Source organism: Magnolia sinica, chromosome 9, assembly GCF_029962835.1.
Source record: "Magnolia sinica isolate HGM2019 chromosome 9, MsV1, whole genome shotgun sequence".
In the NCBI taxonomy this organism is placed as follows: Eukaryota; Viridiplantae; Streptophyta; class Magnoliopsida; order Magnoliales; family Magnoliaceae; genus Magnolia; species Magnolia sinica.
Window position 1 is genome coordinate 27469930 of NC_080581.1, and position 72089 is coordinate 27542018.

At 39.0% G+C, this 72089-nt stretch overlaps 1 protein-coding gene across 1 annotated transcript; it reads left to right on the forward strand.

Annotated features, from left to right (window-relative positions):
• The first annotated feature begins 13652 nt into the window (after window positions 1-13652).
• LOC131254770 (protein trichome birefringence-like) lies at window positions 13653-59672 on the forward strand. The gene is made up of 2 exons (XM_058255497.1): window positions 13653-14306; window positions 58926-59672. Exons 1-2 carry the CDS (start codon window positions 13906-13908, stop codon window positions 58975-58977), a joined length of 453 nt encoding a protein of 150 aa, XP_058111480.1. The 5' UTR covers window positions 13653-13905; the 3' UTR covers window positions 58978-59672.
• The last annotated feature ends 12417 nt before the right edge of the window (window positions 59673-72089 follow it).

Below are 72089 nucleotides of genomic sequence, written 5' to 3' on the forward strand. Positions count from 1 at the left end.
CATTAGTTAGTTCAATGTTTGTGGGTAACATCACTGCAAACCCTCACGAGACTACAACTCGTCCACTAGGGGTAACCTAGGGGTTTAAAGGCTTGTTGCATACGCTAAATGCAATCGAGAGTACCTGCGAAAGTGGTATAGGTAGGATTTTATTTTTGTTATTTTATTTTACTTCGGTTGGTTTCTCTCTCGTGCTGACCGACGCCCATACTGTGATCTCTTGGAAAGTGTTTCTCGATTCATCAATCCAGGTACTATCTTCCCATCACTTCATATTCACTTTTCGTTGTCCCATGTGCATTGCATGCGTATTTCTTTTTACATTGAGGACAATGTAGATTTTTGGTTGGGGGTGGGAGATTAGGTTTTCTAATCAGTGTTTCCTAAGTCTTGAGCAAAAGTTGTGAAAATTTTTAATTTTTCAGGCTTTCTGATGAATTTGAAGTGATTTTGACAGCCATCTAGGGCACTTAGAATTTCAAGATGCGTGATGTTTTATGACTCTTGGATTCAGTTATCTATTAAATTTCACAGCTAAGTTTGAATTATTAATCCATTATTAGAATTTGTAAACATTGGTTGAGTCATGAATTTGCAGGACACATCTCGCTTGCATATTAAGGTTTTAGTTCAATATTAAAGGATTAACTTGGTAATCACTAAACATGAAAGGAACCAACTTAGAAAATTGAAAGGATTGGGCAAATGGTCTTTACCTTAGGTTTGCTCCCTATAGGTGAGGATTCGATTCCCCAATGGATGATATTTGAAAAAGAGTTGGGCGAACAGTCTTTACCATAGGTTTGCTCCCTATAGGTGAGGATCTGATCCCTCTTCTTGGCGCTACTTCTAATGAAAAAAAAAATCAAAAAAATTAAAAGAATAAAAAGATAATGTAAGCCAAGTTGAGTTATCGTGAATTCTCTTAGTTGTTACCAATGATATCCTTAAATATCAAGGTGAATCTTAATGTTGACAAGTCGAGATTAGACTATACATTCATAGATCTCAATGGTTAGAATTTTTCTAATTAATGGAATAATACTTTGAACTTGATTATGAAGTTTACCGTGCGCTGGAGTCTAGGAGAAAGTAATATCCAACAGTCATGAATCTAAAAAATTCTCATATATGGATTACTCTGCAAAAATCACTCGAGTTTATAAATTATTCTGTAATTCTCAACTTATTTTTCGCATACTTTGCTCGGGACTAGCAAAATGCTGGTTGGGGGTTGTGTTGAGGGTCAAATATTGCATATCAGACTCAGTTGTTGCATAGATTTACACGCATGATACCGCTTAATAGCCTGATTAATCGTGTTTGTAATGCAGAGTGTATATATGAGCCTGGACCGAAAAGGGTGCTTAAAGCATGGACTTAACGCTCTAATGATACCAAAGCATGGGACGGACTCCAGAGACCCAAGATCAACAGAATTATACATCAGGGACCCAGAAAAATCGAGAAACCGAAGCTCAAACAGGCCTGAAAAACATCCAGAATGCAGGATTATAAGGTTCCCACCATCCAATCAGTTCGAAACTCCATACGTGGCCTGAAGACCATAAATGAACCGTACACGTAAAATTTCATCCATTGGATCGCTGTGGAATTGGCCCAACAGACATATTAGCCCATAAAATCATTGAGTTTGGGCCCGCCCGCTATCCAGATGTACTTGAAAATTGGTCCCAACGCGTTAACTGAGCTGACAATACGGATGGACGGAGCGGATTCCTCACAAACATCTCAGTGGACTCCGCATGTACATCGCGTGTACATAGTGCACCGCTGCCCGCGCCGCACCGGACGGTCAGCCCGGTCAAAGACGGGCTGACCCGTCTTCTTCTTCCGCATCAACAGCGGACGGATGCTGTCCGTTCGTTTTTCATTAGTGGGCCCCATCCGTCACAGGTATCGGAAATCAGAACCGTCCATATGCTCCGAGAGGTGACCAAAACCGTCGCCTAGCTTTCTTTTTTGTCCCATGCACACACGCACAGGTACAGTGCATGTAAACGCAGGATAGACGGTGCAATGAAGAAATCCGTGGGCCACACCAAGTTTGATCCGAAACCAGCCATTCCTACCTAGTTTTTCATTCCTCATTCAATGGACGAAGTGGATTTTCAACTCGGCCTCAAAAAATGGGCCATCGCAGGTGGCAGAGTCGACTTGCGGCGACTCTGTTCCGCAGCAGGAAGCTGCGTCGACTCTGGTGGGCCACCATCATCATACCTCATGATGATCCAAGCCATTCAGATGGAGCAGGAGTGAAAACCGACCGTGCAAGGAAGTTTTCTCGAAGATATTCACGGTGAACATCACCGACCATGTCATTCTTCCGGTGGCGAAACTCTCGGCTGCGGCAGCTCTGTCTGCGTAAACGGATTTGTTTCCGTTTCGAATACAACATCTCGCTCCTCCGTCCCTAGCAGGGTATAAAAGGAAAAGGGAGAGAGAAGAGGGAGGCATTCTTGGAGGGTGCTCGAATTCGGTTTTGAACGAGGGAGAGATAGGAGGAGTTTGGCCGCTGGCAGGTGCTCGGTTTGAGGGAAAAACGGAAGTAAAAGGCTGGCATTTTTTGCTGCTGCACGTCAGGTGATCCACGGCTGGATCGAGGGAACGGCAGTGTTTTGGCTGGAGGCAGAACCGTGGAGAAAAGGGAAGATGCTAGAAAAGCTTAGGACTGGACTTTGAATGTGGAGCAGAAAAAGAAGTGAGAGAAAAGTGTTTTTTTTTGTTGTTTCTTCTTTTTCTTCTTATTTTTGTTAAGGGTTAGCCGCATCATGGCGAGCTAAACCTCTTAGCTGGGGCTAAGAGGGGAAGCTTGTGGCGTGATGGGACTGACTCTATGCCATTGAATTATGCTGACTGACCAATGATGATTTTAGTTCAATTAAAAGGAATACTTTCAGTTCTCTTTTAATGGTTTGTTGTGACTAAAATTACAATAGATCTGCGATGGCTTTGAGTATTTCTCTCTCCCTTTGATGTTTATGATGTCAGGAAGCCCTGTTGTTCACCATCGTCTCATGGGCATGGTTGGATGACGGTATCCTTCTTAACCTTCATGCATTGTTGAGTGGTTGGTAATTAGTTTAATTCTATTGTTTGCTTTGCCTCTTGGGCATGGTTTGATGATGGAATCCATTCTAATTCATATACCTTTTATCTCTTTAAACTATATTAAAAGAAGTTCAGTATTTTTCGTGGTAATAGCATAAGATCTCCCTGATCCCTACAAGTGGATCCTCTGAATCCCTAGTTTCCTTCTTCTGAATTCCTTAAAAGTTTTAGATAATTACTCCACAATTATTCCTTAAATTTCTATTTGGTTAGATCATATCTTAGTCTAGTTCTATTTCTATCTAGTTTCAGGAAACGTACAGGTATCAGTCCCTGTGGATTCGACCTCGATCTTACCGAGTTTATTACTACATCACAACCCTATACTTGGGGAGTGAACAAACACCTGCTCCTTCCTATCTAGAAAATACATCGGTCGTAGTACATAAGTAGCGTCCTCGCTCAATTGCACCTGCTCCCTCTGGATAATGTGGGAAAGATCAGAAACGTATTTCTTCAGCATGGACACATGAAATACGTTGTGCACATCTACAAGTGGTGTGGTTAAAGCAAGGCGATATGCCACTACACCCACTCGATCCAGTATTTGGAATGGGCCAATAAATCTCTTTTGAGCTTTCCCTTCTTTCCAAACCGAAGGACTCCCTTCATCGGGAAAACCTTTAGGAATACATGGTCCCCAACCTCGACTCTAGCTGGAACCGCCTCGTATCGGCGTAACTCTTCTGTCTGATCTGTGCTATTAGAAATTGATGCCTGATAATGTCGATCTTCTCTGAGGTTACGTGAACTAACTCTAGGCCAATCAGGCTCTTCTCGCCAACCTCTGCCCAGCAATGCGGTGCCCAGTAGGGGTGCCCATATAAGGCCTCATAGGAAGTCATGCCAATACTCGCCTGAAAACTGTTGTTATATGCGAACTTTGCATAAGGAAGACAATCGTCCCAACTGTCCTTAAAATCTAGCACGCAAGCTCGCAACATGTCCTCTAACACCTGGTTTACTTGTTCCGACTGCCAGTTAGTCTATGGGTGGAACGCGGTACTGAATTTCAATTTCACACCCATGGCTTCCTGGATATGAGTCCAGAAGATAGATGTGAATTGCGTGTCTCGGTCCGATACGATCTCCAAAGGAACTCCATGTAGACGCACAATCTCCTTGATGTACAACTTGGCCAACTCGTCTGCGGAGTTCGAAACTTTGATAGGGAGGAAATGAGCTAATTTCGTCAACCGGTCCACGATCACCCATATGGAGTCATGCCCCTTCCTCGTCTTCGGTAGCCCTGAGATGAAATCCATAGAGATGAAGTCCCATTTCCATTCTACTATGGGCATGGCCTGAAGTAATCTAGGAGGTCGGCGATGTTCGGCCTTGACCTGCTGGCACGTGAGACAATGTGATACATACTCTGCTATATGGGCCTTCATGTTGTACCACCAGTACGACCTCTTCATGTCGCGGTATATCTTCGTACTGCTAGGATGCATTGCCATCCTCAAATCGTGAGCAGCCTCGAGGACTTCCTTTCTCAAGTTAGGAAGATTTGGGACGCATAGGCGGCCACGGTAACGTAAACCCCCATGCGTACCAACTCTCCACTCAGATTCTGTATCGCCACTAAGCTGCTCTCTCATCTTCGCTAATAGCTCGTCGTCTGTCTGAGCTGCAATGATCCTGTCATCAATAAGTGGCTGAACCCGAATATATGTTATGCTCTCGAACGGCTTCTCGACTCTAAGCTTCTACTCAAAGTCTCGCACAAACTCTACCATATCCCATTCCGCTATCATCAGCGAAGCCACAAATGCTTTCGTCTTCTTGCGGCTTAACACGTCTACCACAAGGTTGGCCTTGCTCGGATGGTAGGAGACCTCAAACTTGAAGTCTTTCAAGGTTTTCATTTATCGCCGCTGCCTCATATTCAAGTACCGCTGAGTGAATATGTAGCGAAGGCTCTTGTGATTGCAAAAGAGCTCGAACTCCTCTTCGTAGAGGTAATATCTCTAGAGCTTCAGTGCAAAGATGACGACCGCTAACTCTGAGTCACGTGTAGGGTAATTCTCCTCGTGTTTCCTCAACTGCCTCGAGACGTAGGCAATCAGCTTGTCCTTCTGCATAAGGACACAACCCAAACCAACACGAGAGGCGTCGTTATATATCATATACTTGACCCCTTGCTCTGGCAATACTAGCACAGGGGCAGACGTTAACCTGTCTTTCAGCTCCTGAAAAGCTGCTTCTGCCTTCTCGTTCCAACCGAACTTAAGATCCTTTCGTGTCAACTAAGACAAAGGTTTGGCTATCTTGGAGAAGTCCCGAATGAATCGTCGATAATAACCTGCCAAACCAAGAAAACTCCTCACTTCAGTAACCGAACCGAGCTGCTCCCAATCCTGAACTGCGGCTACCTTAGCAAGGTCCACTGCTATCCCTTCCTTGGACACCACATGTCCCAGGAACTTGACTTCTTCTTTCTAGAAGTCGCACTTCTTGTACTGTGTAAACAACTGGTTCTTCTTAAGAGTATCAAAGACTGCTCACAGGTGCTCCTCGTGATCTTCCCGACTCTAGGAGAATATCAAAATGTCATCTATAAATACGATGATGAATCGGAATAGAAATGACCAAAACACCCTGTTCATCAAGTCCATGAACATGGCCGGTGCATTCGTAAGGCCAAACGACATAACGAGAAACTCATAGTGTCCAAAACTAGTCTTGAAAGCCGTCTTCTGCACGTCCTCATCCCTAACGCGCAACTGGTGATACCTTAACTGTAAGTCGATCTTCGTGAAATATCGCGCCTCCTTCAACTGATTAAACAGATCATCTATCTTAGGCAATGGATACTTGTTCTTCACCATCACTTGGTTCAGCCTGCGATAATCAATACACAACTGTAGTGATCGGTCCTTCTTTTTCACAAACAACACAAGTGCTCCCCAAGTAGACACACTAGGTCATATGAAGCCCGAATCTAACAAGCTGTCAATCTGTCTCCTCAACTCTTCCATCTCACATGGAGGCATGCGATACGTCGGTAACGAAATGGGTGTCATACTAGGCGTTAGATCAATGGTAAAATCAACTTCGCGCTGAGGAGGCAACCCAGGTATCTTCCTGAATACATCCTCAAAATCTCAAACTACGGGCATGGTTTCAAGTGTTGGGCCATCAACATTTTTTAACAAGGAAGCGTAACAACGCAAGCGGCAGGGCAAACTGACCTGAACTGTAAAAGTAAAGGTCGTGCCCTTAGGTGCATGAGCTGTCACCACTCTAGTATCGCAATCGATCTCAGCCTTCATCTCGGTGAGCCAATCCATACCGAGGATAACGTCATAATTCCATAGTGGGGCAATAATCAGGTCAATGAGCATCGTTCTACTACCCAAATCTACTGAGCAAGCCTCACAAATTCGGGTAACGTCTGAAAAGGTCCCTGTAGCGGTAGTGATTCTCACTCCCTTCGTAGGAGTAGTATCCAACGCTAGTCGCTTGACTGCCGTGCATGAAATGATGGAAATAGTGGACCCAGTGTCCACCAATAAGAAAACTAGAGTACCTTGGATCTGTGCTGTGACTTCAAAAGGCAACGGTGCTACGTCTGCCTCAGGCACTTCAGCTGCAAGCGCGTGTACTCGAGCCTACTGTGAAAGGTTGGGCTGAGGTACCATAGGCTGTTGAGGCGGCCTAAATCGAGGTGTAGGCGGCTTGGCTCTCCTCAATTCGAGCCTAGCAGACTTCTAAAGCAACCCGATTCATATCAGGCACCTTTATGGCAGGAGGAGGTGCCTCATCTGGCTCTTGTACCTCTTCTTCTTCCCTTGCCTATCCTTTCTCTCCATCACCACTCTCATCTTCACTGCCTTCCTCACCACTTCCTCCTTCTTCATCGCCACTATGATCCTCACCTTCGCTCTCTTTGATCTCGTCACTTTCCTCTTCGACATCAACACTCTCTTCTTCTGTATCATCACTCTACCCCCAAGGCAGGCTCGGCGTTGCCTTTCGCCAATCCCCATGCTGTCAAGCGTGCTTGCACTGATAACATGAATTGGGGCGACGTCATCCATATGAAGTCGGAGGCTGTATTGGTGGGCGATCTTGCAAACCAGTCGGCCGAATGGCAGCGCAGTGTTTTCCCTATTGGACCTTACCGCTTTGACCATCTGTGACAGGACAAGAGTGGGCAGACACACTTTGTCTCCCTTTCCAACTCGAAATAGGAAGTCCACCATGAACCTGTGCACTCGGTGCAGTTTCTCGCTTGGGGATACACGTTAAACGTGCATATGTTGTGGAGCAGACGGAAGTCGTCTGTCATCTTGGATGAAGCGAGGTTAGTCCCTCGCCTCCAATGCTTGACCTGGCCACAGAGGAATTGCTTGTAGAGACTCTTCTCCCTCTCACTAGCGCAATCCCCCTCGCTAGCATGCACCAATCCCTTCTCAATACCCATGACACGAGCAATCTCATCCACACCAATCGTAATCTCCTGCCTTACCAAAGGGATGGAAAACTGAAGAGGCTTCAACAGCGAGTTCCGAATGAGGGCGTAAAAGCTGCGCACAGTGTTCTCGCTTGAAGGCTCCTTTGCCTCGAATATGGGACCCCACCCATTATCCGTGAGAAAGTCGATGACTGGGTACGTCCTATATAACTTCTCATTAATGTGTGCTTCAAATACGACCTTGCGGTTGCGGAACTTACCGAGATCGATGTTCGGTAGAAGGGATCTCTCCAACGAAATCCAAGGATCGAGGTCCCACTTGGACCTCCGTTCTCGCCCGGAACTAGTATTTGCTTCGGCGTCCACCCTCCTCGTAGGACGACGCGGTCGGCTTGGCCCGGCCTCATCTAGGGCCACTCTTTTCCTCGCCATGAGAGAGAAGAGCGTAGAGATGGAGAAGATGGCGGTGACCACTGCAAAGAAAGCCATGAAAACAAGATGGGTTGGTGGGTATTAGAGTTTTGAGAAACATAAAGGGGTTTGTGTTCTCAAATGGGAAGGAAGGAGGGAAATGATGAAAAAAATGGGGGAAAAAGAGGTGTTCTAGAGGTATGGAAGGAGATTTTAGAGGAGATTGAAAGAGGTAGTAGGGTTTAAAGCACTTGAAATGATAAATGGGAGAGTTGTAATGAAGGAGAAAGAGATTTGAAGCTTGGAAGGTGGGTTGGTGTAATGAATTAGAGAGGAAGAAGGATTTGAGAGGTTTGAGAGAGAATATGGAGTAAAGGGGGTTGAATTTTTGCAAAAATGACCACAATAAGGGTTTTTAGAGTGGGAGGGGAGGTCCCACACATGCGTGGGGGCCCACATGATCGGTCGGCTGGCGGGGGTCCCCGCACAGGTGCTGCCTAGCTGGGCGGGGCCCCACCGATCTGGCGGGGACCTCGCCAGGCGTCTGCCTCGTCGATGGTGGGTCAGCACGGGGGCGGGGTCCACACCCCCCGGGGTGTCAAAAAGTCATGGGATCCACCTCGGATCCCATTTTAAGTAGCAGTATGGCCCCCCCGCATTGGTTCGATACACCTTCGCACTCCCACTTGCAAATATTCATGCTTTGGCGTGCTTTGCATGCGGGATTAATTGAATCGGCATCTAAACTCGTCGATGGACGGACTAAGGAGAGATTTGGATCATCTTACACGATCCTATAACTGTTTCTACATTCTATCACACCCTCCTAAGTCAAAGTACGTCAGTGACCATAACCCAGGTCCAGTTTAATCCAAATTATGCTTTGATACCAACTTGTAATGCCCTGAAAATCGGGGGTCGAGCAAGAGCCCAACTCCCGAGTCCCAAAACATCACTTATGCAACATAGATAATGATAATTAATGTTGTCCATGTTAGTGCCTTAAACATAAATGAGATTATACCAAAACAACATATCATACTCCAGAGGCAATTAAAGTGCGTTAGCGAAAGACTGTGATGTGTATATAAACTGTATAAAAGTAATAGCAAGCCCTCAGAGTATGAACGTCGCTAGGTTAAATAATTATAAGTTTGATTCAAAATATACAAAATTAAAATGTATAATGTTCTCTATTTAAAACTCTGTAGCCCTGACAGCGCAACTCCAGGCCTACATAGACCCGCCAGAGAATTGCATATAGGAGAACTTCTCCTCGTCATTGTAATAGTCCGGCTCTACTTCATAAACATCGCCATCACTTGCAGCTAAGACAAAGTCTGGTTGATGTGTACAACACCGTCCCAGAATGTGGGAGTGAGTGATCAACTCAGTGGAGCTATAAGGCAAAGGTTAACATGTGATCAATTCAATCAAGCAGTAATGATAAAGCAATACAATCAAGCATCCCTAAGTACTCTGGTTAATGCAAAAATGATATGTATTAATGATGTATGCCATCGCTTGCACTCCCTCTACAATCTTCCTCTTATGGTCACGGCATGAACCCCTTCATCTGTGCTCAACACTAATACCAAAGGCACATGCAATGCGGTGCATGAACGTGATTACCGAGTTCTTATTAGACCTTTTCATACAACAGGATTGGGAAGCTAAGGTACCTCCCTTATATAATTTTCTGAATAATAATCCATTCTAGGGTCGTCAGTCCTAGTAAATCTTATACAATGTTGCGGTTCTAAGTCACTACAAAGGGCTCGTCACTTGATTAGTGCAGGCCTAGTTTATACACTAGTTAATATGAAAAGGCTCATCGCCTCAACGCAGTCTCAGAGTATGCTCGAGGTCACTACAAAGGGCTTGTCACCTGATCAGTGTAGGCCGACAGCTCGAATACAGTGTCTCATACCATCGTATTCGACTCACGAAGCGGTGTTGCTCACTGGTCATTACGGGGAGGCTCGTCACCTGAGCGTAGACCGACAGCTCGACTATGGTGTCCCATACCACCATGCCCAGCTCATGAGTCTTAGCGGATCGAGGTACCAAAATTAAACGGGCTTTCCACTGGTGAGTTTGGTACCTTAGATTCAAGTAGTAGCATCCATACATGGTGAATATACATCGGGTCAATCGGGTTACTTGACGAGTCCGATTAGTACGAGCGCACATCAAGCTGATCGACATGAAGTGCGTAAGCACTCCATGTGGCCTAACCACCGTCGATAACTGAGGTACGGCTCAGATTCATCGAACACGTCCTGTGTGGCGAAAATAACTTCAGCCACCTGGTCAGAACCTGTTACCGATTGCCTGGACTATGTAATAGTCCCAAACACCTTCCAAACAATAGCATTCACATATAGTAAGCCAAAACAGCATGTGACGACTAAAATTAAATACATATCTCAAATGAGCATTTCAATAAACACATAGGGTACATGTTAACATACATAGGCATTTCAACCATAAAGCACGTAGTAGCGATATAGGTTACATAAAAGAAACTATAGCCATAGTTAAGGGAATTGAGAATCCTATCTTAACACCCTCATTACCTGCATTTCAACAAGTATTTCCTCTTGAGGCATTTTATCAGACGCTTAGACGACACATATTATACACATGTAATAACTCAGTTAAAACACATATTATAGCAAATCCTTTCACAAAGGAGATGCCACGTATACAACGATCATGCATTTACAATCAATAATCATGGTAAGCATGAATCATAATTCCATGTTCATTCAAGCATATCAACAAACACATGGATTTCACTGTATTCAACATAATTCATATATATGTGTAAAGTGCGGGAAACATCGCATCTAAGCATGTGATAGCGTCCAAGTCAGTCATAAATCATTAACTGTCATTGAAAGCCATGAAAACCATAACCTAAACATTTATAGTCCACACCTTTCGTCAGTAGACTTGTAACAAACTCAGTTTAAAAGCTAAGTCTTTGTCTACGGCACCACAACGACCTATAACAGGGAATATGTTAGCTATTCCACCATTTACACTATTGGAAACCCTAAAATAGATTAGGGTTAGGTTTTCTTACCTAAGAACGGAATCAGAATCGCCAGAATAACGATACAGGAAGGGTGGTTAAGCACGTGGAGCGGCGGGATGGAATCCTAGGAACAAACTTCAGCATGAACTCTCATTTTCTCTCTTTCCTTTTATTTTCTCTCACCTAGGGTTAGAAATTCGTATGGAATGAGAGAGAGGGTTTAAAGCCCTTATATAGGCCCATAAGTGATGAGAATGGCCCCAGGGCCATGGTATACTTAGGTTATAACCAAATACGGACTGTTTCGATCCAACGGAGCACATCTGGGGGCTCCTTTTCTACATGCGGTTAGACTTAATCTCCCTAACATAGGATCTAGGTCGAGTTAAGTTTTCGATCTGATCAAATTTAAAGATCGACCGTGGTGGACCAGTTTCAGTTCAACGATTACCGGTACTCGATCAGGGCCACAAGTGCACTGACATGTGTTAGAAATTTTTCCTGATCCGAGGGTGTAATTGGGTTTGAATCTGACGGTTTGAATCCTTAGATTTAGCCTGCAAGTGAACGACTCAATTCACTTAAGTTTTAGTTCATTTCTTAAAGATATTCACGTTTCTCACACACTTTGTTTCAGACTTAAGTTGTGCGTTTCTGAATACTATTAGGACTTGATTTCCGAAATGGATGTCAAGTCCGGTAAGGCAGTCCTAACTATATGGTTTCGCAGTAATCGGACGTTCGACGTGCGGTCCAGGTCCAATAAGGAGTTTCAATATGCTCCCGAGAGCAACTGGGTTTTGAGTTGGATCCTAAGTTTTAAGGTAATGTAGCGTTCATGGTTCTACTCATTTTGGGTCTTACAGATCGTATTTAAAGTGATTAGTGCAAATTTCACAGATAATCTCGTTTAGCACTTAGTTAATTCCCACCTAATTTCTAAAGGATTTGGTCCTTAGTGATTTCTGCCTGAGGTGGTACTCGGGTCTTTGTACAGATTTTTTCGAGACGTTATAAGGCTATATAACTGGGTCACACGAAAAATCATTATTAGTTGCGATGTCAAATTCGACGAAGGATCCTTGTTTTGTAAGGATGAGCATAAGGAAGCCGAAAGGTTAGTTGTACATGTTCAGTTAGACAGAGATGATAATCAAGCTGATACATAGATGCAAATAAAGGTATATAAGTAGGTGAAGTGGCCACCTGTGAGAAGAAATCCTCCAAGGGATCACAGGTTACTAGCGAGATACAAGTATGACTCAAATGTTGCATTTGCCCCCATTATAGATGAGAGGGGTCCGCCTACTTTTCAGGATGTTCTTGATGAGGCAGATGTCGAAATGTGGAAAACAACTATTGATGATTAAATGGACTCCTTGTACAAGAATGAGGTGTATGATCTAATGGAGCTTCCCGTCGATCGTAAAGCAATCGAGTGCAAATGGATTTTGAAAAAGAAACAAGATATGTATAAGGTAAGGTTGGTAGCAAAGTAATATGCTCGTAGAGAAGATATAGACTTCACCGAGATATTCACGCTGATAGTAGATAAAGTATTTATTAGAGTCGCATTGGCGCTGATTGCTCAATACAATCTTGAGATGAAACATATGGATATAAAGAATATTTTCTTGCATGGGGAATTGGAAGAGCAGATTTATATGAAATAATTAGAAGATTTTGAAATACAAGGGCGGGGAACAAGGTTTGTAGGTTGAAGAGTTTTATGTACGACTTAAAATAGTTGCCTACACAGCGGTATAAGAAATTTGATTCTTTCAGGGTAAGTCAGAGATTTACCCAGAATGAGTATGATCATTGTGTCTATTACAAGGCATTGAGTGATGAAAATTTCATTATCTTGGTAGTGTATGTTGATGACATGCTTATCGTCAATCATAACATGTCTGAGATCGACATACTGAAAACTCAATTATTAGGGATATTCGAGATAAAAGATCTGGGGGCTGCAAAGAGGGTTCTCGGCATTGACATGCACAGAGATAGAAAAAGGAGCAAGCTATGATTATCTCAAGCGAAATACCTTGAGAATGTATTGAAGAATTATGGGATGGACAAGGGAAGCCGGTCAGCGTTCCCTATGTGACTTATTTAAGCTTTCTTCTGAACAATCACTACACTAAAATTTCTGATTAGGAACGACCACCTCTTTGGTTTAGGAATAACTTTAAGCCATTCTTGATTAGGAACGGTACGTGTAGAACGGAGGCGGATTGTGTCCTATCCCTGCCCTCTATGGGGCCACCAGATGTAAGGGTTTATCCATGCAGTTCATCCCTTTTCTAGTATCATTTTATGGCATGATCTCAAAAATTAGGTAGAACCAATGCTTAAGTGGACTATAAAATGAGGATTTAAAGCCCACCATTAAAATTTTCTTGGGAGTCAGCAGAAGTTTTGGATCAAGCTGATAATTCTATTTTCACTTCACTCTTAGTCTACGTGACCTTATGAATAGGTTGGATGGTAAATAAACATCATGGCTAGAAAGGTTTCAACGGGGGACATTATCACTATTGCTTCCTTTGTTATGGTTTCCTGGGATCGTGTCGTAAAATGACATGACAAAAGGGATGCACAGCGAGGATAAAACCCTTACATCATGGTGGGCCCCATAGAGCCCTGCCTGGAAAGGATTATCGTCCGGGCGGGGTTAAGATGCAGTCTGTTTCCCTCACCTAATCAACACCCTAGCCCTGCCTCTTTTCTCTCTCATTCTCCCTCTCTCTCGCCCTTGCCGTCCTTGCTTCAACCCGACACCCATCTCTCGCTTTCTTTGATTCTCTCCCTCCCTCCCTCCCCCTCTCTCTCTTAGATTCTCTCTCTCAGGCAATGATCATGGGTGATCGAAGCTGTACAATTGAGGGCCTGCGAAATGGACGGAATTATGATTTGGTTTGTCATCTTCCTCATCTTCTATCCCAACGATGGTTCTTTGCCGCCGTGGCTCGATCGCATTTTCACAAATTCAACTTCAAACTCGAATTCTTACATATCCCAATTCTCTTCAATCTATTCTTACTTCTTCCCCATCAACCTGACTTCCATCATCTACAATTCCAATTCCAGTAAAGAGAAGCGGAGTCTGGAGACTCGAGTTTCAAATCCTGCAGCCAAAGAGAATTGTGATATCTTCAATGGGAGATGGGTGAATGACGAATTATATCCAGAAGGATCTTATTTGATCGATGAGCAGTACAATTCCTTTCTAAATGGCTGGTCGGAACGAGATTACCAGAAACTCCATTGGCAGCTGAACGGCTGCAATATTCCAAGGTTATGAAATAAGAAAAAAATGGTTTCTTTCTCCTCTGTTTTTCTTGGGATGTGGATATTTCAAGTATATCGAAAGACAAAAAATGCACTTTTATTTTAAATTCTACATTGAATTCATTTTTTGGGTGTTCTTGGTAGGTTGAATGGAATAGATATGTTAGAGAGATTGCGAGGAAAACGGTTATTTTTCGTTCGCGATTCCTTCAACATAAACATGTGGGAATCTCTAATTTGCATTTTGAAGAATTCATTGAAATTGGTAGAAGACCTGATGGACGGTCTAGATCAATCTATTGGGTTGTCCAAGTATCTCAATGCAACTAGGACACTATTACACTGAGAGCACTGAATCATTTCTCATAAATAACATCAGCAACAATACTAGCCTATTTGGGAGCTACTAAAAAATGAATTCAACTCATTTTACTTGATAGTAACCATGTACCAGTTATATATATATATATATATATATATATATATATACACTACGTGAAAAATGGAAAAAAATGACGGATTTAGAGACGGTTCTAGACCGTCTCTAAAATTGCTTGGTTTAAAGACGCTTTAGAGACGGCCGTAAACTGTCTCTAAATTTTTAGACGGCCCTTGACCGTCCTTATTATTGTCTTAAAATTTTGAACGTTGACAAATCATTTAAGACGGTAAAAAACCGTCGTTAACTGCAGATAAAAGACGGCCATTGACCGTCGGGAATAAGAGACGGTCCCTGACCGTCTTATATGGCAGAATTTGAGACGGTCAAAGACAGTCCCTATTAGAGACGGCCATTGACCGTCTCGTACTAGTACTTTAAGACTGTCAAGGGCCGTCTCAATTAGAGACGGTCGTTGGCCGTCTTTTCCTGTAAGTTGAGACTGTCAAAGAGAGACTATATTAGGGACGGTCCTTAGTAGTCTCTATTTGAGACTGTCAATGACCGTCTCTATTAGAGACGGTCCTTAGCTGTCTTGTTATGATTATTTGAGACTGTCAAGGACCGTCTACATTAGAGACGGTCTTAAACCGTCTCTAATGCTCAAGTCAAACAATAAGAATATAAGAATTTATGAATTTCCAAAAAAAAAAAAAAGTTAAAAAACTTAGAAAAATGATTAACAATGTTTAATAAAAAAAAATTTAGATTTTGAAAAAAAATGTAATTTTATAAAAATCTAGATTTTGAAATAAAAATTAAAAACTTTTAATAATGTTGATAATTTTGAAAAAAAAAAATTCGATAAGAAAATGATATTTTGAAAAATAAAATTTTAAAAAAATTGTCAAATTGCAAAAAATATATATTTTAAAAAATAAAATTAGATTTTGTATTTTGAAAAGAAAAATTAAAAAGTTTTATAACAAAAGTGATATTTAAAAAATGATATTTTGAAGAAGAAAATTTAAAAAATTAAGCAAAATTGTTAAAAAATTGTCCAATTGCAAAAAAATATATATTTTAAAAAAGAAAACTAGATTTTGTATTTTGAAAAGAAAAATTAAAAAGTTAACAAAAGTGACATTTAAAAAATGATATTTTGAAAAAGAAAATTTAAAAAATTAAACAAAATTGTGAAAATATTGACAAATTGTAAATAATTATATATTTTAAAAAAGAATACTAGATTTTGTACTTTGAAAAGTTTATTTTAAAAGTTATATTCCAAAAATGTTATTTAAAAAATGATATTTTGAAAAAGAAAATTTTAAAAATTAAACAAAATTGTTAAAAAATTTACAAATTGTAAAAAAATATATATTTTGAAAAAGAAAAGTAGATTTTGTATTTTGACAAGAAAAATTAAAAAGTTACATAACAAAAGTGATATTTTGAAAAAGAAAATTTTAAAAATTAAACAAAATTGTGAAAAAATTGACAAATTGTAAATATATATATATATATATATATATATATATATATATATATATATATATATATATATATATATATATATATATATATATATAAGAAAACTAGATTTTGTATTTTGAAAAGAAAAATTAAAAAGTTATATAACAAGATTTCAATAAAAAAATAATATTTTGAAAAAGAAAATTTTAAAAATGAAATGAAATTGTGAAAAAATTGTCAAATTGTAAAAAAATATATATATTTTTTTTTTTAAAAAAAGAAAACTAGATTTTGTATTTTGACAACAAAAATTAAAAAGTTATATAACAAAAGTGAGATTAAAAAATGATATTTTGAAAAAAAAAAAAGAAATTAAACAAAATTGTGAAAAAATTGAAAAATGTAAAAAAATATATATTTTAAAAAAGAAAACTAGATTTTGTATTTTGACAAGAAAAATCGAAAAAAAAAAAGGATCTATACCAAATTGAATAGATGTGGCCTACAATACACAATGTGGGATAAAAAACATGTAAACATGAAAAGAAAAAAGAAAAAGAAAAAGAAGAAGAAGAGTGTTAACTCGATGTTAAAAAAAAATATATACACGTTTAAGAAAGAGGAGTGCAAATCCAAGTTCCTCAATACCTTGGTAAAAAAGAAAATGGTCTAAATTCAACGGTAATATCAGATGGTTGAGATTATCCAATCATTATGATATATAAAATAAGTGTTCTACCCAACAGAATAGATGTGCCCTTCAACCCAAGTGCAGACCAAAGAAGATTGAAGCATATAGATGTTTAAAAAGAATAGTACAAGTCAATGTTCCTCAGAATAGTCAAAAAGAAAATGGTCCAAATTAATCCAACGGCAATTTCAGACAGTTAAGATCATCCAATCAGTGTGACCTTTGGACAGGGTACAGGTATGCCAGGTGTTGCCAACATTAAGAATTGGTACCAAATGCATACATTAGTATAGGCCATTCTCATGTTATCATTTTTCGGCTATTAACTCATCTCCAAAGCAATGAGATGTAAACTTGCACAGCTTAGATATAGTTTAAGCTGCTTATTAATTAAAAAGGAACTGGAATATAGTTAATTAAGCCAAATGGAATCTCAAAAAAAGAAAAAAAAAAAAAGACGACCAACATCCATCCAATCGTACCAAGTCCACCAATCAAGTGGTAGAGATTGTTCCATGAAAGGCATTCACAGCTCTCCACCCATCCACAGTCGGCCCCCACATATTAGCTCCAAGGACTCCAAAATAGTAAAACATAACACATAAGTCTCACTAGAAACCCTAGAACTTGCAGAAACACAAGACATTGACACAGACAGAATTTTTTCCAAATGGAATCAAATTAATATCAGAGGTTAGTTTCCAAACACCACTAGTAGAATCAAACAATCTTTAACAAGAAAACAAAATCAAACCCTACAACCCCTGGAATTCAACATACAGCCTCATCAAAACAACAAAATTCAAAGGTGAAAAAATCATTATAAGAGCGATTTCATGACCCACCTGAGATTATTGAGTTCTTATGATTTGAAATCACATCCTAAATATATGATGAAAAAATATATGGACGATGTCGATATACATAAAATATATCAAGGTGGGCCATACACGGTTAGAGTAACACCCATGAAGGAGTTATCTAAATAGTGAAATGGTGCTATAAGGTCACCTCTTGGGAACTTCCCATGAGGTTAATCTGTGTGCGCCCCACCATGATGTATGTAGAACATCAACACCATGCATTTGATGTGTCCCATTTAAGTCCAAAAATAGTCGTATACAAAACTTAGGTGAGCCATAGCATCTAAAACTGTTTGAAGACATCCCTAAAACATATAAAAGCATTCAATTGGTGGGGCCCACATGAGTTTTGGATGTGTGTGAAACTTGGGTTGACTCCTCATCCAAGTGGGACACGTGTATAATGAATGGGTTGGATCTATGAACCACATCTAGGTGGGCCCAATAAATGATTATGAATGTTTTAATGGGAGGGTAACCCTCTCAACTATAGTATGTGGTGTGGCCCACCCAAGTCATGGATTGACTTTATTTTTAAGGTCGTGGCCACCATGGAATGGTGCATCTGACTGACAGGGCAAATCCAAAGTTCAAGTGGACCCACCATAGAAAAGAGTGGGATAGTGACACCCACTATTGAAACCTTCTTAGGGCCCGCCGCGGTGTTTATTTGAGATCCAACCTGTTTATAAGTTAATACAGACATGGATGCAGTTGAAAATTGGTCTGACCCCTCATCCAAGTGGGACACACATAATGAGTGGGTTGGATATGTGAATCAAATTTAGGCAGGCCCAATATATGATTATGAATGTTATAAGGAAACCCCTCCATTATATTATGTGGTGTGGCCTACATTTAGACTGATGTTTGTGTTTTCCCTTCATTCATATTTTTTTTTTTGATATTATGAACATGTTGGATGACAAATAAACATTACTGTGGGCCCAAGGAAGGTATCAACGGTGGAAGTCATTATTCCACACCGTTTTGTGTGGCATGGTCCACTTGAATTATGGATTTACTGAAAATTTGGGATCAACCCACACCATTCATCTATTTTTCGATATCATTTTATAGAATTATCCAAAAAATGAATCATATCCAAAGATTAAATGGACCACACCACAAATAAGGGAAATGAATTGGCTCCTCCCCTACATCATCCAATGGCTTGTGGTTGGTGCTGTGTGGGCCCAACCATGATGTATTTTTACAAATACATGGATGAAGGGAAAAACTAAAATATCAACTTGATCCAAAACTTTAGTGGCCTCCCAAAAATTTTCAATGGTAAACGTTTAGTTTATATTATTTCCTATAATGTGGTGCACTTCAGATTTTTATAGGCCTCAATTTTGAGCTTATGTAATAAAATTATATGTTAAAATGGATGGATGGAGTGGATAAAATGAGTAAATCATGGTGGGCCTCACAGGGTTTACTTAGTACGCTTGGGATCAGATTTGTTGTTCGCCCAACACCTACCAATGGCCGATGGTCGGTGCTCTGTGGCCCCACCATGATGTATGTGTTTCATCCATGCCGTCCATATATTTTTTCTGATAATTTTACATTATGAGACCAAAAATGAGATATATCCAAATCTCAAGTGGACCACATTACAGGAAACAATGTTGAATGAGCGTCGATCATTAAAAACATTTTGGTAGCCATAAAAGTTTTGGATCAAGCTGATTTTTGTTTTTTTCTCTTCATCTGATCTTGTATGACCAAATCAACAGATTAGATGTCAAATAAACAGTACAGTGGGCCTTTGGAGGAATTTAATGGTGGATATCCAATCACTATTGTTCTCATGTGGTGTAAACCACCTGAGATTTATATCCCTCTAATTTTTGGCATAAACCTCTAAAATGATCTTTAAAAATGGATGAACGGAATGGATGAAACACATACATCATGGTAGGGCCCACAGAGCACCTTGGGCGCGCGCTCAAAACAGACCGCGCGCGCCCATCTCTCATTCCCTCCCTCTCTCTCTCTTTCTCTGTCTCTCTCTCACCCCTGCTGCCCCACGCCGCCCTCCCTCGCCGCCCTCTCTCTCTCTCTCTCTCTCTCTCTCTCTCTCTCTCGCGAGCGCGCGCGCGCGCATCCTCTCTCTCTCTCTCTCGGTCCTCTCTTCACCGCGCCGTCTCTCTGTTTCTCTGTCTCTCTCGGTGCTCTCTCTCACGCATCCACACGAGGTATCTCTCTCTCTCTCTCTCTCTCACTCTCTCTCTCTCTCAATCTCAATACCGATTGAAACGATTTGGGGATTTGGGGATTTAGGGATTTGGGAATTTAGGGATTTAGGGATTTGGGGATTTAGGGATTTAGGGATTTGGGGATTTAGGGATTTAGGGCCCGTTTGGCCGGGTGGATTGGAAGGGTTTGAATGGTATTAGGGTGGATGGCATGGATTTCTAGGTAATAATGGTGTTGTCAGTGGATTGTCTGGAGATCCATGGGATTGATATATCCCTGGATTGCTATATCCAGTCTGTTTGGTGCGCCCGGCCAATCTCGGTTTTAAACTTTCTCATCCCTTCTAATCCCTCAAACCAAACACGTCCCAGGCATTTTTAAAGGATTAGGGTGGATTTGATGGGATTTAAATGTAATGATGGTGATGTCAGCGGATTGTCTTGAGATACCTGGGATTGGGATCAGATCACCGACTCTGTTTGGCACGCCAGGCCAATCCCAGGATTTGACTTCCAATCCCTTCCAATACCATCCAATCCCTTCCAATCCGACCGGCCAAACGGGCCCTTAGGGATTAAGGTGGGCCCTACTGAGTTTACTCAGTACAATAAGAGCGTACTGAGTAACTCAGTATGCAATCCGATTTCCTCTGCAGCATCACCATGATCTATGGCCCCACCATGATGTATATATTTTATCCATGCCATTCATCTATTTTTACAGATCATTTTAGGGCTTTATCTCTCTCGGAAAGCCTTTTGGAGGACATGTGTGAGATGGCCATGCATGCTTATGAGAGTATCAAAGTTTCTCTTTTGCAGGCCTATTCCACAAAAGGGGTTTGATACTCTGGCAGAGTTTAGTGAATGATACACATGTACACAAACATCTTTCAAGTAGCAGAGTTTTTCTGAAATTAAAAATTCTTAGAACTCTGTTGATGTGGCCACTGGCTTTAAGATGGAATGTAAAGATCAGAGATTTGGATATCAGCAGTATTTATGCATTGAATTAGTCGTAATCTTTGATGTAATATTGACGTGTGGATTCTCTGGTATTAGTTCATAATATAGAGGCCAGACAGGCAAAGCTTGTTATACACTGATAGCTGCAAATATTTAAACTTATCTAATGTGTTTTGTGATGTGTTCTTATGCAAAACCAAAAGAAAATGTCATCTAGAAAGTTTCAGATATGTATTGATCAGGTAAAATATTTATCTTCCTTTAGAGAGATTGTGATACTTTAGCTGATTGGAAATGAAATTTCATGAAACATGATGAAGCAATTGCATTATAAGAATTCCAAAGTGCTGTATTTCATTTAAAATAAAATAAAATAATTCGTTGTGGTTAGGAACATATAAGGTGTGTTTAGATGCATTATTGAACTGAATTGCAGCTATTAGTCTAATAGAGTGGAAATTAAACAAGTTGTGATTTCCTCAGCAACTGTTTGGGCTCCAAATTGTGGTTATGTTGCTTCCAAGTTGGACTTGAATAAAAATAACTACCAATTTTGTGGGTTGCTTCCTCATCATGAATTCTAGAAAATGTCGATTACTTTTGCCCATTCCTATAGATTAATAAAGTGAAATTTCACAATTAACTTTGTGCATGATTTTTGTGTTTTAACCCATCATAGAGGTAACCCATTGATTGGACAATTGGAGTCAATGAGGATGTTGATTGGATGGTATACGGGGCTTCATACCAAATCTTAGTATATTGCTGATGAACAGGATCATTTCTATTTCCTACACATTTACACTTTGATTTTCAAATAGCCAATGAGTTAGAAAGGCCCATTGCTTGGTGATCTAGACTGTTGAGATGGGTTTTCATCGTGGATGGACCATGCTTCCAAAATTTTCCCTACCAAAGATCCTACCTCTTAAAAGTTTCTACTACTTTTCCTATTTGCTTTGAATTGTGTTGGAACTAAGAGATTCTTTAGATACATCTATTTAACCTTATTTTCATATGTTCTATTTGACTGCAAGAGATGATATCCAAGCCTGAAATTGGACAATCACAAAGGTTTTATGAATGAAACAAAGCTAATTTTTCCCTTCCTATGTTGCTTTACTATTGATTCCAAGTAGCTTTTTCTTTCTTCTTTATTTAGTTTTTATAATGATTTCTATTTTTTAAAAAGGCTTCTGGGATATCAAGCTGATAAATATGGGTGGACTAGCATGATTTTTTTGAGGTTCTATATTTTTCTTAGCTCCCTATTGATCTAGCATATACGGAAACATGGCCACTTTGATTACAGTAATTTCAGCCTAAGGAGTATTATGTGGGTTTTTTCTATTATATGTAACAGAATCTCATTTGAGTGCTTTTGCATTTATCAGTTCTTCAAGTCTGTGTAATCATTTGATGTGAATCCATTTGGATTCTACTGTAATAATTTTTCTATTGTCAAGAAGGAAATCTCATATGGGTATCTCTCCTTTTGAACTTTCTTTGATTTGGTGAAAATCAATGTGACTTTAGGATGATGTGTGGGCTGTTTTCAATTGTTTTGGGATGAAAAACCAATGAAATTTGGGATGTTCCTAAGCAGTTTGATGCATATTGGTTGAAAAATGAAGTGTTGTGCAGTTTTATTATAATTTTTTGTGGTTTAGATGATGGAATCTTGTGTGGGTGCTTTTGCATTTATCAATTCTTAAAATTTGTGGGATTACTTGATGTGAATCAATGGGAGTTTTTGATGATTAGTAGTTGCTTTTGGGTGTTCTTGGACTGAAACCAATGGAATTTGGGGCACTTTCAAGTTATTTGGACTTGGCATAATTAATGGAGTGTTGTACACATCATTTATGTTACATGTAAGCGAAGCTCATGTGGGTACTTTTGCATTTGGCAGTTTTTGAAGTTTATGTGATCATGTTATATTAATTGATGGGAATTTAGGATGATGGGTACTTGTTTCCGGGATTTTTTTTTTTTGGGACCAAAATAAAGGGAACTTGGGATGTTCTCAAGCAATTTGATGCATATGTATTGACCCAGATGTTCTTCATACTTGGATTATCTAAAAAATGGAGTGGTCATGTAGATACTTTTTTGTTTATTAGTTTTTGAAGTTTGTGTTTATTTGATGAAAATCAATGGGAGTTGAGGATGCCGGGTACTTGTTTTCTGGTGTTTTGATTGGAACTAAGGTAATTAGAGGCTTTTTCTAGTTATCTGATGCACATTGATTGATTTTAATGTTTTTCAGATTTTAATGATTGTATTTATATGCATGTGGTGTCCTCAGGTCTTACATGAACTAATTTATATGCATGTGGTGTCCGCGAATCTTACATGAACTAATATGACGCCCCAACTAGATTATGTGGAGCAAGAAAGAAGTTAGTTTTCTTCCCTTTACCATTGTTCTTTGATTGTTAACCCATGCAACGATTATTTTTTTATGCTATAGGTCTTGGCACTTGCTATTTTTCTTAGAATTTATTAGTTTAATAACCTAGCTATGTAAACTATTAGACTTTGTTTCATAAGCATAAATATGAATCACCTTCTTTCTTCTTTTTGCTAGGTGGCATCAAATCTAGATGTCGTAACAGATGTGTATGATTTCCTCCATTTGCTAAGCACCATTTCTAATGAAAAAGAAGTAAGCAATGAATGTCTAGGTGCAGATGCTGATGAAAAAGAAGTAAGCAATGAAGTAGGCCATTCAATCTGATCAATCTACTCCCTGGGGAGGTTGGAAATCAAATGATGTGTACAACAATTCAGGTATGGTTTGCACCAATTCAAGAGACTGTACATTAAAGGGTACAATTAGCCTAGCATACAAGTTGAGACGTTTCCATGTATGCTGAAAGTTGCTTTGTTTCTTCATGATACATTCCGTGGAAGGGTGTGTGAGTGTCCGTTGGTTCAGGAAGTGGAGTTTAAGGGAGATGTTTATAGCAATTGTCAAGGTAAACCTCTCTCTCGCTCTCTAGGGTATATCCTATCTCTGTATCTCACACACACTTTCTTATAAAAGAAAGTGAGTTTTTAGGTTGTAGAAGGGTGTCCTATTTCATGGGATTGCTACTTACTAGTTTTACTTCTTTTCCATTACTCTTACCACTATGTTATATGCAGGTACCTATGGTCTCCTATATATTTGTTGTATATGATTACTTGGAACTGAATGTGCAAGCCTTCATTACTAGCTATAGTTGCTAGATCCATCTATATGATGGATGAATGGAATGGTTTATTTGAATGTAAAACTGTCATGATATGTTCGTGTGATGTCTGGACAGTCTCTGTAGGTATTTCACACCCTTTTATCATACTTATCTGCAAAATGCACTTATCCACAATGCCTTCAAATTGATTTTGATATATTCTTTGGTGACATCAAGATCTTATATATATGGCTTTTATCATTTATGCAAAACACGCTTATATATAGTGGTTTTCAAATTGATTTTGAAACCCAGCATTGTTTCAAGAAGAACCTTCATTTTGTTTCATGAACAGAGGATGGACAAGTGATGAGCTTTTTTGTTGTATTAGAAAGAAAATTTGTTAGGAGATGTCTGAGTGAGGCACATGGCATAATTGTGAGTCCATCTCTCCATATGTCACATTGGTTATATATGAAAAGATCATCAACTATCTACCCTGTTTCAATCTAGAAAAAAAGAAGCAGATTTGGTCTAGCTGGATGTATCTGACTAATAAATTGAACCTTACTCATAAATTGGAAATTTTTTATTTAGTAAATATTTTCTTGATTTTTTCTTATTCCTTATATTGTTTCCCAGTTATATTTGTGTTGGTTTCAGAGTACAGGTAGCAATAGAAAGTGTTGGTCGATTATGGCTTATAGACAAAGGGATGAGTAACGAACAATACGAATATGGGAGGCCTTCTCCAGGTATCCAGATGCTTTTAGATATAATTATTTTATTTTTAAATGTATTAGCTCGAAATTGATGGAGTAGACCCGGATGTGCGTCGGAGCTATCTGGATGTTGAGCGGGGGTCCCTAGAAGGTGGGAACCGCTGTTATGACCATGATGAAGCTGTCCATTTCCTATGGACAGCATTGGAGTGGCTTGGCCATTTGGACAGGCCATGTTTATGTATTTAATACAAATTGATCGAGCAGACCCGGATGTGCGTCGGAGCTATCCGGATGTTGAGCGGGGGTCCCTGGAAGGTGGGAACCGCTGTTATGACCATGATGAAGCTGTCCATTTCCTATGGACAGCATTGGAGTGGCCTGACCATTTGGACAGGCCATGTTTATGTATTAACTCGAAATTGATGGAGCAGACCCGGATGTGCGTCGGAGCTATCCGGAAGAGCGGGGTTCCCTGGAAAGAGGGAACCGCTATTATGACCATGATGAAGCTGTCCATTTTTTATGGACAGCATTGGAAGGGCCTGGCAATTTGTGTCGGATGGCCGTGTTTATATCTGTATTTGCAGGGACCATACCCTTAACCTAAACCAAAACCTATGACCTAAAACCTTAACTTATAACCTAAACTTCAACCTTAACCTAAACCTAAACCTAAACCTAAACCTATAGCCTAAACTCAAATCCCTAAACCTTAACCTATAACCTAACCCGATCCCGAACCCGATTTCCTAAACCTAAACCATGACCCATTCTCAAATTCAAAAACCTATAACCTAAACCTAAACCAAAACCAAAACTTATAACCTAAACTCGAACTCATTCTCTAATCCCAAAACCTATAACCTAAACCAAAACCAAAACCTATAACCTAAACCCGAACCCATTCTCAAATCCCAAAACCTATAACCTAAACCCGAACCCATTCTCAAATCCCAAAACCTATAACCTAAACATAAACATTAACCAAAACCTATAACCTATAACCAAAACCTATAACCTAAACCCGAACCCATTCTTAAATCCCAAAACCTATAACCTAAACCTAAACCCTAACCTAAACCTATAACCTATAACATAAATCAAAACCTAAACCTAAACCTATAACCTATAACCTAAATCAAAACCACATTTCCCTAAACCTTAACCTAAACCTATAACCTATAACCTAAATCAAAACCAAAACCAAATCTAAACCTAAACCTAAACCTAAAACCTAATGTATTCTCAAATCCCTAAACCTAAACCTACACCTAATCCTAATCTAAACTCCCTAACCTAAACCTAAACCTAAACTTGATAACCCAAACCTAAACCCGATCCTGAACCGAAACTCGATTTCCTAAACCTAAACCTTAACCTATTCTCAATTCTCTAAACCTATAGCTTATAACCTAAACCGAAACCAGAACCTATACCTTAACCTAAACGTAAACCTAAACCTATAACCTATAACCTAAACATAAACCTAAAACCTAAATGTATTCTCAAATCATTAAACCTAAATCTAAACCTGAACCTAAACCTTAACCTAGACCTATAACCTATAGCCTTAACCTAAACCTGTAACCTATAGCCTTAACCTAAACCTAAAACCTAAATGTATTCTCAAATCCCTAAACCTAAACCTACACCTAATCTTAATCTCAACTCCCTCACCTAAACCTAAACCTAAACTTGAAAACCAAAACCTAAACCCGATCCCGAACCCGAACTCGATTTCCTAAACCTAAACCTTAACCTATTCTCAATTCCCTAAACCAATTGCTTATAACCTAAACCGAAAGCTAAACTTATACCTTAATCTAAACTTATAACCTATAACCTAAATCAAAACCACCTTTCTCTAAACCTTAACCTAAACCTATAACCTATAACCTAAATCAAAACCAAAACCAAACCTAAACCTAAACCTAAACCTAAACCTATAACCTATAACCTAAACCTAAACCTAAAACCTAATGTATTCTCAAATCCCTAAACCTAAACCTAAACCTACACCTAATCCTAATATAAACTCCCTAACCTAAACCTAAACCTAAACTTGATAACCCAAACCTAAACCCGATCCCGAACCCGAACCCGATTTCCTAAACCTAAACCTTAACCTATTCTCAATTCCCTAAACCAATTGCTTATAACCTAAACCGAAAGCTAAACTTATACCTTAACCTAAACCTATAACCTATAACCTAAATCAAAACCACCTTTCCCTAAACCTTAACCTAAACCTATAATATATAACCTAAATCAAAACCAAAACCAAACCTAAACCTAAACCTATAACCTATAACCTAAACCTAAACTTAAAACCTAATGTATTCTCAAATCCTTAAACCTAAACCTACACCTAATCCTAATATAAACTCCCTAACCTAAACCTAAACCTAAACTTGACAACTCAAACCTAAACCCGATCCTGAACCCAAACCCGATTTCCTAAACCTAAACCTTAACCTATTCTCAATTCCCTAAACCTATTGCTTATAACCAAAACCGAAACCAAAACCTATACCTTAACCTAAACCTAAACCTATACCTATAACCTATAACCTAAACATAAACCTAAAACCTAAATGTATTCTTAAATCCTTAAACCTAAATCTAAACCTTAACCTAAACCTTAACCTAAACCTATAACCTATAACCTTAACCTAAACCTGTAACCTATAGCTTAAACCTAAACCTAAAACCTAAATGTATTCTCAAATCCCTAAACCTAAACCTACACCTAATCCTAATCTCAACTCCCTCACCTAAACCTAAACCTAAACTTGAAAACCAAAACCTAAACCCGATCCCGAATCCGAACCCGAATTCCTAAACCTAAACCTTAACCTATTCTCAATTCCCTAAACCAATTGCTTATAACCTAAACCGAAAGCTAAACTTATACCTTAACCTAAACCTATAACCTATAACCTAAACATAACCTAAAATCTAAATGTATTCTCAAATCCCTAAACCTAAACATACACCTAATCCTAATCTCGACTCCCTAACCTGAACCTAAACCTAAACTTGAAAACTCAAACCTAAACCCAATCCCGAACCCGAACTCGATTTCCTAAACCTAAACCTTAACCTAACCTATTCTCAATTCCCTAAACCTATAGTTTATAACCTAAACTTAAACCTAAACCTTAACCTAAACCTAAACCTAAACCTAAAACCTAAATGTATTATCAAATCCTTAAACCTAAACCTAAACCTTAACCTAAACCTATAACCTATAGTCTTAACCTAAACCTATAACATATAACCTAAACCTAAACCTATAACCTAAATGTATTCTCAAATCTCTAAACCTAAACCTACACCTCATCCTAATCTCAACTCTCTAACCTAAACCTAAACCTAAACTTGAAAACCAAAACCTAAACCCGATCCCGAACCCGAACCTGATTTCTTAAACCTAAACCTTAACCTATTCTTAATTCCTTAAACCAATTGCTTATAACATAAACCGAAACCTAAACTTATACCTTAACCTAAACCTATAACCTAAACATAAACCTAAAACCTAAATGTATTCTCAAATCCCTAAACCTAAACCTACACCTAATCATAATCTCAACTCCCTAACCTAAACCTAAACCTAAACTTGAAAACTCAAACCTAAACCCGAACCCGAACCCGAACCTGATTTCCTAAACTTAAACCTTAACCTATTCTCAATTCCCTAAACCTATAGCTTATAACCTAAACTTAAACCTAAACCGTAACCTAAACCTATAACTTATAGCATAAACCTAAACCTGTAACCTATAACCTAAACCTAAACCCAAAACCTAAATGTATTCTCAAATCCTTAAACCTAAATCTAAACCTTAACCTAAACCTTAACCTAAACCTATAACCTATAGCCTTAACCTAAACATGTAACCTATAACCTAAATATAAACCTTAAACCTAAATGTATTCTCAAATCCCTTAACCTAAACCTACACCTAATCCTAATCTCAACTTCCTAACCTAAACCTAAACCTAAACTTGAAAACTCAAACCTAAACCCGATCCCGAACCCGAACCCGATTTCCTCAACCTAAACCTTAACTTATTCTCAATTCCCTAAACCCATTGCTTATAACCTAAACCGAAACCTAAACCTATACCTTAACCTAAACCTATAACCTAAACATAAACTTATAACCTAAATGTATTCTCAAATCCCTAAACCTAAACCTACACCTAATCCTAATCTTAACTCCCTAACCTATACCTAAACCTAAACTTGAAAACTCAAACCTAAACCCGATCCCGAACCCAAACCCGATTTCTTAAACTTAAACCTTAATGTATTCTCAAATCCCTAAACCTAAATCTACACCTAATCCTAATCTCAACTCCCTAACCTAAACCTAAACCTAAACTTGAAAACCAAAACCCAAACCCGATCCCGAACCCGAACCTGATTTCCTAAACCTAAACCTTAACCTATTCTCAATTTCCTAAACCTAAACCTAAACCTTAACCTAAACCTAAAACCTAAATGTATTCTCGAATCCTTAAACCTAAACCTACACCTAATCCTAATCTCAACTCCCTAACCTAAACTTAAACCTGAACTTGAAAACCCAAACCTAAACCCGATCTCGAACCCGAACCCGATTTCCTAAACCTAAACCTTAACCTATTCTCAATTCCCTAAACTTTTATCTTGTAACCTAAACCTGTAACCTATAGCTTAAACCTAAACCTAAAACCTATTGCTTATAAGCTAAACCTAAACCTAAACCTAAACCTTAACCTAAACCTAAATGTATTCTCAAATCCCTAAACCTAAACCTACACCTAATCCTAATCTCAACTCCCTAATCCAAACCTAAACCCGATCCCGAACCCGAACTCGATTTCCTAAACCTAAACGTTAACCTATAACCTAACATAAACTAAACCTATTACCTGCACTTATAACCTAAACATTAGCCTAAAACCTAAACCTAAACCTAAAATCGAAATGTATTTTCAAATCCTTGAACCTAAACCTACACCTAATCCTAATCTCAACTCCCTAACCTAAACTTAAACTTAAACTTGATAACCCAAACCTAAACCCGATCCCGAACTCGGACTCGATTTCCTAAACCTAAACCTTAACCTTAACCTTAACCTATTCTTAATTCCCTAAAGCTATAACCTATATACTATAACCTATAACTAAAACTTAAACCTATAACCTAAGCCTAAACCTTAACCTAAACCTAAACCAAAACCTATAACCTAAACCTTAACTTATAACCTATAACCTAAACTTATAACCTATAACCTAAAACCTAATTATGAACCTAAACCTAAAACCTAACACCTAAAACCTAAAACCTAAACCTGAACCTATTTTAATGATCAGTTTTATTTTAAAAAGTGCTCACTTTTTTGGAAGAAGTTTATGCAATTCTTCATGATTCTGAATTATAATGTTTTGTTGGTTTAATATTATTTTTTTCAGGTGAAAGACGCAAAAAGAAAGTTGTTGCTGATTTTTTTTTCTTTTTTTAGTTATGATGTTAAACTTTTATGTATTTATGTGTGGATGAATGTAATGTGGATAAGATTGCTTGTGTTTGGATGAATGTAATTTATGTTGGATTTACGTAGTTTGGGTTTAGATGGATGTAGTTTATGTTTGGATGAATGTAGTTTATGTTGGATTTACGTAGTTTAGGTTTAGATGAATGTGAATATGATGAAATATATTATATAATAGGTGTATATCAGGAAGAATATAATGATGTAACAGGTGTATATTGACCCTCTTATAAGGGACGGTCCATGACAGTCCTTTTGAAGGACGGTTCATGGCCGTCCCTTTGAAGGCCCATAAGAGACGGACCATGACAGTCCTTTTTAAGGACGGTCCATGACCGTCCTTAAAAAGGACGGTCTATGGCCGTCCTTTAAAGGCTCATCAGAGACGGTCTACAACAGTCTTTTTTAAGGACGGTCGATGGCCGTCATTTAAAGACTCATAAGAGACTGTCCGAGACCGTCCTTTTAAAGGACGGTTCACGACCGTCCTTTTTTAGGACGGTCCATGACCGTCCTTTTTTCGTCAATAAAAATGATGGTTTTCGACCGTCCTTTAAGTAATACGACACGTCAAAATTTGACGGCCCTTGCGATGGTCCATGACCGTCCTTTTTGGTCATTTGAGACGGTTTTGGACCGTCCTTTTTTCGCAGTTTTGGCGTAGTGATATATATATATTGTCCCAGTAGTGCTCCATTGTGACAAAGGTCCTTTCGAGCATTAAGACCAAATGGAGGCAAGTGAAGACAAGTTTGATTGTGTCTATTGAGGGCCTTCTTAGAGATGGGTCCAATGAGTTTGGGGTCCTTTGCTTTTGGTGGCCACACTGTTTCATAGGCCCTTGGGTTGCCTTTTATGCAAGGCCTCTAGCATTGCTGGTTGCATTGTGATACATAAGCCCATGTTCTGGGTTCATTTCCTGCTTGGTTGAGGTGAAATGGAAAGAAAAGGAAAGAACAAACATTTATCTGATTTCCCCAAGTCAAAGGAAGTGGACCACAGAAAGGAGCAAAGAGGTGTTGATGCATTAGCTAATCTTGGTGCAATTTAATGATGATTTACCTCTTGTTAGGAATCAATCACCCTTCAAGGAGTTTGTTCTTTACATCATCAAGAGCAATTCGGTTATCATTCATAGCTCTATCAGTGGCCAATGATTTGTTCAATGGTTGGAGTAAATATTAGCTAAGAAGTTGAGAAGAGGTGAATGACCAAGTGGCTAAAGAGGTGGACTCTTTGAGCATAAATAACTCTAAATCACTTGTGGTGCTCAAAGTGTTAACGGTTGCACTAACCTTCAACCTAGATGTCATTTCTACATAAGAGACTCTTGTCCATTTGCTTTGATGGATCTTTGTATATTTTCTCCATGTGGCCTTTCTTAATCTTCTGTTATAGATCAAATGAAAAAAAAAAAAAAAAAAAGCATGAAAATTCAGTGATTACAGGAGTTAGTATTTTTTTCATTAAAGCTCAAAACCAATTTTGGCAAAATAAGACTACTCAATCTTGTATGGAGGTTCTTCCCCTTGAATTGTAGTATATCAATGATATCCTTTTTTTTTTTCATATTCTTTTCCTTACCTTGAATTGTCTAACCAATATGGGATTTCAAATGAGTTTTCATTACGAATCAAACATGACTACCTTCTCACTATGAATACTAGATGATGCCTTTACTTCGGCCATGTCATCTTGATTAAACGAAGTGTTTGCAATTCAATTCACATGCACATCCAAGCGCATCCTTGTCTCCAATTGATTTGCAATTTTAATGTATGTATCAATTTTGGGTTTTGATTGTTGGTATTTTTTTGTTTTATTTCTTGGACTGTTAAGGGGTTGTGGCAGCTGCACTAAACCTGGATGCTAATATTGCCTAATTAGCCCTATCCTTGGTATGTGTACAGCCTTCACATCCTTCTCACCAACTCAATCCAGACCCTTCAGGTTTTCATGCCTTTGTATCTTCATTTCAGGCCCTTTAGCCCACCATTTTTTGTTATTCTTGTTTATACCTCAAGATATGAGTGGGCCCCATGGTTCAATGATCATCCAAACCATTGATGTGATTGGACTCACTTTGCATGGCCCATACCAAAAAAATTAAAATCTCCCAGATGGAAGAGACCTTAACCTTTACATGTCCAGCAAATAGGTATATAGGTAAGAAATTACAGTAAGGGTCCACATTCAACTGTAAAAGGAACAAAGGAACAAAGATTTAATGGACTTCTGATGTAGAGCGGGTCGCGGACAGTTACATGGCCAAGATGGATCAGAAAAGGCCCGGTCGACGACAGAAGTGATCCAGACCATCGAACCTTAAATCGGGCGTATCTTGCAATCCGGAATGAGTTATCTGACGTAAATATATGATTTTGGGGTAGAACGAGCTACTGAAGCCAACCAACCCCACTACGCCGGGTTACGCCACCCGGAATTGCGAAAAACCCCTGGATCGATGGTCGTTTTCCTGTTTTAATTTCGTTTTTACTATAAATAGTAAGTTTTAGTTTGATTATAACTCTTCATCCGTCGGGCTTTAGGAGTTGCGCCCAACCTGAAAAGAGCTTAGAATAATTAGGAGAACGGTTTGGTGAAGCCAAATAGGACACTTACTATTTTTGGCCGAAAACCTTGCGCACTAGTAGACATCACGACCGTCTATAAATAGTAAGTTTACTATTTATAGTAAGTCACGGATTCTAGGAGTTTGAGTTGTATTTTGATTCTGATTTCTTTCTCATTGCTTGTTACCCTTATTTAAAGGGTTGTGAACTCGTTTTTATTGAGAATTAATCAATTTCGAATTTCTTAGAATTTATTTCTATTTTCTGCTTTCTTTTCCTCGTGGATTCGAGAAGTCTCTGTGAGGAGTCCAGAGAAGCTCCATGGATTCGGAGTAGTTATCCTCATCACGTTCATCCCTGCGTCAACTTCCAATGCCTGTTGAACTTTTAGCCCATAGTTCCCACTTCTACAAACTGACAACCCAAGCATACTTTGTTGGCAAGTATTGTATAATACCTCCATTGTCTTATTTGGTCATCATGCTTAGAGTGTACATGAGTTGAACCAAGTTGAGCTTGGCACAGTAATATTTAATATTTAAAAATGACAACTGCTTAAACCCAAGGGAAGATGACCACAGGGGTTGGAAATAGGAGGCTTCAGGCACCTTCTCATGTAGATCTTACCTTTAAGAACTCCATCAAGCTCTGCCCATTTGCTAACTCGCTCGAGAATGGTATCGTCATGCCAAGAGTAGTGGCTTTCACATGGCTGGTGAAGCATGGGAAAACTCTTACAGTGGACAAGTTGCAACAAAGACGTATGCCTTTCCAAATCAGTGCATCACGTGTAAGAAGCCTGAGAAAAGTGGTAATCATCCTTTTCTTTCCACTATCCGTTGGCATCCGAGGAATGGAATCACCTTCTAGGGAAGTTTCAAATCAAGTGGGTTCTATTCACGTGTAGGGGCAGTAGACCCTATTGAAAAAATGGTAGATTTCTGTGAGTCTTCTCCCTTTCAAAATTTGTTGGGAGATCTGAAATGAGAATAACAGCTGGATATTCAAGGACATGCAATTCTTGATCCAGGAGTTGATCGTCACAGTGATAGGAATGGTGCTGGAATGGGCAGCCACATCCAAATCAAAGGATCAGCCCCCACGGATATCTGCAAAGACTGGATGACAGTGGTTGGTGATGATCAGTGTGTTAAAGTGTATTTCCTATGGGGTTCAATCAGCAGCTGGCACTGGGGGGATTTTGAGAAATTCTGCTGTTAAAATTTTGTTATCCTTCTCAGGTCCAATCTCCCCTTGCAGTCTGCTTAAAGCTTAGCCATAGCATTGAGAGATAGGCACTGCATCCTAATGGGGCCACTTTCGAATTTCCAATCATCGTCAAAAGGGCAATCAGCCAAAGTCATCCACTGGGCAACACGAGGCTTAGAGCCCTCTTGGCTCCTCTTTGTTCTTAATGAAGTTAGATTCTCTCTTCCAGCTTAACTATTTTGTTTACCCTTGTAAAGGAATAATCAAATTTTTTATGCCCAGTCCTCAACATAGTTTAAAAACTCGAAAACTCGACTCAACTAGATGTATAGCTAGGTTGACTTTAGGACTGTAAACCCATTGATCCAAATGGATCTGAAAACTACATAATAATAATAATAATAATAATAATAATAATTAATTCAAAAAAGCTATAAGCAGTTAGGTTCAAATTCCAGTAAAGATTGATTGAAAAATCTTAAACTAATATTAATGAACATTTGTTTATTCAATTCACGGTAGATTATTTTTAATTCTAACTGTTTCTTAGATGCCTGCTAAGCATCAGCTAGAAAATAGAATCACCGCAAGTTTTGTTTTGCAATCGATTTAAATTTAGGCCTACCATTTGGAGGACAATTATTTGTTATTAGAACTTGTATGCCTACCATTTCGGAAGAATGAATGATGAACCCAACCAGAGTGGTTGAATGGTTTAATTTTCAGATCAGATATCCCATTCGATCCAAACGTTTCTGAATACTAAAAAGGGGTTTCGATAACAATGAATAATCTTTTGTTAACAATCGTAATTAAAAAAGAAGATATTAACAACACATGAAATAATAAAGTTGAATATGAAAACATCTCCAGATTTGTCGAATCTAACTCGCTCGTCAACCATAAGGAATTGTTTCGAATGATTTCTTTATTATAGTTTGGCACAGACGCAACCGTCAGATCCGTCACAGAATTACAAGGTGGGCCACGTTTGAGGACTGATGAAGATGCTGCTGTGTACAATGAGTTGCCTAACAGATTTCAGGGATTGATGAAATGAAAAAGAATATATATATATATATATATATATATAATATATATATATAGAATAATTTAAAACAAAAAACAGTTAAGAGTTTGGAAGGCAATTTATTTGTCTACAAGATATATTTGCTTTGGTTTTCATAGAGGAGAAGAGAGATCCATTGGGAAATGAATGGTGGAGAGAACGAGAGATTTCCATCTAAGGGGGATTTTACCTAATTTTGGGAAATAATGAGAGGGATTCGGGTGCCTTTGTTGCTATGGTTAGGGTTTGATGAAGAAGGGAGAAAAATGAAAAGAGGCAGCAAGAGGAAGATGAGAGAGGGTGGCCCCCTTGGGAAATCGGATTGCTTACTAAGTTACTCAGTATGCTCTTATCGTATTGAGTAAACTAATTAGTTGGGCCCACTTTAAATGTATGTGGTCTATGCACGCCGTCTATCCTTTTTCCATCTAATTTAAGGGGTTGAGCCTGAAATTTAAGCATATCAAAGATCAAGTGGATCATACCACATGAAACAGTGGGGATAATGATTTCCACCTTTGAAACCTTACTAGGCCCCATGGTGATGTTTATTTGTCATCCAAACTGTTCATAAGATTATACAGACATGGATGAACGGAAAACACAAATATAAACTTGATCCAAAACTTTCAGTGGCCCTCAAGAAGTTTTCAATGGTAGACATTCAATTCAAATGTTTCCTGTGGTGTGGTCCATTTGAACATTTTATATGCTTCATTTTTGGGCTCAATCCCAAAAATTATCTGGGAAAATGGATGGACGGAGCAGATAAAATACATAAATCATGGTGGACCTCACGAAGTTTACTCAATACGTTAAGCGCAGTGAGTTACTCACTACACAATCTGCTTCCCCTCATTGGGTTTTCTTCCCTCGGGAGTTATTTGATACTCTGGTTTCGTTTAACGCTAGAGCTGGGATCTTTATGTGGTGGCCTAGCCATGGATGGGAGCAGGTTAGGTGTTACCCGGTAACACTGGAGTGGGTGTGGATTATGTGTTACCCAAGTAACAACTTACTGGGTTTACCTTTATGATAGGGTACACCTTCATGATATGTTGGATATGCATTCCGTTATTTCATTTTATTAGCCCATTTTACTAAGTTGTCCTTAACATTAACCATATCCAAATTTCAGGTGGACCACACCGCAATAAACACTAACAATTGAATGCTTACTATTAAAACTTCCTGATGCTCACTTTAAGAAGATCCGTAATGTTTATTTAACATCCAACTCGTTGATAAGGTCAACCAGAACTGAATAAAGAAACAAAAAATGCAAATATTAGCTTGATCCAAAGATTTTGTCGCCGACAAAAAGTTTTTAATATTTATTCACTGCTTATTTCAGTTGTGTTCCACTAAAGTTTTGGATCTGTTTAATTTTTATCAAAACATCCTTAAATGACCTGAAAAAATGAATGGGCAGCATAGATATGAAACACATTCATCAAGGTGGGCCACAGATGCTAAGGGTAACACCCACTAAGGTGTTACTTGGGTAAGTGGGGTGCAGATTAGCTGTCACACTGGTAACACCTTATCATGGGCCCACTTAGATTATGTGTTGTATATCCATACCGTCCATCCAACCCATTTTACGACGTGGTCTCAAAAATTAATCATATTAAAATCTAGATGGACCACACCATAGGAAACAGTGTTGATCGAGTGCCTCACCATTAAAACTTCTGAAGGGCCCTTTGTGAGGCTTTCATAACGTTTATTTTTCCATCCAAGCTGTTAATAATGTTAAGAGGATCTGGTTGAATGGAAAATAAATTGATCAGCTTAATCTAAAACTTTTGTGGCCTACAAAAGGTTTTTAACGGTCATTCATTACTATTTCTAGTGGTGTAGTCCCCATCAGATTTAGATCTTCTTAAGGTTTTACATCTCATCTGAAAATGAAATGTTAAAGCAGATGGACAACATTGATATAGAAAAATTACATCAAGATGGGTCAATATTGTTAGGGTAACCACCACTAACGTGTTATCCAAGTAACAGCTAAACCACTCTAGTTTCCTTAACCATGGGGCCCACCTTGATGTATATGTTGTATATTCAGGAAGTCTATTCATTTTTCCAGCTAATTTTAATGCACACACCCAAAATTGAAGCAAATCCAAATCTTAGGTGGACCACACAATAAAGATTGACTGGACACCATAAAAAACTTACTGGGGGCTTAAAGAGAAAATGACCACTGTAGACAAAACCTTTTACCCAGCGGTTTTTATGACGGAATACAAACTTAAGTTACCAACTTAGACTAGCACGTGCAGACAGCGACTTCGAGGACGAAACTACCCCTCCTTTTCACTGCGAAGACGAGCGCTGACGCTCCTCCAACTGAGAGTTCTACGAATGGCTTAAAAGAGATCAAAATTACAAGGCCCCACAGCTATGTATTTATTATATCCACAACGTTCATCCATATTTCGAGATCATTTTGGAGCATTATCCAAAAAAAAAAAAAAAAATCATATCCAAAGATCAACTGGGCCACACCACAGAGCAGTGGAAAATTGATTTTCATCGTTGAAATTTTTGTAGGGCCCACCATAACATTTATTTTCCATCCAATCTATTCATAAGGTCACAAAGACCTGGATGAAAAGGAAAAACAAATTTCATAATGATCCAAAACTTGTGTGGCCCCTAAAAGGGTTTCAACGGTAGACGTTCAAGCATATTGGTAATAGCACATGCAGGGGGATACAGATATAGCTACGGTTATAATCCGTAGCTATAAAAGCAAATCAGCGATCAATCGTGGATCCCGCGATTCCACCGCAAGTCGCTGTCCCTATTGGCGATTAATCGTGGATATCACGATTCCACCCCCGATCTATGGCTACGGATTATAGCCGTAGCTATAACCGTATCCCTATGCACTTTCTTTTTTCTTTTTTATTTTTTTATTTTTTTAAAATTTTTTACATGGAGAATTTTATTCTACCTACATTTTTTTCTAACACATATTTATATAAATATGTAAATATAAGCATATTAAAAAAAATCTCTTTTTTTTTTTTTTCATTTCTTTCTTTATTCATATAACAAGAATATTTTCTAAACCAAAATTAGTTACTTGATGTACCATATATAATTTTAGGGCTGAAAGTTGGGTGGGCTCAACCCGACCAACTTGTGACCAACCTGACATTGGGTTGGGCTTAGTCAGGATGTATCGGGTTTGGTCTTGGGGTTGGGCCATACAAACAGCAATTCGATAAAACTTGGGTTGGGCTTGGGTTGAGGTCTCGGGAATTGCCAGGAAATGCATGGAAATGACCATGAAATGAAGGGAAATGACCGTGAAATGATGGGAAATGACCGTAAAATGCATGGAAATGACCATAAAATATATGGAAATGACCGTGAAATGAAGGGAAATGACTGTAAAATGCATGGAAATGACCGTGAAATGAAATGGAATCGTCGAGATTGATCGTGAAATGCATGGAAATGATCGTGAAGTGTATGGAAATGACCGTGAAATGAAACGGAATCACCGGGATTGACCATGAAATGCATGAAAATGACCGTGAAATGAAACGGAATCGCCGGGATTGACCATGAAATGCATGGAAATGACCGTGAAATGAAACGGAATCGCTGGGATTGACCGTGAAATGAAAAGGAATCGCCGGGATTGCTCGTGAAATGCATGAAAATGACCATGAAGTGACAAACTAGAAATTGAGCGGGCCAAACTAGAAATTGAGCGGGCCAAATTGGAAATTGAGCGGGCAAATATGGAAATGAACGGGACAAACTGAAAATTGAGCGGGACAAACTAGAAATTGAGCGTGACAAACTGGAAATTGAGCGGGCCAAACTGAAATTTGAGCGGGACAAACTGGAAATTAAGCGAGACAAACTAGAAATTGAGCAGGCCAAACTAAAAATTGAGCAGGACAAAGTGGAAAATGAGTGGGCCAAACTGAAAATTGAGCGGGATAAACTGGAAATTGAGCAGGACAAACTGGAAATTGAGCAGGCAAACATGGAAATGAGCGGGCCAAACTGGAAATCGAGCGGGTAAACATGGAAATGAGCAGGACAAACTGAAAATTGAGCGGGCCAAACTGAAATTTGAGCGGGACAAACTGGAAATTGAGCAGGACAAACTGAAAATTGAGCGGGCCAAACTGAAAATTGAGCGGGACAAACTGAAAAATGAGCGGGCCAAACTGGAAATTGAGTGGGATAAACTGGAAATTGAGCGGGACAAACTGAAAACTGAGCAGGCAAACATGGAAATGAGTGGGACAAACTAGAATTTCAGCGGGCCAAACTGGAAATTGAGCGGGCAAACATGGAAATGAGCAGGACAATCTAAAAATTGAGCGTGCCAAACTGGAAATTGAGCAGGCCAAACTGGAAATTGAGTAGGACAAACTGGAAAATGAGCGGGCCATCCACCTCCAGAGCCATTAACAGACCTGAACAATGAGAGAAGACTTCGTGCCGTGAGCGGCCACAAACAGGTGAGATCCGATCCTTGACCCAAAAACCTAGACTATTGAAACCTTTTTTTCACAATTGCTAATAGAATACGTCTATTGTAGAGATCCTTACGCCCTGCGTCGAACTCCTACTTCGAAACCGCCGACAAGTTTGAACCCTATGTTACCATTTTATCGGCCCCTGAGGGCCCAGATAATGATCACAGGTTGCGATCTACGCTTAAGAACTTGTTGTGCTATTTATTTGAAATGATTTGCAAATGATATGTTTTATGAAATGCATTGTAGTCCATGTGTTCGATGAAATGCCTGATTCATTCTTGCTCATTTTTGCTCACTAATGCCTATAGTTCCTATTTTACATGTTATGTGTTCACTCAATCATTTACGCAATCTAAGTTGCTCAATCTAGAAGCTGGTATTTGAAATTGCAAAACTATTGTCATAGATTTGTAAACGATGAAATTTTCCATGAATATAGATTTGTAAACGATGAAAATTTTTCAAGAAAATCTTGCTGAAAGACAATCATGGGAAACAATTTTTCATTTCTTACTATTTTCAAGATATGGAGTTTCCCAAAAAACTCCATTTTCTTCAAAAATAAAAAATAAAAAATCCAAAAATCCAAACAGTCCTTAAAGTAGGCTTGAGGAGATTGCTTAATTCATTGATACCCAGTCAAATCATATAAAAGAGTTTGAAGCAGAGAGAGAGAGAGAAGCTGATACGATTGCATGAAGATGAGAAGACTGGGCTGAAGTGGAGGTATTTGGAAGAAGAGGTGGAACTGAAGAAGGAATTTGATGCTAAGCTGACCCAACTGATGGGCAAGTGACTATTGTAAATAGGTCCAATCTTTGTCTTTTTCCTATCAAAATTTGATTTTTGTTTCAGCTTTTTCTTAATCATCTGTTTGCAAACCATCAGTTAAGAAAACAGTTGATCAGTAAAAAGATGCAAAAGCAGTCCATGGTTTGGTGAGCTAGGCTATTGATCTGAGCCAGCTACGGATGTACTAGCTGCATATAGATCATTAAGAAAATGCTGCAATAATATTAAATCTCCCATTTTTTTTTGTTCCTATTAGTTTTGTCCAGAAATTGATCGATTTCACTTTTAGCACAATATTGAACTTGATATGTACTTATGGGGCTTGGTTCTTGGATGCTCTCTAGGTTAAATGAGTTCAAGTCATGAGACAAATTCATTCATGTTTGTGGGCTTGTTTTCTTTGTTCAGGTTAGTATATATGAGGAGGAGAAGAATCTCATAGACTAAATCAGTTTGATAATGCACTAACCTTTGCTCTATCATTTGGTAGTGCTTATTTCCTTTGCTTTTATTATAAATTTTGTTTATTCTTTTTGTCATTACACTGATTGTTTCAAAGATTTTATTTGGAATGGAGCTTCGATATGAGGAACATTGTGTGATCTAGGTTGTAGGAATGAAACTATAATAGTTATCAGTTGCATCTAGTTTATCTAAATTGCTGGTTGCAACGTGGTCATATAATCTTGGTGAGGTTTGGTAGTTTTCAAAGGCAGTTCTTAGTTTTAAAGGAATGGTCATGCAAATCAACGGGCAATCTGGGAGTTGGCTGTACATGTATCTATCTCCTGGTAGAACTAGCAAGCCATTTCAAAATGCAAACTTTCGGAAATGACTGATCATAAATCTCTCTCTACAATGACTAATTTACTATTTCACTCTCATTTGGGCTCTGAAGTCATCTTTATTAATGTTGTGGGATCCCGTTCAATCTGACTGGATTACAGAAAGTTAAATAAACTGAATCTTGTATGTTTTAAGTTGAAACAACGAGTTCCACTTTTATTGAAGTGTTTATATATATATATATATATATATATATATATATATATATATATATATATATATATATTTTTATATATTTATATATCTTTTTATCTTTTTAGATAGTATGCTTCATCTTAGCCTTATATCGGTAGAGTTTTAAGCCAATCCTTGCAAAGTTCTGTTTCTTACATTCGGTACACAACCGTCTGATTGTTCATATTTGAAACCCATCTAACATGCTCACCTACAACTAAATGCTGTGAAATCCCATAGCACATCTTACGAATTCAGGAGATATAACAGAATTTTTAGTAATCTCAAATTCTACAGAGTGAAAACCAGGTAATAGACCCAACCTAAGAGGAGCCACCAAGTGGTACTGCTTCAGCGCTTCCTAGTCCACATGAAATACATATTAATCCACGAATTTTAGTGCTAGTGGCAAAAGTATATAATATCCACTGGAGGACTAATGTGTTATTCCAATGTTGATGCCTAACAGATACTTTACAGCCAATGACACAGCCCAATATTGACATTTGTGGGTGAGAACAATGTTTGAGATGTAGATGAACGAGCCCAAGAACTACCTTTTTCTTTTTCTTTTTTAACCAACCATTTCTTTTTCTTTTGTTGTTTTTTTTTCCCCGTAATTGACACAGCTTCTGTTAATGAAAACTAAGGGACTCGAAATGCAATATCAAGGTGAAGGTAACATGCATTCCTTTGTTGGTGTGTCAATGACCACACTAGCTTCCCTCGAAACATGATAAAAATATCAACACATACCTTATACCAACTTTTTTAGTTTTGCTAACAACGAAATTTGATATGTATTTTCTACATCTCTTTCCACTATAACCAGCCTAGAAAATAAATGAGACTCACCTGCCTTGTTGGAGTCTCATCGGTCTGAAACACCATATTGTTTCTCCCTAGTCACTTCTCATAACACCAACTAAATTTTTTTGTCCATGTTGTCGCTGTTCAAGCTCTTTCCATACAGATGCCAAAGTGACACAAAACCCATTTTCACTAAATTCAACCAACTGATAAAAAATTCTTGATCATGTCTCTCACTCACTTCTAATGATACTCTGTTTTCAAAGAATTTCTTATTCCTTTCCTTCTAGATCCACCAGATTATGTCAAATGAAAGCATCCTCAAAATTCTCCCTAGCTACTTAATTAAACAACAATTTCATCCTCCCACCTATGACCAAGGCCACTTTTTTGGAGAACCCAACAAATTAAAAAGCATTTGAAGAAGTTCCATATCCCTAGGCATTCTACAAACAAGATATAGGTGATTGAATAATTATTCTATTTCTCTACACAAGTGGCACATTTCTTGCTTGTTGAGGTCATATCATCTTTGCTGAAATCTCATACTCTAGAAGATCCTAGCCTTTTTTTGCTGTTGTGGCCTGAAAATATCTTTGGAGGCTTCCTGTCTCTTCATGGCACCCTACAATGTAATCATGACATTAAGTAAACATGGCAATTAGAAAACACTGGTTTGATGAGAGTAATTCAGCCTCCAGACAAATTGAATGTTTTTTTTAAAAGACAAATTCATTACCAAAAGGTCTTTGCATTCAAATACGCACATTCATTTGTTGCCTGCTGGTCACATGTAGGACTGTCAATGAGCCAAGCCCAGGCCAAGCGAAAACAAATTTTTAGTCTGAAAATTTATTTCATAGCATGTTTGGATGAATGTCCTTTCAGAAAATTTATTTGTGGGAACGCTGTTTGGAGCATTAATTCAGTTTACATAAGAGGAATTCTATGTTTTCCTTGCATTTAGTTTTCATCCTTTTTCAATTGACTGATTCTTTGTTTTTATATTACAAAGTCTTCTAGCGGTGGTTCGCCCTTGAAAAATTACAGAAGACACACAAGAGAAGTTATCGGTATAGTTATCGGATGTACAAGTGGACTACTGATACTTGCATCCATTTTCTATCTAGGGTGGATGAAGGATGCACCTGGCCATATGCGAGTGCACACAGACTCACCAAGATTTAATCGGGTTCGTGTTGGGTCAGGCAACCCAAGACCTCAATCCGAGCTCAACCCAAGTTTTATTAGGTTGGTGTTTGTATGGCCCAACCCCAAGACCAAACTCGATACATCCTGCCCAAGCCCAACCCAATGTTGGGTCGGCCACAGGTTGGTCGGGTTGAGCCCACCCAACTTCTAGCCCTAAAATCATATACGGTACGTCAAGTAACTAATTTTGGTTTAGAAGATATTCTTGTTATATGAATAAAGAAAGAAATGAAAAAAAGAGATAAATTTTTTTTTTATATGCATATATATACATATTTATATAAATATGCATTAGAGAAAAATGTAGGTAGAATAAAATTCTCTATGTAAAATAAAATAAAATAAAATAAAAAATAAAGAGAACGAAATAAAGGATATGGATATGGTTATAGCTACGGTTATAATCCGTAGCCATAGATCGGGGGTGGAATCGCGGGATCCACGATTGATCGCCAATTGGGACAGCGACTTGCGGTGGAATCGCGGGAGCTGCGATTGATCAGGGAGCTATGTCTATAGCTACGGTTGTAATCCGTAGCTATAGAAAATCGTAGCTACAAGTTCCCAGTTTTTTTTTTTTTTGCTATTGTAATCCCCACCGCCTTTTGTGGGTCCCATCATGAGGTCTGTGTTATATCCAAACCGTCCATATATTTGGCGACCTCATATTAAGGCTTGGGACAAAAAATAAGATAGATCTAACTATCAAGTAGACCACACTGTAAAAGGCATTGGGGAATTGAACGTCTACCATTGAAACCCTTTTAGGGGTTATCGAAGTTTTGGATCATTATGAAATTTTTTTTCTTCTTCACCCAGGTCTTTGTGACCCTATGAATGAACTTAGATGGGGAGGATTTCTCACAGACATCACAGTGGGCCCCCAAAAAGTTTTTAATGGTCGACACTCATTCAACACTTTTTCCTGTAATGTGGTACACTTGAGATTTGGATATAGCTTATTTTTGGTCTCATATCATAAAATGATGTGGAAAAATATATGGATGGCATGGATGAAAAGAATACATCATGGTGGGGCCCACAGACCACCGACCATCCACCATTGGCTGGTGGTAAGGGGAGTACCCAATCCGTTTCCATGAAAGAAGGGGTATTTTCGTCCTGAAATTCATAATCCGCACGTGGAGGTCTAAGTTGCAAAACAAAGTTTGTCTTCTTTCATAAAACACAGTTGGATAAAAGGTGGGGTCTACAGTCCTAAATTTCTCAAACCCAAATTAGTTACTTGACGTATCATATATGATTTTATGGTTGAAGGTTGGGTGGGTTCAACCCGACCAAAATGTGATCGACCCGACATTAGGTTGGGCTTGGACAGGATATTATGGGAGTTGGTCTTGCGGTTGGGCCATACAAACACCAACCCGATAAAACTTGGGTTGGGCTCGGGTTGAGGTCTCGGGTTGCATGGAAAACGGATTCGGTGGGGTGGCAGAGAAAACATAACAACATTATGAGGGACATGTTTTCATGATTTTTCAGTTATTTGCATCTGGAGAACTTGTAGCATGGAGGAATTTCGGAAAGTAGAAATTGAGCGGGCCAAACTAGAAATTGAGTGGGACAAACTGGAAATTGAGTAGGACAAATTGGAAATTGAGCAGGACAAACTGGAAATTGAGCGGGCCAAACTAGAATTTCAGCGGGCCAAACTGGAAATTGAGCAGGACAAACTAGAAATTGAGCGGGCCAAACTGGAAATTGAGAAATTGAGTGGGACAAACTGGAAATTGAGCATCATTCAAAGCATTCCTCAGAAGATCCATAAAGTATTCTTTTAGGACACCTCCATAGTTTAGTAGTGAAATTAAAGTCTTATTTAGGTACATTTTCCTTGGCTAGTTGCTAAAAAAGGAAGACAAGTAATTTGGATCAACTCTTCACATCACATTTGTAAATAACCCATAACCGTTACATACAAGCACTAAAAGCAAACAAGGTATTCTACTATTATTCACACAACCAATTCAAAGATGGAGAACCCCAACTTCTCACCCTAATAAAATTTCAAATACTCCCAACAAGGATGGAATTTATTCATAGAAGGATTGAAATTCTTCCTACAACATATGATATATAATCCTAAGAAAAGGGCAGAAACAACACTGGCAAATGAGCTGAGGAGTCTTATTAGGACATGGGAGATTGTCAATGTATATAACATAATCCTCCACGGGTGATGCTACAACCAATTCACTACATAATTAACAAAGAAGTGGTCATGGATTTATCGATGAACCAATAGGGTTGGTTCATAATGGAGTATCCCAATATTATTCTGATTTTTCATCCAAAAGGATTTGAATCAGAAAAGGTTGGATGTTTGGTCCCTCCAAGACATCCAGCACCAAATTGAGAGACCATTCAGAACTGGTTTCTCAGCAATCTGGTGATATTCTTGGCATTCTAGAGGCATGCAGCCTCAAGAGGATAAGCTAGGATGTTCGTTTGAGGAATATTTTCATAAAAATTGAGTAATCTAGTAGATATACTCTGGGTTGTTGGAAACTTATATTAGGCGCATCCCCTATAACTGATGAAGAATCTTGGATATACCCTAGCCCTATAAATGTGGGATCCACCTTAGGTGGTCTAAATAGTTCACATTTTGGCTTCATTGTGCATAGAACATCCCCACAATGTTTTATGTCTTCTACTACAAGTTTTATGGGTTTTTATCAAAGAGCCATTATTTTATGTTATGTTTGCAGCTTTTTAGCTTTTCATTGTTTTATGTTCAATTGCCAGCAGTTACGCCATCCAGGCATTGCAATGCCTGGTAATTGAAATATCCAATGCATCTAGATGCCCCCAATTCAAATGATCCTAAAGTAATCTCACATAGTTTTGTTTCTTAAAATTCTAAAGACTTACCTTCATAATTGGTAAAATTGGAGAAGCTATATTGGTGGGTATTTTGAAAGTGGCTTATTTCCCAGGGTATTCATTATGTCAAAGCACAGTTCTAACGTACCTAAAAAAATGCTATGACTAGTCTGATATTTGCCATGTTTCAGGACTTGCACATTTGTGTAAGGACAATGGATTTTCAATCTTTTAGAGTTTATTAACTACTCCCAAGAGTAGTTGAAGTTGGCAAAGCTAGCCCTTCTCTCCTTGTTCAGGTCTGTTCATGACTCTAGAGGTGGATGGCCCGCTCATTTTCCAGTTTGTCCCACTCAATTTTCAGTTTGGCCCACTCAATTTCCAGTTTGTCCTGCTCAATTTTCAGTTTGTCCTGCTCATTTCCATGTTTGCCCGCTCAATTTCCAGTTTGGCCCGCTGAAATTCTAGTTCGTCCTGCTCATTTCCATGTTTGCCCGCTCAATTTCCAGTTTGTCCTGCTGAAATTCTAGTTTGTCCCGCTCATTTCCATGTTTACCCGCTCAATTTCCTGTTTGTCCCGCTCAATTTCCAGTTTATCCTGCTCAATTTTCAGTTTAGCCCGTTCAATTTCCAGTTTGTCTCACTCATTTTCCAGTTTGGCCCGCTCAATTTTCAGTTTGTCCCACTTAATTTCCAGTTTTGGCCGCTCAATTTCTAGTTTATCCCGCTCAATTTCCAATTTGGCCCACTCAAATTCTAGTTTGTCTCGCTCATTTTTCAGTTTGGCCCGCTCAATTTCCAGTTTATGTTTATCAATAGCCCTTGCCCTTGAGTCAAAAATTGAAATACGAAAAGATTTCACATACACCAAAATTGGTTTTTGCCTTATTTTAAATACTTGTTTCTCCTTGTTTCAATTATTAGAGGAACAAAAAACGATCTCAAATGTTTGGGGTGTGAATACCATTTGCGGGGTCAACTGGGTTTCCTCGCTCATTTCCTAGGTTGTCTCGTTTAATTTGTACATTGCCTCGCTCAATTTCTAGCTTCTCTCGCTCACAATCAATTCGCTTCACTTCACGGTCATTTCCATGCATTTCATGGTCAATCCCGGCGATTTTGTTTTAATTATAGTCATTTCCATGCATTTCACGGTCAATTCCCTTCACTTCACGGTCATTTCCATGCATTTCATGGGCAATCCCGACGATTCCGTTTCATTTCACGGTCAATCCCGGCGATTCCGTTTCATTTCACAGTCATTTCCATGCATTTCACGGTCATTTCCTTTCACTTCACGGTCATTTCCATGCATTTCACGGTCAATCCCAGTGATTCCATTTCATTTCATGGTCATTTCCATGCATTTCATGGTCAATTCCCTTCACTTCACGGTCATTTCCATGCATTTCACGGGCAATCCCGGTGATTCCATTTCATTTCACGGTCATTTCCATGCATTTCACGGTCAATCCCGGCGATTCCGTTTCATTTCACGGTCATTTCCATGCATTTCACGGTCATTTCCTTTCACTTCACGGTCATTTCCATGCATTTCACAGTCAATCCCAGTGATTCCATTTCATTTCATGGTCATTTCCATGCATTTCACGGTCAATTCCCTTCACTTCACGGTCATTTCCATGCATTTCACGGGCAATCCCGGCGATTCCGTTTCATTTCACGGTCATTTCCATGCATTTCACGGTCAATCCCGACGATTCTGTTTCATTTCACGGTCATTTCCATGCATTTCACGGTCATGTCCTTTCACTTCACGATCATTTCCATGCATTTCATGGTCAATCCCGGCGATTCCATTTCATTTCCATGCATTTCACGGTCATTTCATGGTCATTTCCATACATTTCATGGTCATTTCCATGCATTTCACGGTCATTTTCCTTCATTTCACGGTCATTTCCATGCATTTCCTGGCAATTCTCGAGACCTCAACCCAAGCCCAACTCAAGTTTTATCGAGTTGCTGTTTGTATGGCCCAACCCCAAGACCAAACCCAATACATCCTAACCAAGCCCAACCCAATGTTGGGTCAGTCACAGGTTGGTCGGGTTGAGCTCGCCCAACTTTCAACCCTAAAATTATATATGTTACGTCAAGTAACTAATTTTGATTTAGAAAATATTCTTTTTATATGAATAAAGAAAGAAATGAAAAAACAAAGAGAAATTTTTTTTATATGCTTATATTTACATATTTATATAAATATGTGTTAGAAAAAAATGTAGGTAGAATAAAATTCTCCATGTTATAAAAAAAAAAAAAAAAAAAAAAAGAGAGAGAAAAGAGAAAAGAAAAGAAAAGAAAAAAGAAAGTGCATAGCGATACGGTTATAGCTACGGTTATAATCCGTAGCCATAGATCGGGGGGTGGAATCGCGGATTTCACGATTAATCGCCGATAGGGACAGCGACTTGCGGTGGAATTATGGGATCCATGAATGATCGCCGAGCTACTATTATGGCTACGGATTATAACCGTAGCTATATCCGTATCCCTATCCATAGGCCATTACCATTCTGCTTGAACATCTACCGTTGGAACCCTTTTAGGGGCCACACAAGTTTTGGATCATTATGAAATCTGTTTTTCCTCTTCATCCAGGTCTTTGTGACCTTATGAATAGATTGGATGGAAAATAAATGCTATGGTGGGCCCTACAAAAGTTTCAACGATGAAAATCAATTTTCCGCTGCTCTGTGGTGTGGCCCAGTTGATCTTTGGATATGATTTTATCTTTGTTGATAATGCTCTGAAATGATCTCGAAATGTGGATGAGCTTTGTGGATATAATAAATACATAGCTGTGGGCCATGTAACTTTGATCTCTTTTAAGCCGTTCGTAGAACTCTCAGTTGGAGGAGCGTCAGCGCTCGTCTTCGCAGTGAAAAGGAGGGGTAGTTTCGTCTTCAAAGTCGCTGTCCGCACGTGCTAGTCTAACTTGGTCACTTAAGTTTGCATTCCTTCATAAAAACCGCTGGGTAAAAGGTTTTGTCTACAGTGGTCATTTTCTCGGGCTTAAAAGTTTTGGATAGATAATATTTGTGTTTTTGCTTTTCGAGTAACCTTATCAGCAAGTTAGATGGCAAATTAATATTCTGATGAGTCTTTGGAGGTATTTAATGATGGGCGTTCAATCACAATTATTTTACATGGGATGTGAATTGTGTAATGAGTTTTTGGATTGTTTTTGGAATTGTTTGAGTTTATAGAAAAAATTGTTCATCTGTTTTCAAAATGTCTTTCACATGTTTTGCTTGGGACAAAATGCTGGTTGGGGGGTGTGATAACATCTAAATATTGCATATTTATCCCATACTTTGCATTTCTTTTATATATCCATCAAATTAATTAGTCCTAATTATGTGTGTTTCATGTTTAAAGAGAGATTTGAAGTCCAAGACCAAATTTGAGTTAAAAGAGAGGATATAAAGTCCAAAGATAATCAAGAGTAGAGTATTTGAATATTTAAGAGCTCAAGACATGAAGATCAAGCATATTCGAGCATGTGAACCAAATGAGATCAAGAGGAAGTCGAACATTGCTTGAAATCAAGAGAAGAAACTAAGGAAATGAGTCCTGAAAATTTAGGGCCAGGAAAATCGAATTCTGAAACTATAGGGCTAGAAAAACAAAATCTTGAAAATTGTAGAAACGACCATTCGATGCCATCGGGGGCAGTTTCGATGTCATTAAAGACAACTTCGATCAAATCAAACCTTCTTCGATCCCATCAAGAAATTCATGAATTTTTCAATTTAGTTATTAGATATATTCTTCGATGCAATCAATAGAAGTTCGATGGGAGTTCGATACCATTGAGATGCCATCGAAAGTGCATGCGACTGTATAAATTCAAAGTCTTTTTGTGATTTTTCTAAGGCAATGCGAAAGTCGGATCTCCAAAACTATAGATTGGGGTCCTTAGGATGTCTCAAATCACCTTATGGGGTTTGGAGAGAGAGAGAGAGAGAGAGAGAGAGAGAGAGAGAGAGAGAGAGAGAGAGAATGTTTGGGTGGAGCACTCACAACATTCTTCCACTTCAATTTCTTTACGAGTTCTAGTAGATCTTTAGTTTTTAGTTTTTTAAGAGTTAGCTATGACCACTAATCTCTTAGATAAGGCTAAGGGGTGAAGCATCTAATTTATTACTATGTTTTAGTTTATGAATTCATACTTGGAAGTGCAATTACAATGATTGATTAGAGAATAAATCATTCTACAAAATTCATTGATCTATTGTAGAATTTGGGCACAATAGATGGTTGAATTCTCTGCGATTGATGTCAGAGTGCTTCATGAGAAAATAGTTCAATTAATATTATAACTTGTTAGATGTTGAGATTGGTTTAATTATTTGATCTTTCGATTGGAACGAATTAGAATTCAATTCTAGTTGAGTTATAGAGGATGAATCGATGAATTATGCATTGTGATTATTAGAAGTGGATCCCTAGAACTGTAGTGCTTTATTTGTGTTATTTTTGCTCTCAACTCATTCGCTGGATTAAAAACCCAGATAAACCGTTAGCTTTAGACTAGTTTTAGTTGTGTTTCCCATTCTTCGATGATTTGACCTTGGTCTCACTGAGTTATTACTACATCAAAGGCCTGCACTTAGGGTTTGTTCGATCGATAAGGTGTAAAAATTAGTGCACTAACTGAGTCATCCCAACTTGTCTTTAATCGAGCTAACTCGCAACTGGCTGATGATGCAACAATTACCGCTGAACCAGAAAATCACCCAAACCTGACTGATTGTGTCCAAATTGCATCGGCATTGGTCTAACTCGGATCTAAACTTAGTTGACCAAGTCACAACTCAACATACCTAAAAAATATAAAGAACCACCTTTTCTCCTTTCTCCTCACTTTTCCTTCTTCCATTCTCCTACCGGAAAGTTCAGATTGGACCTGGAACCCACCAATAGCTCGACTAGACTCTTGATGAGTCAACTCAACCTAACAAGTCACATAATTACAGACTTGACAATGATAAGATTCTCTTCGTCAAGGTAATGTAGCATGAGTCATGCAAACAGCCTGCGACAATCGGTTCGGTTTTGATTTCGTTGCGTTTCTGGAAACAGCACCTGACATGCTTCTTTATTTGATTCACATCAATTGGATGAATTTTTCATGGCCCCCAAATGAATAAAATAGATCTGAGATCGGGTCCATGGTAAGAACGAACAACTGAGCTTCTTTATTAGGGAAGAAGGTGGCTGGTGGATTGATGTCTAGGGTGTATTTCTTCAAGCTGGCACTTATAGAGGGTCCAAATCAATCCACATGAGATTGTGGATTCTTCGAATTGAAGCTCCAGGTTCGTTTGGGTGGTGGGTTCATAAGAAAACGAGTTTAGGGGCAATTTTCTAGGGCTGCCGTCAGAAATAGAGAAGAGGTGTTGTAGATCGCTTTCTATTTCTCTTATAGCAAACCCTACTTCTCTCACAACTGTTGGATGGGAGACAAATGGTCCAGATGCACTCTCTACCCCGCTACTCTAATGATCGAACGAAATAATGTAATAGAAGTAACATTTGTTACGCACAACTCAACAATCCCTGTGAGCAAAAGATGAATGGTTGAGATTCTTCCAGTCTTACGGTTGAGATTAACCAAGAGAAATCCACTCAGATTGTCAGTTGTAGACACCCCACCCCAGGATAATAAGCTAATAAAGTTTGAACGGATGGATGGATAACCGCACCCTAATCCTAAAAGCCTAAACCCTAGGAAACTCAAGTCATAAACCCTAAACTCAGCCCATTCAACCTAGTCAACCCAATCATCCTAACCCTTAACCCTAAGAACCTAAAACCCTAGAGCCTTCAGTTAACTCTGCAAGTCGACCCACTTGATCAACTCACTAAGTCGACTCACCCTATCAGCTTACCTAAACCTATAACCCAGTCAACTCACCTAATTAAGACCAAAACCAAGCCCAATCGGAGAAATGACTGAAACCTAAAAGCAACAACCCTCACAACAGAGCCTTCACACACTTGGAGGATGTTGCCTGCCAAAGCATGGAGTCCATGTGGGGACGGGCGGTAACCAGATTGCCGTCATTCATGTGGCACTCCCCCTCTTTTGGGCAGCGTCCCTCAAGGATGTAGGTTTCTCTTTTATCGAACCTTAAGTGTGCGGTTAAGGTGCATTTACTTTGATACCCATCTCCTTACCCAAAATTACCCTTTTACCACCCCATCCAACCCATGAGATGATGCCATGTGGCAATCTTCAATCCTAGTCATTTAAACACCTTTTGCCCTTAGGATCACCATGAATTACCAGAAAACCAGGTAAGGAGACTATAAATAGCCCCTTGCCCTTCTCATTTCAAGCATCCCAGAAACTTCAGAAGGCATCCACTCTCATTTTAATCCACTCCCATCTCCAGAAATCTCTTAGCCTTTATCATCCCTTCATCAAGGAGAGTGAGAGTGAGAGAGAGCCCAACCCTAATCTAGCGTAGCCTAACCAGAGTATTAAGCTCCTGATCCACTCAAAATTGTAAGTTCTTATATTAAAAGCACACTTGAAGTTGTCAAATTTCGTAGACAAAAGGTTGAGTACATTTCAAGTCCCCTTCGGCACCTCATGAAGATCGGCTCAACATTGCAAGACATGAAGATCGGCTCAACATTGCAAGACAAGAAGACTTTACAAGGTTTTAAGTAAAGATCAAGCATATGCCAACCACTAGGTTGTCTGACCCTAGAAAGACCCCAGGTTATGTGTTTTTCAAATATGGCTTTAAATGTATTATGTACAGTGGAAATTCACTGAAGTTTGGCCAGCCCAACCTCAAGTTCGGCCAACCCAACTCCATTCGGCCAGCCTAACAAAATTCAGCCAAATATATAGTAATAAAACAAAATTCCATTGCAAGTTCGGCTAGCCTAGTGTAATTTTGGTCAAGTTTCTAGCAAAGAAACTTTCGAAATTTAGCGGGATTCAGCCAACCAAATTTTGGCTCAGGCCAGCCAAATTTTTTATTTATCTTATCCCGTGCAATCCAATAGCTGTTGGAATGGAATCATTAGAATCTGGTCAGCCGAACCTATTCTTGGGCTAACTGAATTTCTAAATTCTTTGGCTATAAATAGGGACATTCTCTCATTTACTTGAACGATGAAATTCAAAGAAAATCTTCCCTAAAGTCAGAGAGAAGCTCAGGCCCTCCTAAATTTATTAGTGGTAATTTTAATTTTTAGTTAAACTATTCTATTTTTTTCTTAAGGTAACTTTAAATGTGATTAAGAGAGTAATCTTTACTCTGCTTGAGAAATAGAGAATAAAATCTGCAGCAGTTAGGGTTTTATTGTTTGAAATACATTAGATCCCTATATTTTTTCTAGTTGTGCAATATACTGCAACATCGATACTCAAGAAAGAAGATTGCTGTAAGAAGCCTTGACTATGTCTTTAAATCAACATTTTGAAGATACGTACTATTATTTTTTATATTTGAGTTTTATTGAGATATCTCGAAAATCTCATTGGGTTTTGTTATGGTAAGCTTGTGAAAATCACAATAGGGGTTTTATTGTGGCAAGTCCATAAAAATCACAAGAACTGTAAGAGGTTGTTAAAGTGAACCTATGAAAACCTTGATATAGTGAAAGCCAAAATCACGAGGGTAGTCATTTTAGTAGTAGAGTAGGTGTGGATCAAGCACTGAACCACTATAATTGCTTGTGCATATGTGGTAATTTCATTTATTGTTTCTATATTTCATTTTCATTTTGAAATATTGATTCCAAGGACGTCGTGAAATAAGGTTGTCATGCCTAAATTATTCGGTAAAGGGTTGTCCTACGAATTAATTAGAATTAAGGTTTCAATACATTATGGGATTAAGATTATTATTTCCGCATTTTATATTCGAATTTGGCATTGTCCTATTCACCCCCCTCTTTAGGACATCCATAGCTCATCCTTTTAAATATGGCCTTGTGACACTATTATTCATCCAATCACTCAAGCATCTATCAATTTCATTAAACCTAAGTATTAGAATTGTGCAACATTCATTCTCTTCTCAACCCCCTTGCTCCTCATATACATCAGCATCCTAATGCATTTTCATTATTTTTATGTATTTGATTGGTGGATGTATGTTTTATGGCTTGCCGACATAATCGAATCATGTACATCAAAAACCTTAGTCAGTTAACCATCGTTTTAGCATACACATTGCATTGTTTTCACTGTATTTGAGTGGCGGGGGTATGCTCTGAGACATGCCGAATAACGCAGTAGGTCCACTAGAAACCTTAGCTGGTTGGCCATCGTTTTATTGGAAGCATCGATACAACATCATAACCATCCCATACATATACCCTGCACTTGATTATTTCGAACGTATGATCTGTGGCTTGCCGACATAATCAAATATTGCCTATAAAAAATTTCGGATCGTTCAATCACTAGTATCATTGCACCGCATTAAATTTCCTGCATGCGAGAACTATCCTTATTCTTCATAAATCAGTCAGATCTTGTGAAGTAAAGACTATACATCCGTACGGGGAGAGTGAGTGCCTAACACCTTTCCTCTCTGTAACTGTGGTCCCTTACTCGGAATCTCTGGAACGCAAACTCACGAGTTATCTTAAGGCTAAGGATCGTCCCCAATCTTAAGTGTTTCTACAGATTTTAATAGATTATAGAATTGTAATAATTGGTTAGTGGCAAATTTGGTCAAATATAACACCTTCACCCCCATTTACAAAAGCCCTCGAGCGAGGCACCAAGTGGAAAGAAGAGAGTAGATCTTCTGTACCCTTGGGGAATGAACCCTCCAACATCCATAGAATGACGATTCCACTGGGGAAGAAATAACCACACTAATTGCAACCTGAGTTGAAAAACAAGATTTTACAAATTCCTGAAGAATACCAGTTCTCAGACATTTGCATCTGCATCAGCATTCATACTAAAAGAACATAAAAAATTATGTCTCTACGAGCCAGGAGTCCTAAAAAAAATCTCCCTCATCACAGCATAATCCAAACCAAATCTTAAATAGCTATGGCCTACCACGAGGAAGTAGCTCTCCCTTCCTACGCTCCCGATATACAGGGAGGCATTCCCTCACAACTGCATCTAGCAAGATTAGTGCTAGCCTCTTGCATGAAGGTGGTAGCCCAAAATATAAAGACCATGTAAGAAATGCTCACACTAGCACAAGTTCCAATAACTAACATGCAGGTTGACACAACACAACATCTGCAGCAGTCAAGGTTTGTACTGGACTTCCGATACCCTCCCAATGGAGACATCCAGCTAGCACAACCATCCACCTCAAGGAAATTCTTCCAATATCCTCTCACAAACGAGAGTCATTTTCATCATTCCACACCTTGGATTCCTAATCAATTCCAAAATTCTCTCCCATATAAGAATTCTAGTCAATTTCAGAAATCTCCTGCAACTAGGATTTCTTTACAGCCTCATTTTTCGGTCCTAGTGCAACAAATTCCTTTTAATGTTAGCAACCACCAGGTTCATCCTCCTTCAAGTAGGAATCATAAATGTGTCAATAAGGTCAACTATTACGAGAAGGATACAAGGCCGGCTTGGAAATGGGCAAAACTTCTCTCATCCAGTCGCTCTAAAATCAAGAAATTCTGAGAGTAACTGCTAGATATGGAGAGAAAACTGTAAAAGCAGCATGGGGTAGATCTACAATTCATCAAGTTTAGGGACCTTTGTCCATTCCTTGATGCAAAGGTACCTCCAAGTTTTGAGGTGCCAAAATTTTAAAAATATGATGATACAGGATGTCCTATAGATCACATAAGGGCATTTTGTGGAGAGCTTAACGCCGTGCAAGGCAATCACCGAGCATTGATCCATCTATTTCAGAAGTTCCTAAAAGGCGATGCATTATACTGGTACATGTCACTAAATTACCATCGTATCAAAAACTTGGGAACAACTTTCCCAAACATTCGTTGATCGTTTCTCATACAATCTTCATGTAGTGCCTAAAAGAATGGATCTTGTTGCCTTAAGGCAGAGGGATGATAAGTCATTGTCAGCTTACATTGGATGGTGGCAGGCCATGGCCGCCAAAACAAAGACATTAATTGACGACGATGACCAAATCTGCATGATTGTCCACTCAGCAAACTCGAGTATATCTGGATACCTTGTCTCGCATCCATATGCCAACTTTACTCAACTCATTTGCACAGTAAAACAAGTCGAAGCCGGAATAAAAGCCGGGACGATCTCCCCTTGGTGGACTCATCAAGCCTCCCCGATACAACCAATAATGGAAGGCAGGCCCACTGAATGTGAGAACGGTAACAGAAGTGTTCCCGTTCCCCATCCAATGGAAGAAGACGATGTTGTCACCTCTATCGTAGTCGCACCATTTGCCCCTTAGTAGGGACAACTGTTACAACAGCATCAACAACCAAGATGGAACTCGCGGTACCACAATCAAGGTTGGCAAATGGGCATGGTTTGGGCACCTAGGCAGTTCACACCGATAGATCGAACTTACAGTGAAATGTTAACCGCGCTAGTTCAAGAGCAACTTCTCACCTCACTGCTGCCTAGGCCCCCACCAAATCCTTTACCACCAACATATCACGAAAATGATTACTGCGCGTGCCATCAAACTAGGGGTCATATAATGGATTGTTATTTCACCTTAAAACATGCAATCCAAAATTTGATTGACCAAGGAAAATTTGTCATTGTAACTCTTGACATAACTAAGGACAATATACTCCAAGATCCCCTGACACAGCATCAAGCGGGTCCTAGTACATCGGGCACACATACCATCGATATCATCAAGGAGGAATCTCCTCTCCATCTAGTCCAATTTGTCCATACCATTGACTTTCATTCAGAGTTCGAACCTCTTCTCCTGCAAGGAGCACCCCTAAACAACCCAATCTCAGAGCCCACACCCAACCAATATACTCTCATAGCCCCTCACCCCACCAAGGGCATCCCTGACCAGTCCAATCTCCATGCCCCTAAATATATAAGGGGCATTTCCGGTCAATCCAGACTTTGCACCATCAATCAATCAAGGGGACAACCTCTCCACTCTAGTAATCAACCAGGGGCATACCCTGCCTGTTGCAGTATCAATCAATCAAGGGGACAACCTCCCTGCTCTACCAACCAACCAGGGGCACACCCTACCTGTCTTGGCTTTAATCAACCAGGGGCACGCCCTGCCCATCTTAGCTTCAACCAACTTGGGGCACACCCTGCCTGTCTCAGCTTCCATCAACTAGGGGCACATCCTGCCTATCTCGGCTTCAACCAACCAGGGGCACACCCTGCATGTCTTAGCTTCAACCAAATAGGGGCACACCATATCCTGGCGGTTGCATCATGGCTCGAGGATGGTGCTAGGGCAAATAGGTGGCTTGACAGTGGCTCAACAATGGCCTGCCTGCGGCTCGATAGGGGTTCCATGATGACCAGGCATGTGGTGCCATGGTGGCTTACCTACAACCAAACCATGTCCCAACAACAATGCCACGACAGACTGCCCGTGGCCTTGTTGCAGATTGTTGTCGGCACACAGAGTTAACGACTTCACTTCTATAAATACCTCTTAAGGTTCTTTATTTAATTCATTTAGAAAATCATCTTTGAGAACTTTTTACTCCTCTTCTCCCAACTCTCCTCTCATTTTTTTTCTCCACAATTGCTCCCAAATAGGTAAGGAGAGACGCCTTCTCAGTGAGCTAGGGAGATGACCGTGCGTGCTGCTACGATGGCGCCTGTCGTCCATCTCTCAATGGAGCACAGATCTGGGCTCACCTATCCAAGTAGGCATCATCAGCGGTGCTCTCGCATGTGCTAACTCTCGAGCTACCCAATATAATATCCAATGTTTGTTGAACTACACACATAGGCAACGCCACTCGTTGACCTTATTATCATATTTCACAAACGAAGCCCTAGTCTGTCACACAAACACAAATACAAGCTACTCACCTATATGAACACAATTGCGTGCTCTATGTTGGCCTAGATACAACCTAGAGGTCTCTATCTCATGCACGACAATTTGTTATGCCATTACGCTACCCATCTTGTATTCGGCACAACTGTTTACTGTTTGTCTCATACCCGAACTACGTCATACACCTGTCATACACCAATCTTAGTCAGCCATGCATTCAATAATTGATATTGGCTGGTCATAAGGGGAAATTATATGAGTGCACTCCACTCACTCAGATCATAGTCCCACTCTCTCATGCTCTTGGGAGACCTGAAGTTCGTTGTCAAGACGTCGCCCAACAAGTAATTTGGATACATCTAATACGAATGATCAATAGTCAAGGTATGTGCATTGTATGTATTACTTTGCTTTCATTTGTCTCAGAGGAACAACACTTATACTCCTGATCTCCTTCATTTTAGTGGAAGCTTTGTATTGCGTGTTAGCGTATTACCAAACCACGTAGATCTGTGTATTGTGGACTGTAATTTGATGCTCTTCTTTATTGGTCTTTTAGCTTGTATCAGATATGGAGACTATCCTTAAGTGCTTGTCCTCATATTAGCTGACATCGTCAGAGTCCACCTTATATGGTCCTGAGCCTTCTTAACTGTACTTTATACAACTCCATCTGATACAAAATCATATAGCTTTTATATATTTGGATGACTTTAGTTCATGGCATTTGTCTGTTTATTTATGTTGTATTAAATTCTATTGAGCTTTGCCTTACAATTATGGGTATTACCTTATGAAATGTAATTAAGAACCTATGCCAAATCATAGCCTGGAATGTATATTTGAACCCATATTAATAAAAGCCTCTTTAAAGAGGCATACTTTCTTTTTTATATGTGTATTTCGTTTATGCTTGAGAAATGCTTTTAATGAAAACATCCCTGTTATGATTAAATTCCCTGAAAACTTGTGTTAACAATAAGTACTCGAAACCTAATCAAATTCAGGTTTGGGTCATCAAAAGATGGTTCCTGAACCTGATACGGGTCCTAATAGGACTCTAGCATGCCCCGTTGACAATTTTACTCCTATTGAATTATCTTCTTCATAAAATATATTACCCTTTTCTAGATTTGGACTACCAGCAAATACATGCACCTGGAGTCTACTGGTTTGAACAATTAAAAATATTCAATAGAAGTGATTGTTGAAGTAGAGCCTACTCATGATGTCCCTCCATATTAGTGAAAGGTGGGTCGAACCTGCAAGTTTTGCATGATCAGATTATCAAAAAGAATATGATACTTGCATTTGGAGTGTTTTAGGATGAGAGAATGTGCAGCTCTTTGATTCTACAAGAGGGGACCATGTTTCATGATTCAGATCCGTGATTTTGGTCAGTTATGATTGTACCACGCTCCAGATATCTTCAGTATGAGACAATAACTCCTTAATATGAGGCCTATGAGTAGACAGTAATAAAAAATAATAGAGCAAGTACCCTACTCAATCAGATAATAGCTAAATGTTGCATTGATAGAATTTTCTAATCTAGGCAAATTTTAGCACATGTTTCATCTGCTATGAGGCCCATGAGATTGTTCACACCCCAAGTGCAGGGTTGTGATGTAGTAATAAACTCGGTAAGACCGAGGTCGAATCCACAGGGACTGATACCTATACGTTATCTGAAACAAAGTAGAACTAGAACTAGACTAAGATGCTATCTAAATCAAATAGAATTTAAGAAATAATTGTGGAAGAATTATCTAAAACTTTAAGGAATTCAGAGGAAAGGAACTAGGGATTCAGAGGATCCACTTGTAGAGATCAGGGAGATCTTATGCCTGCATCAAGGATTATGGAATTCAACTGAACTTACTTGATTTGATTTTCAAGAGATGAAAAGTATATGAATTAGAATGGATTCCATCACCAAACCATGCCCAGGAGACAAAGTAAACAATAGAATTAAACTAATTACCAACCAATCAACAATGTATGAAGATCAGGAAGGTACTGTCATCCTACCATGCCCATGAGACGATGGTGAACAACAGGGCCTCCTGACGTCATAAACATCAAAAGAGAAAAGAAATATTCAAAGCCATTGCAAACCCATTGTAATTTCAGTCACAACAGACCATTAAAGACTAAGAAAAATATTCATTTAATAATTAAACCACAATCAAGTTTAATTCACAATGAAATAATTAAATAAAGTCTCCCATCTCAATACAAGCTTCACCTCTTAGCCCTAGCTAAGAGGTTCAGCCTAGCATGATTATGCTAGAACCAAAGAGAAAAAAAAAACATTAAAGGAAAGAAATAAAATAAAAGGAAAAGAAAAAGGAAACCTCTTTCTTCCTATCTCCTCAGCTTTTTCTCCTTTTCTTCTTAGCTTTTTTTCTCCTTTTCTTCTGTTTTCTCCCCCTACGTGCAGCAGCACTATACACACTCCAGCCGTTCCAGCCTTCAAGTCTTCTTCTTCTGTTCCTCCCACCGAGCACAAAACCCAAAACCGAGCTCCCTGCTTCCCGTTTCCTCCTCCGAGCACAAAACCCAAAACCGAGCTCCCTGCTTCCCGTTTCCTCCTCCTTTCCTCTCTTCCTCCTTTCCTTCCTTTTATCCCTTGCTAGGGACGGAGGAGCGAGGTTGTTGTATTCGAAACGGAAACAAATTCGTTTACGCAGACACAGCTGACGCAGCCGAGAATTTCGCAGAAAAGTACTTCTGTTTAGCTTGAGATTTTGGACGATTGATCGTCAAAAATCGGAATCGGACTTCTTGGTGGGGTTCAGGATCTCCTACTCTATCATTTGAACGGTCTGGATCTTTGATCCGGTCGTGATTGACATCACAAAAGGGCCACGGAGAGCGGCAGCGTCCGGGCGCTGTTTGGACTCTCTGCCTGCGCAGGACTTGCGCTGAGCTACTAGTGGGGCCCACTTACCTTGTCGCTTGAGAAATCCAAACCGTCCATTAGATTCGTGACAAAATTTTGGTAAGAGGGATGGATTTTGGATCAGATTCGGCGTGACCCACGGAAGAAATCAGCTGCAATAGTTGTAGGGCAGTCCATTTGTGACCATTGAAACCAACAAGTGTGCATGCATGAGTGCATAAAGTCAACATGGGTTTGGCTAAATCGAGCCCCTCTGCATGATGGATGGATCGGATTGAGCATTTGGACCATGATGATGGCCCACTGAGATCATCCTCAGTCGTTCACGTAAACAGAGTTCACGTCCATGCACTCTTCGTGCAAAAAGTGTAGTATATACACTGTATAATAATTATGAGAAATCCACACCATTCATCTTGTTCTCCATTTCATTTGAACCGTGGGGACCAAAGTTAAAGCGTATCTGGACAGCGGGTGGACCCCAAATCAGGATTTTATGGATTGATCTGTTAGTTCAGCCACTTTCACGAGGATCCAATGGCTGAAATTTGACGTGTACGGTTAGTTTATGGTCCTCAGGCCACGTATGAAGTTTCGAACTGATCAGATGGTGGGAACCCTATGATCTTGCATTCTGGACACTTTTCAGGCCACTTGAGCTTCAATTCCTTGATTTTCTTGGGTCCCTGATGTGTAATTTTGTTGATCTTGGGTCTCTGGAGTCCGTCCCATGCTTTGGTGTCATCAAAGCGTTAAGTCCATGCTTTAAGCACCCATTTCGGTCCAGGCTCGTACATACACTCTGCATTATAAACACGATTAATCAGGCCATTAAGCAGTATCATGCATGTAAATCTATGCAATAAATGGGTCTGATATGCAATATTTGACCCTCAACAGAGATCCATGTCCTCGAAAACCGAATCATGCTTCTTGTTTTTTCAAAGAAGTGCACAAGGAAACTATGTTATAATTACAATGGAATCAAGGTTAGATTAAAAGTAATAAGTAGAGAGTTATTTGGGTCTCTTCTTTTCTAAAAATGCATATGATAATTGTTGTTCTTGATCTTGTTAAGCATGATCACATTTCTTTCAATTTTCAGTTCATTACAACACACCCAAATGATGTCTACGAACAAAGTGCCTATGCTCTGTAGATTTGGGGGCGACTTCATTTGGGAATCAAATAAGGTTTATTATAAAGAAGGCACAAACCGTATTGTTCATGTCGATTGAGGATCAATTACCTCAAACTTTTATCGAAAGTGTGCGAGATTTGCAAGTTGACCGATGTTAGTAGCATCAAGTACAAATATCCTGGTCAAGATTTGGATTCACTTGTGTAGATTGAGAATGATGACGACGTATCCAATATGATGGAAGCATTTCTTTGTAGCAGTCACCCTATTCATCTCTTTGTTTTTGCTGCCCAAAACCTTTCAATCCCCATTCCGATTCCCAGGTACTTCAATAAAAATTTGTTTATGTTCTTAATTATATAGTTCACTAATTATTTCTTACTGCCTTTGTTTGTTTAGTAATTTGCTGCAGAATGCCAATAATGAAAATGATGAAGTATTGTTGTGGGATTTACATGGAAGAAATGGAACACGTACACATTCCTCACATAATACTAATGCCAATAACAATAATGTTTCAAATGTGCCCAATGACTTGCTTGAAATGGACTGCTTGTTGATGGATAATCAAGAATTACCTTGCGGGTTGGTTGATAGTTGTGTTAATGATATGTCGAGAACGATCCCAGTTTTAAAAGAAGGCCAAGAATTTGAAGATGCAAATGCTTTCCTCAATACTTTAAGGGAGTACGCAATATGTTTGAATTTCGAATACAAGCGAACCAGGTTGAGCACGTTCTATTATAAGGCGAAATGCATTAAAGACATTGCTCACGGTTCATATATGCATGTAAGCTTGTTGGCAAGCTGACATTCAAGATAAAATCCTTCAAGGGAAACCATACTTGTAATGCTGCGTATGAATCAACAATGTCAAATAAAAGAAAGCATTGACAAGCCAGTAGGATATGGATTGCTGGTTTGGTCAAGGATAGGCTCCAGAAAAAATTATCTTGTACATCTAAAGATATTGTCAATGAGATTAGCCAAAAATATGGGAACAAAGTAAGTTATGATAAAGCTTGGAGGGGTAAAGAATTGGCACTAAATGAGATGGACTCTGAACTAACTGTTCTAGGTCTTTGCAAGAAAATTGAGATGGCAAATCCAGGAGGCACAGCAAAGCTTAGCAGGTCATTAGACAACTCCTTGAGACTTTTTGTTGCATATATGACTGTGGTACATGGTTTCAAGCAAGCATGCCGACCTATTGTGTTTCTTGAATGTACAGAAATAGAAGGAAAACATGGAGGTGCTATGCTCTTTGCCTTTGCTACTGATGCAAAACATGATTGGTTCCCGATCTTATGTGCATTTGTTAAATCAGAGAAAGTAGTGAGTTGGAAATGGTTTTGTCATGAATTGGCTCAAGTCCTGGGATGTATACCTAAATTAACATTTATATCAAATAGAGAGGATGAGATTCTTGAAGTGGTTCGTGGTATCTTTCCATATGCATGTCATCAATACTGTTAGTGATTGCTGGTTGAAGAAATTGTGAGGAAGTACAAAATTAGGGATTTGCGGTTGCTTTTTGAGGATGCAACTTATGCAACAGATCATTTTGAATTCGATGCTTGTTTGCATGAAATTCATGATAAATCTATAAAATCATGGAATTTTTTTAAGGATATTAATCCTCAGCATTGGGGCGCATCTCACCTCGAAGAGACACATTGTGTTTCCGATATTTATCATGTCACCATGATGTCTGCTTGGGGTCTGAATTGCATCGACCTACCTATCACCCATGCTCGTATGATGGATACATTTAGAAAAAAGTGTAAATGGAGTTCAAAGTGGGAGACATTCTTCGTTCCCAGTGCTCAAGAAGGTTATTTCTATAGTAGAGAGAATGGGAGAACCTGTTTGTGTTACCTTGTGCAGCAGAGTTTGTGGTTGGTAAGCATATTTCAGATGCAAAGAAGGTGGATCTTGAACGGCGAACATGCTCATGTCATTACTAGCAAAAGTTTAGGTTCCCTTGCATCATGCCATTGCGGCTATCCGATACAGTGGACGTAATGTAACGGGCTTTGATGTGCATTACACAGTTGCCAAATACCGTGAGACATTCAAAGGGTGTTCATCCATTGTCTAACAAAGGGCAAACCCGACTGAAGAAGTACATATTTTGAGAGACGCTTTCTCTAATTCATTAGGGCACAAACAGGATGATGATGATGCTGATGAAAGCGATGTCTTACAGCTGATGGACGGAGAGGATGTCACACACAACACAGTGGGCACTGCACTGCTTGGGCATTGTACCCATTGCCTATGACAGGTGTGGACCTGTGTGCATCAATCTATTTAGTTTATGGATGACAGAAATTGCCATGTCATAAATTAATGATAGACTATCACAGAAATAACCATGTCGTAAATTAATGATAGACTAAATTATTTTTTACTTTTTTTTTTTTTAATGCACACCACAATGGATATTGGAACCTATGACCTTAGTGTTTTAAATACTTCAATTAGTTATGATAAGGATTTATTAATAAAAACTTACAAATCTATTTAATAATATCAATATAAAAGTGAAGAAAAACCTTAATTCAAGGGTAGAAATATCGGATGGTTAAGATCATCTGCCATATGATTTTTAGTAAGCCATATACATGCATTATGGTGTCCACATTTTGGAAGGTACAGATTGGTCTAAACGTATTAAATAATTATCTGATTATTTAAAATATTAACCACTTGACACCAGCATTTCACGTGGATAGTCTTACCGGTGCATTAAGTGGCACCACACACAACCCTATTGATATAGAACTTGCTCCTACTAATTAACAGAGGACTTGTAGTTGGGAAGGGACCCACATCCGTGCTGAAACGGCCGGTGGCAATGTAACCGTTTGTGCACCAAACGAAAAATAGCCGCTATAGTGCTTTTATCATGCGAATCTCACTTTGATGCACGCCAGTCCTATATTTGGAGAAATCAGATGATCCTTGGCCCAATAACCTAAAGAAATTTGTGTAGTTCCTTGTCGGAGATTTCAGAAGTTAAAAAACAGTACAGGTCTTCCAAAAATGATTTTCCAACGACTTTGTCCGTGGACTTGCTCAAGTGTTGTGTGGGTTTTTTAGCTCATATTTCAACGAGTAGGGAATCAGATGGAATTTGCAAACCTGCAACCAAACACAATACGAATTGAGATTTTGCTTAAAATAGTGTTTAAGCATCGATTGACCCTTTTGAGGGTATGTTGAAACAGCACTCGGCAGTTTTTCGGTTCAACCACACAAGCACCAAAGGTGGGATGACTAGGATCTCTCATTCTAGGAAATTTTGGGTCGTGATCCATAATATGGTGTTAGTCCATCCTTTCAACAGTCGAGATTAATGAGCTATTGGCCCACTCATAAGAAATGAAGACCATCGATATATGTGTCCGTAATATCTCTACCCTCCATATGGCATGTCCATGTTGAAACGGTAGCCATCTCCATATGTATGAACCAGTTTGATCAGGTTATTCAGGCCATTCAATCAATGGTTAGTAAAACTCGCAGATATGGGAGGCAACGGGCTAGGCCGGGCCCATGCAGAATAATGGATGGATAATCTGATCTGTCCATTTGGAAGGCCCGTAGTTGATGGACAACTGTACGAATATTGCATCAATTGGGAAAATCTTATTTGTCTAAGAGAAGTTTTAAAATGGATAGTTAAAAAAGAAAACATGTCAACAAGCCCACGTTCAAGAAGAGGAAAACCGGCCCTCAGAATTGTCCATCTTTCATGGTTTAATTTGTTTAGTCGTTCATCTTAGGTGGGTCAATAAAGATGGATGGTCTAGATTATAAAATGTGGCCTTCTTGTTCGGCGATTGATAACTGCCAATACCTGAGCTTGGCTTGTTACCTAAGAATTCAAGTTTTGTATGCATATTTGGATTTCTAGTCCTATAATAATGTCAGCATTTCTATACCTTGTTGGTATTTGGCTCCAAATCTGGTAGTTGGCATGTGTGTATTGTGACGGGATGCAATGCTTTTTATAGATCGATCCGAACTAAACCCCTATGACCCCAAGTGTTGAGATAAATAGAGAGACCATGGGTGGTCGTTTATGATCGAGAACTGAAGCAGTTCTGCTATCAATTAAGCCATATGTATGTACAATCAAATGATTTTACAAAAGGAATGGTTTGTCTTTTTAATGAGTTCTTATTGTCTTTTAATTAAAATATTTTTTTTCTATTCATTATAGCAAAGATAGTCCGATTGCAATAATTGCATTAATTGAAATAAAAGTAAAAACTTACAAAAGCATCCCTAAGCAATCCAACATCTATGACGTGCATCTTAAGGCACTAGATTTAAGTCTTCCTTGGTCTAGCGACTTACGCGTAAGCGAAGAGAATTACATTTTTGAAAAGTAAAGAAAAAAAAATTTCTTGCAATCTAGTGCTCAGCATAGAAGGAAGAAAATTACACTATTTTTAATCTAGGTCGGTCTGGCATAGCAGCGCAGATGGATGGAATTACACTACTGCTATGCTCTAATCCAGTGTAGTAGCGTAGACAGGTTGTCTTAAGCTAAGAAAAGGTAAGATAAAAGATAAAAGATAAGTAGCGGTGTACTATAAGTTTGATTTTATTTGTGTTGGGTTGGTAAGGGTCAAGAGCTTTATAGAGTTATGGGACAATTGCATGCACAGATCTTCATATCCACCCCTCTTGTCGCTGACATGAAAATAATTGTCTAGACTCAGAGACAAAGATAACCTATCATTGTGATTTTTTGGATTAACATATAAATTATACAAATACAAATAACCTAAAATTAACATTCCCATTATGCATGTATTTCTTAGTATAAAAAAGAAATGTGTATCGTGGCTTTTAGAAAATTCAGGGCAGAGCATTGTGTTCATGTTGGAACTTCTAGGGCAGAGCATTATGTTTTTTCTTTTTTTTTTTTAAAAATAAATTAATTAATTAATTAATTTATCACAGAGCATTTCAACCCATGCTATCATTCTGTCTCATGAATACATCACATACAACTAAAATAATTTTTCTTCATTTCAACATATCATAAGTACATATCTAATTCATTTAAACATGTACTCAATTCCTTCTCAGTTACAAATTTAAACTTAGAAACAAATATGAACATCTAGAATTACTTGGCTATTCGGTTGGATCCTTGGAGCACCTTTCAAACAATCGTATAAGCTACATACAGGAAAAGCATCTTGGAGAAACGTTCATTTGAAGGGGCGAGCTGGCCGGGCTGCCTTTTCAATCAATCTCCGGCCACATCTCAATGTTAATGGGCTGCTATTGGTTATAGGTTTCAAATATAATAAATCGAAAACAGCTCATATTATTATTGTATGCCCAGGCTGGCCAGGATACCTTTTCAATCAATCTCCGGCCACATCTCAATGTTAATGGGCCGCTATTGGTTATAAGTTTCAAATATAATAAATCGAAAACAACTCATATTATTATTGTATAAAATGGATTCAACGTAATACTGTAAATAAAAAATAACAAAAATTGAGAGGATCTCCCATTTGAATAGGTGCAAGATGATCTGGATTAATGTGCACTCGACCAGGGTTCAATTATAATTAAACTTAGTTGGACTTAGTTCAACTTAATGTGACTCGGTGCAACTCAGTATGGTTTTTGATGCACATAAGTGGAATCCCACTAGTTACTTAATGTGACTGGTTACACTAAGGTTCTCCATCCTCTAGACCAAAATCTAGTGGATCAGCACATTGACTCAGTGAGTCATTGTGTAAAAACAACAATTAAGGTTTATTTTTGAATCGAAGAACAAGGAGGGAAGGATTACCTCTTAAACAATTCTGAAGCACCTGAACTAGTCGGAGAAATGATCCGAATTCAAAAACTCAGTAGGTTGACTCGGCGATTCCACTCAGTTGTCAAACCGTCTCTCTCTCTCTCTCTCTCTCTCTCTCTCTCTCTCTCTCTCTCTCTCTCTCTCTCTCTTGTTTTCCTTCCTCTGTTCTCTCCACTTTTCTTCTTCTCTTTTCTGCCTTCCAGAACATCTAGTAAAGGATCTTTTCTTCTTATCTTTCCTGCCTTCCTAAACATCTAGCAAAGGCAAGGCCTGAATTGAACTAACTTAGCTAAAATTGATAACGAATTGAGTCGAATCTCTCTCTCTCTCTCTCTCTCTCTCTCTCTCTCTCTCTCTCTCTCTCTCTCTCTCTCTCTCTCTCTCTGAGGTCTTTATAACCTTAAATAGCACTCTCTTTCGGTCTTCTTATCAAGCATTCCAGTTGGAGTAGGAGACAAAAATAGTTCTTTGCGTTTGTGTTCTTAACAGCATGTTTTGAATGCTAGTTGGGTGCTTTGATACATTCCGATACCCTCAATTAAATCCCGTGTAATGAATGATGATCATATGTTATTTAAATGGGCCTCAGTTCGGATCTTGAATTGATGGCTAAACAATGTTCGAAGGTGTTGGCTGCTTCACGAAGAAGATGGTCGGATTGTTAACGGCAGATTACAAGCTGGGGGTTATTTCTTCACTCCGTTGCTATTGGACAGCCCAGATGGATCATGCATAATTGGAGGGTTAAGAAATCAAAGGTTGGGATGCATTTGACCCATGGTTCAGGAGGGAGAAGCCTTCGGGCTATCACACACTTGAGAGGCCGAAAACGTGGAGAAGAACACGGGAAAGGGGAGTTTCTGATTGGCTCTTCAAGGATGGGGAATGTTGGAGTAATGAGTGTCGTTGAATAATCAGGGAATCCAGAGATTGGATGGTCTGGATCAATTTTAAATTCGCTAGGTGAGGTTATGACGGTCGTGAGAAATTAGAAAAAATCTCGTTTCAAACGAATTCTTTAGGCGATGGTGTGGTTAGGTGGGGTCCACTCTGATGTTTGCAAGAAATCCACTCGGTCCATTGATTACGCTGGGTCAAAATCAAGTAGGAAATCAAAGATGAGGCAGATTGAAGATTCGAGTGGACCGCACAATAGGATAACTATGGGGGAGACGTCCATCGTTAAAAACTCACTCGGGTAACAGATGGATGGTCCAGATCACTCTGATGGGTCCCATTGTTGCTGATCGAATGAGAGGAAGAATTTGAAAGGGAGAAGAAGACGGGGCTCTTCCTCATCTCACACGTTGGTCTTTCTTAAAAAAAAAATTTAACAGATCTGTGGGGCCCATTTGTGATGACTGAGAGGCATCCACATCAACTAATGGGATTGATGGGTCGAGATAGGGGAAGCGGATGATTGAGAGGCATCCACATCAACTATGATGCCAGTACGAAAATATGACGGATTCAGGAGACGAGTGGTCCAAGATGATGGAAAAGGTAATGCCTACGGTTAAAAGCTTCTTTGGGGCTACTAAGGTGATTACATGCCATCTATACCGTTTATGGAGTTAATCTATTATGATGGACTGAAAATACAAGAATATTAGATAGATTTAAAACTTTTGTAGCCCACGCACGTTGGAAGATCAATGGCCTATTGCTGAACTTGCGATGGTGTAAGGCCCGATAAGAGTAGGTAGTAAGTTAGCTTAATCTGACCTAAATTAGTGTTCATAGTGGTTTGGACCAATAAACGGGTAGGTGAGTAATGATTTATGAGCTCAAAATGGATATAAGGGTGTCTATATGCACATGAGAGCAGGATTGCTAGATAGCAATCCTGATAAGATGAACTATTAGAATTATTAATGAATAGGTACATGAGCATATATAATGATCCGAGAGTTAGCTTACCATGAAAGAGACACCTCACCCCACACTGATAAGTCGATTGAGTTTGAACTGATTAATGGACAATTAAACCCCAGTCTTAAATCAAACCTTAAAATCCTAAACCTTAGGAACCTCGTTCATAAACTTTATCACGCCCCAAATTCAGGAATCAAGCTCACTAAATTCCCAGCCACGAAATTCGGTGTCGACGGCCTTTGTAGTACCTCATTCTCAGCTCCCAACTCCCATACACCAGGTTCGAATCCTGAGATCCCGGAAGGATGATTTTCAAGATGATTTTTTTTTTAAAAAAAATGATTATAACCATAAGTGTACCAAAGTCATAAAAACATCATCATCTCCACATATCCACTAATATAATCTTTGAGTATAGTGTTGGAAGAGAAATACAAGATATAATCAAGAACTCAAAAGATCAGGTTCATACTCGGGGCTCAATGTTGTTGATAAGCCCTGGCATCACCTGCAGCATAAACAAATGCGTATAAGCTTCCTACGAAGCTATGTAGAGTGTGTAGATGAGTGCGTAATATATATGATAAAAACATTGATGTTAGAGTATACGGAAGATGATGGAGACCTAAGATGTCAAGTCCATAAATGTTATTAGCATTACCAAGTCTATACAATACAAGGCCTATGTGGCGGAGTGTCATATACTATAGATGCAATGCAAACATACCAATCCTTAACTACTTTACATATCGGAATAGTTTGTTATTAGAAATATCATCGAGGTCTAGTACACTCCAATACTGGCTGTCTCCCATCGCGTGCATGGCCAAGTGGAAGAGACTTCACTATTTGCCTTATCAGTGGTATGTCAATGCCCACTCAACTCGTCTATAAAGGACCCATTTCATGAGCTGGTCAGACTCAACTTAGTTTACAGCCCCCTACCCTCGGGCGGATAAGATCACATCCCTTTCCAACTGACCTCAACACAGTAGAAGACCTGACCTACTAGTATTTAGTACTCGGGTGCTCATGTTATCCACTCGGTATTGACATTGAAGCATCCTATTGGTATAACAGGGTATAGGGAGTTTCACCCAAGGATATCTATAACGCCTGAGTGCTAGAACACATATTTCCAGTATATAATACGATATTCCACGATATGCCTGTAAAGACCACAACTTTGGTATTGGTAGGGTGTAAAAGTGATCGTGACATATATGATGTGAAATGCATAAGTCATACTATTCAAGTCATGCATCAAAGTTACGCATACCGCGCGATCATGTGGGGTGACCCTACCTCATATAAAGTCCCCTAAGTGTCTCAAGTTAAAGGGCATATGCCATGAACAACCGCCATCCACAGCATGCATACAAATTATATGTATGGGCATATACCTGGGCATGATATCGTTACACTAAGCATGTTATCGATGTGTCCTATCAGGCCAAGTACACTAGCATATTATCAGACATATCATGTGATAATCGACCTTAATTAGTACATCACATACATAGAGTGAGACCCAAACGACAGGCCCCAGTAGGAAGTTAGTAGTCTATACGGTGTGGTTCACATTAGACTAACATTGGCTTCTCATGTAGCATGTACATAAAAAGACTAATAACTAGATGTTAGGCATGGATAAAATACATATCCCAAGGCAAGGCCCACTGGGTGTGACTTGGGTGGACACCCACATGTGCAATATGTGTGCCACTAGGCTACCAATCTATTGGGCACATGGTCCACTTATAATATCCCAAAATAATCAAATTATCAACGGCCAATGACATCACTATAATTACTTTAATAGGATGATCTGTACCGTTTGAACATTTCTGACCTAAACCGATGGTTATTGATCTTTGGTTAGTCACTAGGATGTGATCCTATGCTTATGGCCCATCCAACTTTTGGGATTTCATCATTTCAGGCAAAGTATATGCCTCGA

Coding starts and splice junctions, on each gene's coding strand:
- LOC131254770 (XM_058255497.1), top strand. CDS start 13,906: ATGGACGGAATTATGATTTGGTTTGTCATCTTCCTCATCTTCTATCCC. Junction 14,307..58,925: donor AACGGCTGCAATATTCCAAG/GTTATGAAATAA, acceptor TTGGTCTTTTAG/CTTGTATCAGATATGGAGAC.